Source organism: Pteropus medius, unplaced genomic scaffold (assembly GCF_902729225.1).
Source record: "Pteropus medius unplaced genomic scaffold, Ma_sr-lr_union100, whole genome shotgun sequence".
In the NCBI taxonomy this organism is placed as follows: domain Eukaryota; kingdom Metazoa; phylum Chordata; class Mammalia; order Chiroptera; family Pteropodidae; genus Pteropus; species Pteropus medius.
Genome location: NW_024354911.1, coordinates 11823772 through 11895860, shown reverse-complemented (window position 1 = coordinate 11895860; position 72089 = coordinate 11823772). Strand labels below are relative to the sequence as shown.

The 72089-nt window shown below is 31.7% G+C and overlaps 1 pseudogene; it reads right to left on the bottom strand.

Moving 5' to 3' along the window:
* Positions 1 to 27311: 27311 nt before the first annotated feature.
* Positions 27312 to 65556, bottom strand: LOC120597843 (kininogen-1-like; annotated as a pseudogene).
* Positions 65557 to 72089: the final 6533 nt, after the last annotated feature.

The following is a 72089-nucleotide window of genomic DNA, read 5'->3' as shown; positions in this document are numbered from 1 at the left end:
CCTGGACAGCTAGACCCACACAGGACTATAGTATGAACTATAAGCCTCAGTATGAACTTGTGGTGCCTTCCAACCCATCAGAAGACCTAATTGTAGTAAGCACTTGTTTCTTCCCAACTTCTCCTTTTCGTCTCAGACCAAGGAGTTCACAAATTGATTTTTTTGTGTGATATTATCTCTTATTCTTAGCAATTACTAGTCTTCTACTCAAACTGTAAGCAGCTGCTGCAAAAAGCAGTTACTTTTAAAAATGAACAATAACAAAACTTTTGAATAAGTAATGCATGGACATGGTATGACATTAAAAAGAAAATAATTTTTCTTACATATTTTTTCCTGAACACCCCAAACACTCAAATGGAGGTGATTACATATCCTTCCTTTGTATGCTTCTAGAGATATTCTCTGTTTATAGAAAGATATATCTATTCTGTCTTTTACAAAATTGGTCCCATAACATACACACTATTCTGGACATTGTCTTTTCACTATTATGGATTACTATTCCATATATGTATGTAATGTGAAGTTTAGATATCAGGGAGTGAAGAGAGAGTGCCCTGGAGTGTGAGTCAGCCAGTGGAGTTTTCCTTCATTGAAGCTAGAAAACAAGGAGATTGGCTCTTCCTACCTCAGTGCCAGTCAGTTTTGAAGGGAGGAACACTTTACCAAGGTGGTAACTCCAGCTAGCCAAGCCCATTATAGAAGAAGAGTGGCTATTAGCTATGAACAACCACACGCATAGCAACTAGAGGATGGGTATGTAACCCATTTATAGTTGTGGTCAGAGTTCCAGTAACAGGTACACTGACCCACAGAACAGAACTGGGTTGAACATTACATTACAATACATATGTTTTATTTTAATATTCGATCATTTTTCTCAATGCTTATTTTTATTTGTAAACCTTTAAGGGGCAATCCAACCATATATCACAGTGAGGAAACAGACATTAATCCAGGAAGAGACTATAAGAGGACCGTGAATGGGGCCCTCAATGAAATCAATATAAAATACCGAGATCTCATAAATATCCTACAGAAAAAATGAACTTCAAAGCTAGCACCCAATCCCTCCATGCCCTCTACTGACCATGCTGTTCTGTATATCAGAGGGCAGAAGATGGGTGATCAATCAACAGAATAAGAACAAAAGTTTAAAAAGTAAAATGAAACCTGTGACTAAGGAGGACAAAGGTAAGGGTCATGGGCAATGTATGACAGGAAGAGAATTCACAGTGCTGACAATAAACATACTTGACGTAAGAACCAGGAGCCTGAGTGAGAGAGATGAGTGTGTTCCAGAATATTTGAGTAAATGAAAGGGTGATGTTAGGTGCTTGCTTTTTAAAGCTAGCTGGGATCATGTTACAAAAGCATTTTTTAAACTAACTTATGAAAGAGTTTCTACTCAAAAGACAAAAAAGTTTAAAATGCAGATAGACTGGGCAAAGGGACCCAAGAAGATATACTTGGAGATGTGGGTTAGAGTCAGATTGTAACTGACTCTAACCCACATCTCCAAGTATATCTTCTTGATAAAATAGCTACAGTCTTCATAATCAGAACAATGAGAAACTATTTCAAATTGAAAAAACAATTATTAAACATGGTAACATAATAGAGTAGATTTTGTTTTACTGGACTAGGAATTTCCTGTGTTAGTATATAGGGTTAATTCAAATTCCATAGTTTACAGAATAAGTCCCAGCAAATAATTTGTACATTTACATAACAGAATTGTACTCATGATATCATGTTTTTCAAATATCATACTAACATTTGTTACTTAAAGATAACACGATTTTATTAGATATAATTGCTAAGAACTTAGATAAAATATATTTTTATATTTATATGTCATAGTGATCAAGATACTGAATTTTTACCTGTAAATTAAAATACATTCTCTTTCTTCTTTATATTTTAAATAATTATAAATTTTAAAACTTTAATATAATTCTTAACTGACAAATACATTCTTCCATTAGACATAACATTTGTGAATGCTAGATTAAAAGTTTAGTCAAATGATTGTTGAATAATTTGCATCTAGCTATATTTCAAATCTCATTTTGATCTATGGTTAGAATTTGAACTCACTGATCACTCTCACCACCCCAGAACACTGTATGAGGTTTTAAGATAACTACAATTGTTCTCAAGTTTCCTTCTACCTTTACAGACTCCCTTTAACAACTTTGCTTATTTCTCTTTATCTCCTCTAACTTATTTTGCTGGCATCTCCAGGTTTCCAATCTTGAACCTCTTCACTTTTATATTATTTAATCATTTTATCATCTCATCCAGTCTCATGGCATTAAATAGCATCTATTCATCTGTGAACCCCAAATTTACATCTCCTGCATTGGCCTCGCTCATGAACATGAGAGTCATCTTTAAGTGACCGCTCAATACCTCCTATGCATATCAAATTCACCATTTTAAAAACAATCCTAATCTTGGCCATATGCCTGAATCTTCCAAATTCTCTCCATATCAATTCACAAATGCTCCATCTTTCTGATTGCTCAGTCCAAATTTTGGAAGCATCTGGAACCATTTCTTTCTTTCCCATCTGACCTCCCATCCTTTAACAGTATTTTATGGGTGTAACACTTAAATTAGAACCAGACTCTTACCTTCTCTTAGTGCCACTATCTCAAATCAGCCATCTTCACCAGGAATACTATAAATCCTCTTAAAACCTGATGCAACTCTTGGTCTTTTTCTGTTGATTTTCAACTCAGTGCTGAGATACTCTGTTAAAAAGTAAATCAGATTATACCACTCTGCTCAAAAGTTTCCAAGGTTTCTAGTATCATTTAAAATAAAATACAAAGTTTTAAAATAGCGTACAAGGCCCTATGTGATCCACAATCCTAGCTACCTCAAAAGTTATCTTCTAACACTTTCTATCACTTCCTGTTTCCATCACACTAGTTTCATTGCTATATGTTTTATTGCTGGTTTAGAGCCTTTGCACTTGGTGTTCCCTGTTGCTGAAATTCTCTTTTTCCAATAACTGCATAGCACATTTTCTTGTATTTCTTATGCCTTTATTCAAATATTAACTTTCCAGTGGTAAATTGCCCTCCTCCAACACCACCTATTTTCTCCTTAGTTTTCCTTCATAGAAAACTGAACAACTAATATATATATATATTTTATTGCTTATTTTTTTAAATCTATCTACTTTTCTCAAATATAAAATAAAGGCAGGAGAGTTTTCATTGCTATATCTTTGCTTCTAGAATAATACATAGAATATATTTATGCATTTAATAAATATTTACTTAAAATGAATAAAATTATTTTTTATAATGAATTAGTTCTAAAATGATGATTATAAGTACATCGTATAATGCCAAAAGCATCTGTAATTAAATGCCATGCAATAAACAAAGAGGCATTCAAAGTCGTCAGTAAAGTATGCTCAGGAAATTACTCATAATATTTAAACATAATATTTAAAGCAAGTTAATTTTTAAGTAGTTACATTATTGTGCCTACATATGATAAAGTGCAATAAAAGCATTGATGTCTATATTTCTAAATTACTAGGAAACATGAAGAAAGTTCTTCAGTTTCTCGTGTGTGTTTGTACGGGTATGATATGTACATGTTACTGTTGGAGTGATGTGAAATCCAATGTCACCCCAGCGGCATAGGGGAGGAAAGGGATAACAGCACAGAAGTGTAGTGAGCATTTTTCCTCGGTTCTTCCTCTATCGACTCAGTGAAAAATCATAGGTCAGTGAGATTTAGAAAAGATTTATTAAAAGTATATTAAAATAAAATAAAATAAAGACAGAGTATGCCCCAACAAGGCACATGTTTGCAGTGAAGAGCTGTAACAGCACTGTAAAAACAACCATAATAACCAACACAAAAGGGTCCGGAAGTATGGAAAGGCATTTTATATGGGCTAAGATGGGTGATTCCAAAAGCTTTCCTAGGTGATTGGCAAGTGAGGTCATTTTGATTAACACTTGGCTGCTATATAATTCTGCCTTGTGGGTATGTGATTATCCAGAATTCTACTACCATTTCAATATACTTTGGATGGTCTCTAGGCTGGGCCCCTATTCCTTTGTTACCCTGTCACTCACGTCTGGTTAGCTACCTAACATATGTATGATGTGTACGTGTGATATCTAATATGTTTGCAGATAATTTTCCCGTTCTCCCTATTTATAAATATGTTAATGCCTTAATTGTACCTCATCATGAATATGAAATATATATGTATAGACATATTTTTCTTTATGTACACGGAGAGAATACACATAAATATATATATAAAAAGAAGGAAGAAAGGATGGAAGAAGAAAAGAAGGGTGGGATATGTCGGTCAGTTATGCACAGCAAATGTGCAGAGTAGCTATAGATAACTATATGAGTAGATAGATGATAGATAAGTATAGATAATATATTTTTTTATTTTTTCTTTAGGGAGTTACATTATTTTTTGCATTAAAAGTATATATACTAGAAAATATGTTAGTTGCTTCTTATATATTTAGTACATAAATAAATTTGAAAGATCATGCTACAAATTAAGTATAAATCATTTCATTTAGTAATGTTCATCCAGTTGGAATAAAATGTTTGCCGATAATTTGAATGTGTCAGACTTTAGCACCTTACTAGAAGCAGTTATAGTCTTTGCTTTTCTACTTTCTCAAGAATGTCACACAGCTTTTATTTTTGGTATACCTTGGGGAGTTGTATGGGAAATATTGAATTTTTCTACAGACATTTCAGGTCACAGACCACTAGTTTCCTAGCATCACATTGGAAATGTCCTCTTAATTTTTAATCAAGTACATGGTGAGGAAAAATAATTTAGGCCAGAATTAGAAACACAATAAAGATATTGCCAAAAAAAAAAAAAAAAAATTAAAGAATTGACTTTGAAATATGCAAAGATGCATTTTATCCAAATGTTTTTTAAAAGAGATCTTAAAAATCTGTTTCTACTGAAATATATTTTAATTTATTTTTTGTCTGTCTGCAGACAAATACATCATACAGTCTGTGAGTAGAACATGACCTTTTCGTTTTTCCAATGAATACTGAGGTTAAAGAATCAATCATGCCCTTGGCATTTCAAGATTTTCTGCATTAACATGTTCTTTTTCCCTTTAATGGCATCATTTTTCCACATTTTAACTACAGGTAAATATTTAACCATTGTACAACAATACTTCGAAGAGTTGTCCTCCCTACCCCACAAAAAAGCTATAAGTCTCTATAAAAGAGTCTCAAAAAAGCTATAAGTCTCTATAAAAGAAGTACTATTTGAAGGGGCAAGATAGAAAAAAAAAAAAAAAATCCCCAAAAGGAAGTTCAAGTTAGTTCAGAGATCTCTTCCTCATTAACTTTCATTACACTCTGGGAACCTATGATCTCGTATAATTTCCATTTACCAATAGGATGATCTAAAGGTGACAGATCAGGAAACCTGCAGGATTTCATGAAGAACACAATCAAGTTTTATTCTACCTCCATGTAGTAAATGATAAGGTTACAAGGGAATTCAAATATGAAAAAAAAATGATTTCATTAGCAATTGAAGAGTGGGTCAACATAAAGGTCTAAAATCCAATTTCTTCTAATTTTATAACACAAACCACTCTAAAGTCTCTTTGGAATATTGAGATTGGAAAATATGGTCAGTCAGAACCAAATTTGAATCTCCATAGACAAGGTCAAAGGAAGAGTTGAACACTAGTGTTTTACGACCTCAAGAATTTTATTGTTCTTCAGTTTTTTAGAAAGTTGTTCTATTTAAATTCGGCTACCACATTTTTTTACATGAACTAAACCATGAAAATTGTAATTATAAATGCCATACATGATTAGTTATAAAAGACATAAACATAGAAGAATCTGACCATTTAAATTTACATGACACAGTAATTCTTAAAGTATTTATCACATGTAATAAAGTTCAGGAATATAAGTACATCTAAAACAATTTTACTTATCACATCTAATAAAATAATGATTACAAATATGATATAAAAAAGCATCAGAAAAGATAGTATTGGAGATAAAAAAGAGAAGCTAAATAACAAATCTAAATTAATTAAGTCAGGTCATTTTTTAAAATAGATTTGTGGAATTCAATGATATTACTGGTATTTCTCAAATTATGTACTTATCGAATGGCATTAATTATATTCAAATAAGTGGTTATTAATGCTTTGTGAGTTGGTACTTCATTTTATAGCCTCATCTTTTAATAATTTTTTATTTACCTACATGTCCCCTGCCCTCTGGTAGACACTGAAAGAAGGAACTAATAAGACAAGTCATCTGCCTGATATTAAGAAATTTGCCATCTTTTGCGGTTTCAGTCTAGAGATAAATGCCTCTGAACTTTAGTGAAGGAAGAAATTATTTCTTCTTAAAATTATGAGTTACAGCATCCTTTTTACAAGAATAAAAACCAGATGGAAAATATAAAACCGTCATAATCAAAACTTGTGTTTGATATATCTTGCTGTTTTAGTGTGCTTTGAGCATTTATTCTGTTCTAGAGCCCTGAAAGATTTAGTACAAATTTGTTCAAGTTGAAAGACTATCACCGTTGGGGCCAACTGGAGTTGGATGTTGCCCCAACAGTAGGGGAGGGAAAGGGATAATGACTGCACGGAAGTGTAGATAGCATTTTCTCTAGGTTCTTCCTCAAATGACACAGTGAAGAATTACAAGTCACTGAGATTTAATAGTTTTATTAAAAGTATGTTTTAGAAAGACAAAGTATGCCCCCAAAAGGCATATGGTCCCAGCGTAATAACTAACACAAAGGGGCCAAAAGGGCCACAAAAGGCCACCAGAAAGAAGAGAGCCAGAAGTAGGAATGTCTGTCTTATATTTGGGCTCTGATGGGTTGTTCCAAAGGCATTCCTAGGTGACTGGCAAGTGAGGTCACTTTGATTGACACCTGGCTGCTAAATAACCCTTTGCCTAGTATGCATGTGCTTACCTAGGACACAGTCTGTATAATTAGATTCATGTATTAACATAGGCATAAACATAGTATTATAATAAAGCTTAAATTGTAGAGGAATTAGGGTAGTACCTTAGGAGTAGGCCTCTGTGGCTGGATTAAACCAGCTGAGATCATGAGCCTCCTGTCCTTTGTCTCTGGTGATGCAGGAGGGATTCTTTAACTACCAGTAGGGTGTTCTTTGGGTGGTCGCTGGACTGGGTCTCTTCTCATTTGTTCCCCCTGTTGCTCATGTCTGACTACCTAACAAGACTAAATTTAACAATAATAATGAAGTTACTATTAGGTAATCGCTATTTTAATATAAGATACTCCTCTAAATATAGTTTACATAATTCACTATTTAGAGACTGGCTTCTCAAAATAGTTTCTTTGAAAGAAGATCATAATATGTTTTATGGTAATTCTGACTCTCATACAAGAAAATATGAAATGAAAGATTTCATTATTTTTGTTTTATGTTTTTATTTTTGTGGCTAATTTAATGTCAAATTGTGTTTTAATATACATATTTTTTACATTTTTATCTATTAAACTTTTTAAAATTGATATAATTGACATATAACATATTACATTCAGTATACAACATAATGATTTGGTATTTCTAAATATTGTGATATGATCTCCACAATAAGTCTAGGTAACTTCTATCACCACACATAGTTACAAAATTATTTTTTTATAAGAACTTTTAAGATCTCTTAGCAACTTTCAAATATACAATACAGTATTATTAACTACAGTCACCATTCTGTAATGTATACCACATCCTCAAGACTTATTTATTTTATAACCAAAAGTTTCTACTTTTGACTACCTTCACCTGTTTTGCCCTCCCCACCCCCAACTTTTGGGAACCATCAACCTGTTCTCTGTATGGATGAACTGGGTATTTTTTGTTTTAGATTTCACATGTAAGTGACATCATATAGTATTTGTTTCTCATTGCCTGAGGTGTTTTGCTTAGTATAATGCCCTCAGGGTCCATACATTTGGTCTCAAATGACATTTTCTTTTCTTTTATGGCTGAAAAATATTCAATTTTATTTATGTACTATACTTTCCTTATACATTTATGCATCAGTGGATTCTTAAGTAGCTTCCATGTCTTGGCTGTTATAAATAATGATGCAATGAATATGGGAGTTCATACATCTTTTTGCATTAGAGTTTTTGGTTAAATACCCAGAAGTGGAATTGCTGGATTATATGGTAGTTTTGTCACTACTAGTGCAACCCATTACACAAACACCATTGTGTTGCAATTGCCCAGAGTGTTTAGTACAATAACATGCCATACGGGTTTGTAGCCTAGGAGCTGTACTGGAACAGAATTTGTCACCCCAAAATATGGCTACTTGGCAGAAGGACTATTTTAGGCTACTTAATTTCAAGAAACACAAAAGAGAAGCTCTGAAAACCAAATAGAAGTTTTCCATTGCAAAAAAAATTTACATTTGTAAAGGAAATCTCCATTTGTAAAGACGTATCCCACTCTGTACCTGCAAGAGGTGGATGACCTTATCTCTAGAAACACATCAGTTCGGAAGACAAAGACTTACATCTGCATAAGAACCTCACCCTTGTTCACAGTGCTTTTCTTGACAACCTCCTATAAATGACTCTTACAATGACACCATCTTTTATTAGCTGAAGACAGTATTTAAGGTTAAGATGGTCTTTAAGGTAGTAGCTTCAGCTGTTTGGTGAGTTCATCAGTTTTCCTGGGTCTCTCTCCTGTATACAGTAAGTATACATGTTATTACACTTTTATTTTTCTCAGCCAAGAACCCAAAAGGGTAGAGGGAAAATTATTTTTCCTCCCCTATAGAGCAATAGACTATACCATATAGCCTAGGCGTGTAGTAGGCTATACCATCCAGGTTTGTGTAAGTGCACGCTATGATTACACAACAACAAAATCACCTAATGATGCATTTCTCAGAACACATCCCTGTCATTAAGTGGTGTGTGATTATAGCATTTTAACTATAGGCACGATGTTATACAGCAGACCTCTGAAACTTATTCATCTTGCAAAACTGAAACTTTATACTCATTGAACAGCAACTCCTTATTTCCCTTTTGTATCTAATTGATTTTATCCTATTTCATTTTTTGTATTAATATTTTTTAATTATATTAACCTGAATGTTATTTTTTTTTATTTCTGATTTAATTGGTTTGGTCATTTCTTTTATATTCTCATTTGTCTCTGTGAACATACTCAAATAAATATTCTAAATTTACTTTTCTGGAAATTACTCTTTTGTAGAATTTTCTAGCCAATCTTCTTAGCATTAGATTTTGTCATGTATTTTGGAATTTTTTTTTCTAAGCTCATAGGATTTTCACCTCTTTTTGCTGTCTTTTCCTTCCTTCTTTCATTTCTCCTTTTCTTTGTTTCTTTTTTATCTTTCTATCTGTTAGGTAGCTAGTCAGACTTGAGTGACAGGGAACAAAGGAATAGGGCCCAACTTAGAGACTGCCCAAAGAGCACCCTGTTGGTAGTTAGAAAAATCCCTCCTACATCCCCAGAGATAAAGGACAGGAGGGCTATAATCAATCTATAGCTGGTTTAATTCAACTATAGATGCCTGTGCAGAAGGTACTACCCTAACCTGCCCACAACCTCAGCCTCATTATACTGTCATTATAATACCATGATTATGCCTGGAAGTTCATGACTCTAATTATGATAGATTGAATTCTGGGTAAGCACATGTACAGTAGGCAAAGAGTTATATAGCAGTCAAGTGTCAATCAAAATGACCTCACATGCCGATCACCTAAGAACTCCTTTGTAACCACTCATCATAGTCTAAGTATAACACAGACCTTCCCACTTCTGGGTTGTTATAGCTCTCTTCTTTTAACCCTGTTCCTCCCTTGGAGTGTGCTCTTTCTAAAATATACTTTTAATAAATCTTTTCTAAATCTCACTCACCTGTAATTCTTCACTGTAACAGTGAGGAAGAACTGAAGAAAAAAAGCTAATTACACTTCTGCGTCATTATTCCCATCCTATGCCGCTAGGAGGACACTGAAGTTCTAATCGCCCCAAATAGTAGCTTATCTGTCTGTATACCTATCTGTCTATTTATTTATCTATCTGACTATCTGCTCTTTTAATTTTTACCTCTCCCTCATTGTTTGTAGCTACCTCAATACATTCATATCATCCTCCAGTAAAACCACATCTTAGTGTTTCTGAGTGACTACAGGATATTGGAGATATGGCAGATTCAAATAATGTTTGACTCAGGTCCTGATAGGAAGACTATTTTTTTGGCTTCCACCATCCAATATTCCCAGCTTCACTTCACAGTATATTTAGGTTATCCTGCACCCACAGGCTCAACTTCAGTCTCTAAACATGGCTCTGGAATTTAGTTTCCAGGGGAGTTTTGGCTCCTGCATGCATCCACCTGTTTCATGAGCCTGAACCACATCTATATGTGGTCTCAACCGTGCTCACTGTTTTGTGATGCCATTCTGTTTCTGGTGCATAAAGAAGTATTCTCTGAAATCTGTCTTTTAATTTTTATTGTTTAGCCTCTCTGTCTACAGTAAGAAGACTTTTTGAATTTAGAACTCACTGTACCATGTTAATCTATAAGTCCTTGTTTGGTCTTCACAAGACATCTTTCAGTTATTACAAATTATGTAATGGAAAAAATGAAGTCCAGAAATCTTAAGTCATTGGGTTATAAAGTGGTAGATCTGGACTTTGAACTCATATAATTCAGAATTTTAAAGCCCATTTTTTTCTGTTATACCAAATTACCTTCTTAGAAACTAAACAAATAGACTTTTATTCCCTCTTTCATAAATAAAACTAGAGGGTAGGTATTTGATGTCAAACAATTTTTTTCTCAAATGCTTCTTTTTAGTTTCCAGCTATCACATACTTACCTTCTAAATTAGGAAAGCCCCTAATGAAAATAACAATTCAAACATATTTTCATATGCAACCAAAGTGTTTTCACACAACAGTGTTATCCATAGAGATCACCTATAGCCAAATTTAATTCATATTTTAACAACAAAGTCACAGAGCATGCCAAAAGGCTGGAAAGCCTGAGGATAGTTTTCCATTATTTTGATAAGCAGAATCAGATGTAAGGACAATAACAAATATCTATAAAAATATTTTTAAATAAAACCATATTTATCAATTTATTTTCCCATTTAATAATTCAGTTATTTTAAGTCAACTTGGAAAGAACTTTTCGTTCAGTATTATGCAAGGTAATTCTCTTAAAATGTATTGCTTAATGTCTCTCTCTCTCTATCTCTCTCTCTCTATATATATATACACACACACGTAGCTAATAGCAGGAAGTGATGATATGACTTATTATGCATAAATGTGTCTTCTCTAGAGAAAAAATTCTAAAACAGGTTAATTTATTACATAAAAGAAGAGAAATGAGGCAATTTATTAGTAAATTTAATTTTCCCTTAACCCCTTTTTATAAAAAGACATTATGTACTTAAACAAAGATTAATATATCTTTCAAATGAATATGGCTTCCTGCAATTAAAACTGTAAGAAAAACATTTGAAAATATGTGTGCGCGTGTGTGTAATTTTTTTTTTTTTTCCCAGAGCATCTTCTTGCAAAACCTTCCTACACTTTGTTTTTCCCAGTACATTTTGAAAAAGCTGCTAGCCTAGAGACATTATTGATTTTCTCAAATGTTTCATACATTCAGTATTTACTTCTAGGAATAGATGTTTTAAAAATAAGCAAGAGAACTTTTTTTTATATACTCTTTTCCAGTTATTTTCCTCCCAGGACATTAAACAGTGAACAGTGAATTTTCTCATCACATATATATTTTATATAGAATACACACAATGTACTCTGTGTCTCTTCCTTCTTTCATTAATAAAGATAATATGCTATATTATCTTTGTATTCTATATTATATCCATTCAATAAATATTATGATAATAGCTGATAACATGATGGTATACATGAACTCTTAAAAGGAATTTTTTCTATGATTTAGTTTTATTTATAATTATTTAAATTAATGTTTTCTGTATAAATTTATTTTAAAATAATATTGATTAAAGACATTTCGAGATATATATTTAGAGCATGCACATTGCATTTAAATGTCCATTTTAATTGTTACAGTGTAACTTTTTTTATCTCTTGTAATGTTTTAAATGTAGAGGAATTTGTCTAAATATTTTAGACAATAAAAATAGTACTGGTAAGACTGGTTAAGGAGACAGGATTTTACTTCAGTGAAACCACAAATCAAGTTTAATCCTTCTCATTACTTTTAGAACTTTGTCAATTTACAGTCTTTCTAAGCTGCAATTTTTTCATCCGAGTTTAGACCAACAATAATATAACCTTAAGGATATCCGAGGGGTTTTTTGTATGTCAGATAGGGTAATAGTTTAGTACTAAAAATGTTGTTGGACCTCCCATTGGATTGTAGTCTCATCTTGTCTTGTTTACTGCCATGAGGCCATAACACAGAGACTAAGTTCTTGCCTGGGTTCTGCAGTACCGTTGTCTGGTTTCAACTTTCAGATCTTACACTGTGTAACCTTGGGCAAGTTACAGTGATTAATAAATGTGAGGCTCAGTTTGCTCATCTGTTAACATGAGGCACATAATAACAGTACCTGTTTACAGTGTTTTTGCAAGGATATGATCAGATAATGGTGTAAAACACTCAGAAATAGCACCTGTTATTATTACCACAGCATATAATACAGCATATAATAACTCCTGTCATATAGTAGATGTTGATCAAATGCTGTTCACATAATGAATAAAAAACTAACATTTATTTTTATCTTTATTAATTTTATACTTAAAATTTATATTATTTAAATTTATTTTAGACATAACAGTTAACTTCTTATTTCAGCAATAAAAATTTAAAATAAAATATGTGTTAGACAATTGCCTAAATCTATAATTCCAGATAAAACAGAGGTCTTACACCAAACTTGCTTTCTACACCCATCCTCATTTTTGCCCTTGTTTAGGTTTATTTTAGTAAATGCATCATTTGACTATTTCCATTTTGACACCATTGAACTATTTCAGTTTTAGTCTACAACATGTTTTACTTTAAGAGAATTTGGTTCTTGATAAATTTCTATTAGTGTTTCAATTGCCTAGATGTTTAAAAAGAAACTCAAAATGGCATAAAAATAAATTTATATCTCGTGGTGAATTAATAAATTGGCTCAATCATATCATCATGGGTCCTGGTTCTTTCCATTTCTCTGCTAGCCTCAGTGTGTCACCTTTGATCATCACAGTAACCTTGTGACAAGACGGCTGTGGCAGTTCCAGGCACAAAATGAAAGAAGGGATTATTTATTTCTAAATTATAATTTTTTCTTGCAAAAACCCTTTTTTCAAAATTTCTATATTACTACCCCAAGCATTCCATCTTTTTGTGTGTTTTTTGACTACTAGAATTGAGTCATTTATCTACTCCCAAACTAATCTCTCACAAAGAGTAATTGGCTGGCAGTTTTCAGGACCTAACAATGATTCTGAGGGAAAAGGAAGAACACATTTAACAATTAGAGCCCTGTTTGCATAAAAGATGGAAAGGAAAGGCTTTGAGTTAAACTACCAATAGTATTAAACATGAAATACCAACTTATTTTTCTGGACTTTTATTTTTTTAATAACAAAAAGTCTTTTCATTTAACCTCAGCAGTGGTCCTTTAGTTTGCTTCAAAGAAACTATGAGCCTCAGAAAAGCACAATTTAAAAGCTACTGGAATAGCCACTGAGATCCATTTCAGTTTTGAATCTTAGAAAAAAAATGAAGAGAGCAATAATAAAAATTAGTGAGCTGCATTAGTTTCCTGTGGGTAACAAACTTCCACTAACTTTGTGACTTAACACAAATGTATTCTCTCAAATTCCTGGAGGCCAGAAGTCTAAATTCAGTTTTACTGTGCTAAATCAAGTCAGAAGGGCATGCTCCCTCCCGAGGTTCTGGGAGAGACTCTATTCCTTGTTTCTTCCACCTCCTGGTGCCTGCAAACTCTCTTTGGCTTGTGACTCCATCACTTCAACCAGTCCTCCATGGTCACATACCTTCTTTCCTTCTGTGTTTGTCAATCTCATTATGCTTCTTTTCTGTAAGGACAGTGTGATTACACTTAGAGCCCACCTATATAATCCAGGATAATCTGCCTCTGTCAAAATCCTTAATCACATCTGCAAAGAGCTCTTTTTGTTTTCCTTTTAAAGTAGCTTTTACAAGTTCCAGGAATTAGGACCTAATATCTTTAGGTGACCTTTATTTAGCCTACTACTAGGACATAGAAAATGGCATATATTAAAAAGTCATAAACACATACAAATGTCTTTCTTGGACACAAGAAAGAAAAAAATAGCAAGGCTTTTCTATTTATTGATATCTCAGAAAAATATGTTTAATGGAATCTTCATTCTCAAGGCTGCCAAACAATGTTTCTTCTTTAGATTGATTTTCAATTCTGTGCTATTGAATTTTAATGGAGAAGGTTGACTGGGAAAGAATATCAAATGAATTCTTCATATGTTACCAAAAATTGCTCAATTTATTTTATTATTTTATATTTATGTTAAAGTCTTAATGTCATACATGTTAAACAATTATATATAAATATACAACTATAAAATAACAAGAAAATTTGGATCAAAACACAACTTTATTTTGGTCTACAGTCTCTTCAAATACATTTAATGCTGTAACCTTTCCTGCCATTTAATATAGACTAGTACAGGACAATAACTTCTCTGATAATTTCTAGATATTAAAAAGCCCTTTTTTAATGACAAATAAAAAACACATCACAAGCCAATAGTTAGAGCATCCCATCACATGTATGTTTATATCTTGATGTTTTAAATGGATCTAGAATTATCGCTCTTCTCTTCCTATCTGACCTCTTTTGTATGGCGCATTTAAGTGGCAAAGGGATTAAGGCAGGTTTGTTTTCTCTTTTTCCTTTTTTTCCATAATCAACCTTCCTGCATTCCTTGGAGCTATTTTGCTCTCAGCTGAGGTATGAGTAGATGGAGAATAAAGGGAAGTAAGAGGTAGGACAGTGCTTTTTAAGTTTGGTGGCCTAGAGTACTCTAGGTTTTGTAAGTGGTTAAAACTGGGGTCCCTTAGTTGCTTGAAGAAAATGGTACTAATTTACTCATGAGCATGTTATAGCTCTTCAGCAATCCCTCGCTGGACTACCTCTCCCAAAGTTTCTTTATAGATTGCCTGCCTCTTTATTCTAGGATGTAACTTTATTCTTCTTTGTGGGCCACTGGGTGTTAGGTGGAATAAATTCAGTCTCTGTTAAGATTTGCTTACCCCATCAGGGAGCCCTACTAAAAATGGTCCACGGCAACCCCACTATGGGCAAAAAATCCACTAGAAACATTCAATAGAAACATTCAAAAATCCAACAAACTGAGTTATCTGGTCTCTGTTGCTAAAGCAGTGAGCCCTATAATACACATTTTCCTAAGAATTCCTAAGGGAATAGATGGGGGTTTGGAATTCAGACTGCCACCCACAACTCCACTATAGCTTTTTAAAATGTGGTTCAGGCATGAGTCCTTTGTCTAGAAAGCAGTGGACACATTCTAATTTCAATAGGGTAATAGTTTTGTATAACTGTTTTAGAAAATCTCTCCTGAAATTCTGATCTTTTATATTTACACACACACAGGTGAGGTGCTGAAACTCAAAAGTGGTGGATCATTTTCTCTGAAAAACTTCATATGCATATTGCCTCACAATCATTTTGGTATCTAATTCTGTCTCACTGACATTTCAATAGACACTGAGGAAGAATGAATCCTTTTTAATGTCTTGTAAAGATTTAAAATACAGGAAACTAGCATACTTGTGTATGCAATGGAAATCGTTGATAGTGCTATATTTTTAATGAATGACATAAATGCAAATTGAAAAAAATATTTCTTAGGGTTTTATATTTTATTTTTATAAGAAAAGAATATCATATTCAGATTAAACAGAGACAGGCACATCATATCAGAGTTACTCCATGGAGAGGAAATTAAAGCCTAAGCATTCTAAGTAAAAGGCACATTATAGCTTTTCAAACACCTAATTTCTCTCAGTGGTGTGGGAGAGATAATGACAGGTAGCACTTCTGCAACTTAAGTGGCTCTTACACATCATCTGCTTTTAAATGGCATAAACTGCTTTGCAGTTTTTAATTTTTCAATCTTCAAGGAAGTATAAGAGTAGAGCTATCATACGTAAATTCATCATACTTCTTTTAGTCTTTCAAAGCAATGATTTATTACTAATGGTACAAGACTGGATTTAATGTGTTTTTTTTTTTTTTCATTTTTAGACTTTTGCTATGGTTAGGCAAAAATATCTAAAATTAAGTTTTTCTTATACTAATATATACCATCAGACCCTGTAAGATAAATAAGGTATGGTCTGCTTGCCTTTAAAAATAAAATAAAATGTGTACAAAAATAATATCAGGTAATAAAAATCAATGACTTTATTTTTAATATATATGTTATCGCCTATATGGAAGAACCTCCAATTTTGTAGATATAAAACATAATTTCTCAATGGTATCATCTGCTAATCTAGGAAAGTGAGACTGAGATCTCTAATACAAAAGAATCAATCCTAATGAGTGAATGACAGTGATATTCCATTTGTATAGTAAGTCTTTCTCATACTGTAGATTTAACCCTGGTTAAATTTAGAGAGCTTGACTTTGGTAATAATTTAATTTCTGTGGCAACTGAATATTTTTACCTAATTTGTGGTTTTGGAATGGAGTAATGATGATCACTATCTTCCCTTTATATCTTTTTTTTTTTTTTTTGCCATTGCAAATTCTTTAGATTTCGAAGACTAGATACAAACATATAAAAATTTATTAGAACTCTATACTAATGCTAGCATGCAAATACCATAACACATTAAGTTAAACCACATGAAGAATCATTTTTTGTAGGTCAAAATAATCAAATATTAGCAATATTGTATGATACAAACTAATATGAAAATGCATGTAGTGTAATCTCTATCTTAAATTGTGACTGCAAAGAGACTTTGAGAAATTAGGAATGGTTATCAAGTGAAGTAATATTTTAAAGTAGAAAGGAAGGAGAAAGATTACAATAAATGAGAGTGAAGAAAGTAAATTTTAGACTAAGTGAATACCATAGGCAAAGAAGTGTTGACAATACTGACAAAAAGGGGAGGTCAAAGTATTTAGGGACCACATCAGAGTTAGGATCTTGAATAAGAAGAAAAAGGAATAATGCAGTTTCTAAAAGAGAAATGTTGTAATGAATAGAAGACCTGACAAGTATTCTGGTTTCTTCTCCAGGTTTTTGGAGTTTTGAAATTAGGCAGGATCCCGTGAGTTGCTTAGATCAATGGCTGGTACGTGAAAAAGATATGTGGCACTTTCTTATCAAAATTTGAAGAGCCTGAATACAATTTTCGAAGAATACAGCTCTATCATGGTGAATGTGGAAAGCGTGTGTTAAGATGCAGCTTCACTCAGCCAACAAACGCTCTTAGCCAATAAGTCAATTAATTATATTGTTACTGCAGCATCATCTACCCTATCCTAACAGATAAAGGGGATGATACATGTAAATTGATTTTAGGAAAATATTTTGTATAATTATTCTTAGGATCTAACTGAAGATTCAAAGAAATATTTATCAGCCTAGTTATCCATTTATAAGTTGTTTAAACTAAGAAAGGAAAAAAAAATAACTAAATGCTTAATAATGGGATATTTATTAGGTAAATTCTAAATATATATATTTTACTATTTGGTCACTAAAATGAGTTTTACTTTGACCTTATGGATATAGATATGCATTGACTATATATAAATGTGTACACATTATATATGGCTAATCTTAAGGGAGGATAGACTGACCTTAGAAGAGTTTTAGTGAAGAACAGAGTCATTGCCTACTTTCATTCAACAAATAATCAGCAGCTAGTCTGTGTCAAGCACTGTGCTTGGCACTGAGAATAAATTAGAGAATTAGAAAGGAAACATGTTTTCTAAATTAACTCAGCTTAAAAACTAAAGAGGCATGGTGACCGTGACAATATTTCCCTCACACCAATAAGTAGACGATGACAAATTATGATACATCCTGTGAAGAAAAACACTTAGTAAAAATGATTGCCCTAATTTATATTGGAGTGGCAAGGAAGTCTTTTTTTTAAGAAAACATAAAGGATAATAGAGCATGATCAGGTAAAGATTTGATAGACGGTCTTTCCAGCAAAGGCACAAATCTGCATGTTGTGGAGGTTGGAAAACGTTTGTCATATTTGAAGAAATATGAGTAAGAAAACAGGAATATAGAGAGATTTTCAAAAGAATCAAGGGTTAAATCTTGAACATATTATTTTTGTGATGAATACATGTATCTGGAACTTGAAGAGAATAAAGTGAGGGTTATCATTCTGTGGATTAATAGCATAAAATGACTGCAATTTATGAGTGAATGGCATCACCTAGGAGTTAACAAAATTAAAAGAGAATGGGTCCTTGAGGAACTCCAGCATATAGAGATTTCCAAATGGATGAGTGTCAGGAACCATGATGGCTTTTTTAGATTCCACACGTAAGTGATATCATACAGTATTTGTCTTTGAATTTGTAGAAACAGAGTAGAAGGATGGTTACCAGGGGCAGGAGCAGGGTGAGAAACTGGGGAGAGTTTGGTAAGAGTGTATCAAATTTCAGTTAGAAGATGAATAAATTCCAGAGATCTAATGAACAGCAGTGTGATTATAGTCAACAATATTGTGTTATGTACTTCAAAGTTGCAAAGAGACTAAATCTTAAATGTTCTTAACACAAAATGAAATAATTATGTGACTCAATGGAGGTGTTAGCTAAGCCTAAAGTGCTAGTCATATTGTAATATATAAATGTATCAAATCAACATGTTGAACACCTTAAACTTATACAATGTTATGTGTCAATTAAAAATAATAATAATAAAAAAGAACTATAAAGGGTCTGAGATTTTGTCCCATTTGCAAGCTAAAAATTTAGCCTGAAAGAGTCTCATTAACACTGGTAGGGGACAAGAGACTCTAACTCTGTACTCATGTTTCAGCAAGTACCATGTCAACACATTTGCAGCTGTTCTCCTTAACCTAAAATCCACATAGATCAATGCATATGGGCTCAGATTGACGCCCACATGTACACTGAAGTATGTTACAGGTCAGAAACTCTGAGATTAGGAAACTCCAATCTTTTCTAAAGGGCAGTAAGTCTTTCTGACCTTTGCTTTGGAGGGAGGCATTATCACCTTTTATAATACTGAACAATAAGCACGCTTCCAGAGTAGGACAACATCCTGATCTTCTAAGGCTGTTTGCTATACAAACATCTTTGTAAATGTTGAGTAAAACAATATGCAGCATCTCGCACAAAATGTGCAGAAATGCAAAAGGCCCAAAGAGAATTGTCTCTCATTATTAGGTAGACTAAAAAGGACACTAGGGATAAGCAAGAGAAAAACAAATGTAGAAGCCAAGAAGAGAGTATTACCATAAGGCAAAAGCAGTCAGTGGTGGCAAATGCTATTGAGAAATCAAATCAGATAATAACTGAAGCATCTATTTTATTTTGCAATGTGAAAGCCATTATGAGTGATTCAGTTAATATTTTTGATAGCATACAACAGGAAATGATTGACTTAACTGGAGCAAGAAAGAAAGGTGATCACCCCTCTTCATTTGTTGGGGGAGTCCTGTTTACACATGTGGTCCTGACATAATGACATAATTAACTTTCAGCAGTACTCTTGTTTGGATTATAAACTGTATTTTGTTAATAGAAGAGTCCATACAAGTAAAATAAGTGCAGAGTATCTAAGACCAAGAATGATAGGAACACAGGCTGCTGCAGCATCTTTCGACAGGAGGATCTTATGGATGTTTTCTGGAAAGCTACTGATCAATGACAGTTTTTAGTTTTTATATCTTGCTATTTCAGTATTTAAATCCTATTTAAAGATTTAAATACTTCACGTTGGTTTAGCTGCCTTTGCACTTATTTTAATCAGCCCATCCAGGAGATATTAGAAGGAGAAAATAAATTTTTACTGGAAGAATGTTAATGAACCAGCAGCTATCTCACTTGATGTTTCCTACATTGATCATAAAAAAGCGAGAAATTTAGGTGGTACTGTGGGAGTAAAAACCAGAATAGATTGGGTGAAAATGTGAATGGAAAAAGAAATGTAGACTAACTACATAACTAGACAATTCCTATTCCTACAAAACGTTCAGTTGTAAAAGAGGACAGATGAGTGGAATGGTCATAAGGTCAGGTTGACAGTTGGAGATTTCAAGAACTAATGTAGATGGTGAGAGGTTGAAGATATAGGAGGGCATTTAACAACTCATATTAGTTCTTAGAGACATCAGTGGTGGTGAGGATCCACTGCACACATGGAATGATTGGTTCTTCACAAGAAAAAGGTGTTTCATCTATTGTAAAGAGGTAAAAAGGAGAACATGGCTACAGGTACAGGTGAGTTTAGAGATTTGATGTCAGGAAGATAAAGCTCTTAGATGATGGCATTTACTTTTTATGTGAACCGGAAAATAAGATTATATGCTGAGAATCAGATGGGGGAAGAAAAACTTTAGAATTAAGAGTAGAGAACATATGAAGTTGTTTCAGGAGCTAAAAATAAGGACAAAATAAAACTTCTGGGCAGTTCCTAGATCCAGTTTATATTATTGTTTATAATTGTGTATGAGGTTTACAGTGACAGTGACCATATTTGTATCAATTCCAAACCAAATAATGGCATATGTAGTCTATTGATAGTACACATTTTAAATTCCAGAATATGTGACTGTTAAATGTATATTTTCTGGGTTTCTTTTACACAAGATATTTGTAAAAATTATTGTGTTTTTTCCCCCTTTTATTCTTGAACATATGGCAATTTTAAATCCAGAGAGTAAAAATATTTTTAGATAAAATAATAAGATTATAAAAGCACTTCTGTTCTCTCCTTAAGTCTCATGTCTCATACATTATTTATGAATGGCTAGATATTGGTAGTTTCACTATCTTCTAATTGAAAGGAGCATTTCACTCTGAGAAACCAAAAGATACCAGGGAGAGAAGGAGAGAAAGAAAGAGAAGGAAACAAGACACTATTTACAGGGCTTTTGTGCCTAGTTCAGAGCTTTCATTTAACAAACATTGGCTGAATAGAAAAATAAAATAAAATAAATAAATGAGTGAATTGAGTGGAATAGAGACCAGAAGACCAGACTAGAGATTTAATTTTAACATTTCTTATTTAGGATATATAATATTCATTTGGTAGACTGTCCACTGGACATTACTTTTCAGAAATCTTAGCTTGACATTATATGCAGGAAAGATATTTATTCTCAATATCTCATGTAATAATTATCTCTTCTTAAGGCAGTAATTCTTTATGGGTTTTGGGGAGAAAGGAATCAAGTCAGTTAAATTTCTATAGTTGATCTCTTCATTTTCTCATGGGAAATGGCATTTTATTTGTAAAACTTAATTATATTTTAAAAATCTGATTATATCATCCATGATACATATTTTTGTCACCCTTTAAACCCTTTCCTCTTTGTATTCCCAAACTGTCCATTTCCCCAGGAATCTATAACTTCTTCTTTAAGAAATAATAAAATTACATAAGAGTCTTCTCTCAGGTCTGTGGCTAGTTATGAGTGAATTTAAAACATATCTATTTATAAGTATTTATCAATATCTGGTTTATTCCCCCCGAAACTTATATATATGAGAAATATAAACTTATCTATTATACTCTGAATCTACATAACAAAATTGAGAATATTTTGCTGTGATAAGAGGTTATTTGCTTCCTTATTCTGGACTCTGACATGACCATACTTCATATCTTAAGTCAAAATGAAGTGTGTAACGAATACTGAGAAAGCCGGGGTTAAAATAGCGGGGTTAAAATAGTTATGCTGTAGCTGTGGAGTTTTCTACTTCTATTTTTACTGACTTTTTAATATTTTCTATCATTATTTTAATTTTTACACTAGAGATTATACTATGTACTCCCAAATTAAAGTCTAATGTAAATTATTTTTTACATTTTTATAATCATATTTTTAATCCCCTCAAGACATATTGGCCTTTTCCACAGGTCATAAGTATGTATATTTGCTTATATATTTATCTTTTAATTTTTTTCTTTATCATTATTTTATCATTTCACTTAGGCCTGCAGAATGCCAAGGAATATGCCCTTTTTGTGTGGACCTGCTTGTTTCAAATTCTTTCAGTTTTATTTTATTGCAAACATGTTTATTTTACATATAGGTTATATTGGTTGTGTATACATTTATGGGCTATCACATTATTTTCAACATGAATTATCCATTCCATTGTCTTCTGTGTTCCATTGTCTAGTCAAATAATATAATTTTATCATTACTGCTTCTTTAAAAAGTGACCTGCTTTATTTCTCTGGCTATTTTTAAGATTATTATTATTTTTTTTTGTCTTTGTGGCTTTAAGTTGCTTTTTTCCAATTTCCTCTTACTTCTTCTTTATATCCAAGTAGAACTATGTTAGAATTTTTCACTCTATTCTCATTATCTTTTACCTCTCTTTTGTGTTTTCCACTATTTTTGTCTCTTTCTTCTTCATTTGGATATTTTCTTTGAGCTTTTCTTTCTCTCACTGGAGATTATATGATGTGAATGCAGAAAACCTAAAAGAATCTAAATAACAGAATTTAAACTAGTTTTTATTTCTATCTACTAGTAGAAAACTAATATAAAATAAAATAAAAGTATCAGTTACAATAGTATCAAAATTCACCAAACACCTAGGAACAAATCTAAAAACTGATGTACAAGATCTCTATGCACAAACTAGAAAAAAAAAAAAATTGCTGAGAAGACCTAAATTTAATGAATTGATACGCTTTCTGATACGCTATACTCTTCTGTTCCTGATATGTCTTGGCTACAAATATGAGAAAATTTGTGTAGCTACTTGTTTATGATGTTCATACTTAGTCTATGTTATACTTTATTGAAAAGTTCATTAGGAAAAGCAATCAGGACATTTACCATGAAAGATCTATGAATAGGCAATTTCCAGAGAAATAAAAAGAATTAAAATTACTATAGATAGCATTATAAATAGAGTTATAATTATAGATATAGATGTGTATTCATTCCACATACAAAATGACAAGGATAGCTTTAAAGGAATCAGTCATCAGATTCTCAACTTGGATGAATTTCTTTTCCTAAAATTGATCTGCCAAACATGTTTCTTCAGTCAAGAAATTGTGAGATTTTCCTTTTCCTCTCCCACTTAAGAAAAAAACAACAAAACTTTTTCACCCATTTTGAATTTTAATATTTCTTAAGGAGTTAAAACTTCCAAAACATCAAAAAAAAAAATTGAAATACCAATGCTCATAACACCTACTTTGATCAAGGCAGCACACACCAATTTATGCTTCATAGCTTTCCCTGTCTCAGAGATATTTCTGCTATAGAAAAGCATAACATTAAAATATATCGAATTGTACACTTGAAACCTATACGATTTTGTTAACTACTGTCACCTCAATAAATTAGTTTAAAAAAAAACAACAAAAAAAAAACAGGATCTTTGACCCATGGTGTTATGTTCTGTATTCAGATATTTTGTTAAGTAGGGCAGCAAGCATGATGCCAGTTTTAATTTAATGGTCTTGTTTTTCCACACCTTTTCCATTGTCAAATAATACATTTTTCTTATGGAAGTGTCCTTGGATAGCAAAAAGATCATTAGAAAGATGTAGTGAAGAATGTGGCACTAACTGTACTCAGATAAACTCATAGCAAAACATACATTTACCCCAACATCACCTAATTATAGCTTCATCAATAAAATATTATTCTAGATCAACATTTCTCAGCTTTTTTATTATGGAAAATATGAGCCATATAATTTTGCTGTTGTTGTGGGGAACTGTCCTGGGCATCATAGAATATTTAGCAACATCGATGACTTCTACTCACTATATGTCAGTAGCATTTTTTCCTTACCATTTCCCCCCCTATTTTCAGTTGTGACAATCTAAAAAGTCTTTAGTCATTACCAAATATCCCCAGGGTTGCAAAATGTTTCCCTGCTAAGAACCACTGCTCTATGTGAACAATAACCGAGTAGAAATATTCGTGTTTTGTAAGTGTTAGTAAAGATTTTTTTATACATTTCAAGAATTGGAAAAGTGAATAACTCTAATGTCTGGGTATCAAATCTTCTTGTAAGAGATTAGGTTTCAAATTTGTTGATTTACCATAACAGAGAGGGAGAGCTAAGCAATTTATCAGTCAGTTGCTTATTGACAGTAATTATGGTAGGCAATTATTAATTTTTGACCTATAATTACAAAGTAATTTAAAGAATGAGATTAAATAATTTTTCCAGTTTCACCTATGCACGTGTATGTGCAGGTTTTCCCAACACATCTATAAATATGAAAAATAGGATTAGAATTGATTAAATAAGAATAATTGAATGAATTAGCGTAATTTATTATTTTCATTTTACCGATAAGTTAATTTATTCAAATGAATCATGTGAGAAACATTAGCTATATAAATTTTATGGTACTTTGCTAATAAAATTATACCTTTAATTTGTAATATATACTATTATTAGAAGGATGTTATAAGCTACTTTTCTATAATAATTATAAAAATAACTAATTTTGGAATAATTGATTTAATATTTGACATTTTGACCACAGAAAATAATAAAAATACATTATAATTTACATAATTTTTTAGAGTTGTATGATAGTGGAATCAGTAAGACTTTCAAGAATGAACATACACTGCTTTAAGATAAAATTCTGTAGGAGAAAATGGAAGTAGTAATTTAAGGGAAAGAAAGAAAGAAAGTAAATGGTTCTGGCTGTTACAAAAGAACTAGTTCATGAAAAAAATTAGTTGGGTATTATAGGAAAACTAACCCTTCTAAGGAATGTTAAAGAATGCAACTAATTTTATATTCCAGATACATTGTCAGGAACAATTGTAAGAGGTTCTGATAAAGAATTATGAACAGAATGTCAGAGGAAGCCTGATAAAGAATTATGAAAAACAGGATATTAGAGTAAGCTTACTGTAACTACAAATGCAAATTGAATATCTGCTGCCTACTTGTTAAAAGTGGAAGATATATATATATGCATATACAAAACAACTGTAGCTTTGACTCCATCTAAATAGAACAGAAAATCTACTAAACTCTGTAGTCATTTGCTGACCCTATATAAATTCAGTGTATCTGTGGTGTCCAAAAAGGAAAACAAAAAACAAAACAAAACAAAATCTCAGATAATCTTATATTTTTAAATTGGCATGGTTCTTTAGGTCTTGATTTATTTTCTTCTACAAAAATATTATATACTAAAATAATTAGATACTATTGGGTATCCTTAAAATGAATATGACACTACCCATTTTTGTAGTATGCCAAAAGTAAAGCCTTTGCAACTATTTTAAAATATAATAAAAATATGCTATTAATGTAAAAATGTGTTAAGTGGAGGGTATTTAAAAATTCTTTAAGGGATTATGAAAGCAAAAATAGTTTGAAAATCCCTTATTGTATTCCAATAGTCATATAAATGCTGCATAAAAATTAAAAATGGTCTCAGAAAAACTTTTTAAATAGTAAATAATAAAAAAAGTTGAAATGTTTAAAGAAAATTATAGGTAGATTTTATAATTGAATAATTATAGGTAGATTTTATAATTATAATATTTTATTGACATAACTGATTGATACGATTTTGGATTTGATTTTATTTTATTTTGAATTTTGGATTTTAAATAGCTGAAAGCTTGTTGCAGAAAAGATTCTCATACACTGAAGTTAGAGTAGATAATATTGAAGAAAATATATAGGATTTAGACACACTAGAGAAAGTTAAAATACTTTACTACCTTCTACCTGTTTAATATTAAACACATTTCTTGCCTGTTTAAACTTCAGTTTATTACATTTATAATAAAAATAAAAATAGTTTTTTTGTTCAAAGAATTTTAATAATATCGTTTGTTTTTGTTCTTTTATACTGATCTTAAAGTTTTCTTAAAATAGTGTATTACTAAAAATTATTTTTATAATAGAACATATATTAACATTTTTTCCTGACATCATTGGTTCTTTATTTAAAAGTACAGATAGTATTTGAAATGAAATAAAATCTCAGAGGCTCAAATACATCCAATAAATTGAAATAGCAGTGACATGCATCCACGGGTGAATGTAGCTGTTTAAAGGCCTATCTTGTTTTCCTAGGCAAAACAAATGTATGCCTCCTTCATATTGGAAGCAATTAAGGATAATTATATTGTTCTTTTTTGCAAAAATTAGCACTTTTCAATATTGTAGCAAAAAGATGATGTGATGATAAAGTGTGGCTAGAGAGGAGTTTCCTCATAAAATTTTTGAACAAAATTTGCATCACCTCTTCTGGTAGTCCCTTGTCTATTATAAAAAAAGATTTCCTTCACAAGCTTCTATATTGCTTCTTCTGTTTTTCTCTTACCATTAAACTCAGAGCTTCTGAAAACTAAAGATTACTCATTCTGGTCTCAGCAATAAATAAACAAACAGAACACTCTTATTTGAAAGCCTTGTTGCAAATAAACAGAGATTATTGACTTACGAGAAACTCTTACTGAGGAAGAATTATCAGAATAGCTTTGTCAAGTGGGAGTAACTATTTGATATAACTAGCCCATTTTGGAAACAAAAAATTCATTAATTTCCCACACCTTCCCTTTGGCCAATTTGTTTTTCTTGTCCCTCTTTGATTTCTGGTGGTTTTTATTATTATTTTTCCCCCATCAAGAAGTTAAACATTCAGTCTTTTGACTTCCTTTATTTACATATGTGTTCAGGGCCCAGATGTCACAGTTTATTAAGAGTATTCAAATTGTTAAGAATCTATGTATGAAACTGCACATTTGTTTGTCCATTTTCTGTGCTAGTTAAGAAAACTTGTGAGGAAAAAAAGTATTTAGAATTCTACACACAGTTTTATGTCATCCATAGAAATTGATGATGCCCCATTGGGAGTTTCACCATTTCTCTCTAGGCTGTTCCGAAGCTTCATGGGTTTTGGTACATTGTATCAGGATATTTTGACAATGGGGAGAGGGCATGATGAAGTATTAAACACCCATGGCTGCATAAATTAATAAAAAGTATCAGAGAGAACTAAATCATGAATTTTCTTCATTTCCACAGTTGGATTCATTTCATTAACTGGTTTCCATGGGCATCAAGGACATTTGCAGGAGGTTTCTGGAAAATCAGATATCAGGTTAAATAAAAGGGTATATGGGTATCAGGGATCCAGGCATCATCATTCTCTGTGAGAGTTGGTGGTGCATTAGTCATCATAGTTGCAATGAGATCTGAATTCAGGAAGTTTGAAATAATAATTGATACACCTGGCTGGGCTAGGGAAGGGAGTGTCTGTGCAGAAGATGTAGTACTGTCTTCAGAAGAGCTTGCCAAAAGCTGTGTTCTCCAACCATTGTGCTTCTCACTGTTTTTTTTCTTATGTTTTTCATGGCCATGACCATGATCATGTTCATGTTTATGTCCATGGGCTAGGCCATGTTTCCTTTGAGGTCCATTGCCAAGACCATGCATCCTTTGGTGTTTAAGATCATAGTCAAGTTTCCGTTGATATCCATTACCATGGCCATGTTGCTGTTGATGTCCATGGCCAAGGCCATGTTGCTTTTGGAGGCCATGTTGCTTTCGAAGTTCTTGGTAAAGGCCATGTTTCCTGTAGTGCCCATGGTTTTGGTCATGCTCCTGTTTATGACCATGACCAAGGTCATATTTTATTTGCTTTTCATGACCCCAGACATGTGCATGAGTACGTCCTTGTTCTTTTCCTGAATTCTGCTCTTCATCTTGTACAGATACCAGGGGCCAAGGAGTGGGCGTACAGTTGTTCCTTATTTTATTTTCCCCATGTGTACTGATCAGAAAGTAAAAAACCCGGAGGCTTTTCAGCATTGAGGTCTTTCCTAGTGATCAACAGTTGACAGTAGGGTAAATTTTTTTCTCTCAAGGTACCACATAAACATCAATGCTTCAGCCTAGAATTCGTCCAAGTTTATTGGTCTCACAACTTTTAGTCAGCTCTTCATTTCTTTTCTTGGTTTCCTTGGCCAAGAACTCAATAGAAAACTTTGTTCCAGTTACCACTTGTACTGTTATACTCTTCACAGCATCAATCTTGAAATAGAAAATTCCATTATTCTCTGCATTAAATTTTGCAATGGAATGAGTTAGAGGTGCATCCAGTTCTGGACTGTCAACAGGTAGATCTGTGAGGCAGCCAGGGCAAATCCTGGTAGGTGGTGGTTCAAAATCTTCCCCTGGATAAAGGTCACATTTCTGTGAGAAGGGAGAAATTATTAGCCGAAGATCCATGTATGCATTATCTGTACATTCACTGATATCAGTATTAAGAAGGGACTTGCAATCTGGAATTAAGAACAGAAAATTCTCTATGGAAAAATTATTTTGCACAATTGAATATGTAATTTCATAGTTCCATCTACCCACCACTTGTTTGGGGGCCTTTTTTACTTCTCTAATTGCAAAGAGGTGGGAATGATCAGTGTTGTTAAAAAATTGAATGGGTTCCAAGTCAGGACTGGTAGTTGATATGGGATACATGCCACCAAGGCAGTCATACTAGGATGTGACCACAGGGCCCTCCTGCTGAAGTAATCTGGAAGGATTGGGTAGCCACAGAGAATTTCGTATTCCCTCTCTTCTTTGTGGTTGCTGTGCATTCTTCTGTGGCCTTTCAACTTCAGTGTTCAAACTGTAGACAGGATACTGCTGTTTTGACATTAAAGGGGTGAATCCATGGGCTGTGGAAAGAGTGGTTTGCTTCCTGGCAGATACCTTCTGCCTGTTAACATTTTTTTAAATCAATAGATAGGGGCAGTAAACTATTTTCTTAATATATTTATAAGTAATTCTGCTGATGGCAACCTCTTCATACATAACTTTTCTGAAAGTATCGATCTAATTCACAGGTACAAATCCCCTGAAAGTTTACAACTGCCAATTACCAATTGCTGCCTTATGTACGTTCTTAGGAGGTCTACATTTTCTTACATCTAACTCTTTTCAATCATCATTCTTAACAAAAGTCTATTGGTAAAACATCATGCAACATATCTTGAAAGCTACCAGAGTTATAAGAATGCTATTTGGGTGATGTTATTATAAGATGAGGAGACTAATATTTTCTCTGACAACTTGCCAATTACAGTATTAGAGAAGATGAACAAAATCTAACATAGACCTATTGGTTATATATTTTTTAAATCATTGTGGAAATAATTCAAGAACTAACTCAGAAAAAAATACAAATAAACAAAAGGATCAGCCTCTTGAAACCATCTATCAAACTGATGTTAAAATTTAGAGCAATAGCATAAAAGATCAAGAGAAGAAATGATTTTAATGATGTTTATTTTTACTTTTGACCTATAATTGATCTTTTGTGTTTACCCATTTGAATTAATAACTGATTATTTCCCGGTAACCATCTAAGCACAGATTATTGTCTTACTCCTATGTCTGGTAGGAACTACTATGATGAATCATAAATTTCAGGAAATTATTACATTGTGTATGATCATAATTTAACATGTATGCCTTTTTTATAACTTTCTAAGATATATCATTCAATATAATCATCCTAACATCACTAGGAATCTATTATTAAAATATTCTATATATAAATGAAAAAGTATGTTTGTAACTTGTAGCTAAGACTCCATTATATCTTATGATTTCAATATGATTTATTAATAAGTATAAAATTACAATATTTATGGAAGTCAGCCTATAAAGAGAGAAAAGGAACTTTCCAGGAACAATTGAATTAGCTTATAGTATGTTTTTTTTCAGAATAGTATTGTCAAAAAATAATTTTTTTGCAGGTCATTGTATTGGTGTTCACAAAATAAAGTGTATAAATATACCTTGAAGGAAAATCTTTCAAATGTATAAGGATGATTAATAAATAACAGACTAGCATATGGCAAGAAATAATACTAACCCAAAATATCTGTTTAATTCAGTGTATTCCTTGTTCAGATATGAAATCTAGAGTTCCCTTTAATTTTCTACACAATATCAGACAGATGGATTATTGTATTGGATAGGTGGAAAAAAAATGTAATTTTATTTAAGATAAGAAATAATTTGTAACCCTCTCATAATCTCACTGCTGATGATTTTAAATAAGTGTATTATAATGAAGATCACTATTTTCTCTTTATTAACTTATTCAGAATGTCTTACAAAAATTTTACATAAGCTAGTAATAATATAATCTGTTCCTATAGTTTTAAAATTCTATAATTGATTCTCTTTGACTACTTTAAGAAATCCATCATGCCAAAAATATTAAGAAGTTTAACTGTTGAATAGAATTTTATCATATTATGTAATTAGCCATTCCTCTTAAAGATTTTTTAATCATTTGAAGATTTTGAAGTGTCTTTAATAAGTAAGACTAATGATAGCTCAGATTATAAAAATGTATACAAATGATAGAGCAATTGGGTTAGATTCCAATTTCTTTAAAAATTACATTAGAACATATGTTATGAAAGTCATCTGTAATAAAATATTCACTGAAAATTGGGATTTGAAACATTTGTCTGCTAAATCTATGAGAGGAATATAAAGAAGAAAAAAGAAAAGGATATGTTAACTGAATTCTATGTCTAACTCAATACAATGCAGGGAAACACTATTTTAAATCAATTAAATTAAGAAATATATAATATTTTAACAGTTACTACAATTGTTACTTAAAGTCATACAACTGCAAAGACATGTAGGTTATTTCAATATAATTCTTTATTTGAATGACGACTCATCTAAAAAAAAAATCTCCTGTTTATCACAATTTTCAGGCAAGTCACTGAGGCTCTCTGCTTTAATATTTGTAAAGACAGCATAAAATACTAAAATAGAGATCTGAAAAAGATATAATTTTCAACTTGACCTAAGACATAATTGACCTTTTATGTTTACTCATTTGAATTGATAACTGCTTTTTCCTGAAAACCCTCTGAACAGATTATTCTCTTTCCAAAATATGAAAATATTTTTAGAAAAACATTTTTCTTCCAATATGTTTTATGACAAAAACACTAGAGCATTAAAAAAGTGTTATGTTAAAACTAAAATAAGCAAATACTTTAAATGATTTTTTGTTTCTTCGAACTCACAGATATAGATCTTTTGTTACTATAATCATAGTGTACCTACTGAAATAAAACAGTACAGCCTCAACTGCCAACTGCCATGTTTTCTTGCTTTACATATGAGTCTTCAGAAAAATTTTAGTATTTTTGCATATTATAAAGGGTATTCTTCCAGCATCATCATTATTACCACATTTAGAATTTTCAACCATTAACTTATCGTTTAATATTATTCACTATTATGGCACATACTACATTGAACTTGAATATTGTACCTTTGCTATTTAATTCCTTTTAGCTTCTCAATTTATAATTAATGATTCAAATTAAATCATAATGTTTTTATAAATTATATTTTTAAGATTGCCTCGATGATAGAATTTTCACTTTTGTACTTTTCAATCACATTTGTGTAATGTCAACCCAATTTTCTTTCTGCTTTCTATGTTAGGACAAATTCCACTATGTTAAGACAGATTCCACAAGCAGTGAACTAAAAATGCTAGGCAGTCAATATTACTGCTTATTAAATAATTTCAGTTCTTTATATTTCAGACAATTGATAGATTTGCACTTCCTCTCTCCCTTTTTTTTTTTTTTTTAATGAAGGTGGTCATTGGCCACAACCTTGCTTTGGTAAATGAAATGCGAACTGAATGACTTAGCAGGCATTACGTTGTGTCACTTACAGGTGGGAGGTTTAAAAATTATTATGTGTTACTATATCCCCTCTCCTCTGCTACAATGACCTCTGCTACATGTTGATGTGAAACCTCCATCAGCCTCAATGACTACGATAAGAACCATCCTGCCATAGACAAAGACACACACCCCACACACACACAAAGTGGACATACAGCATCAGTGATATATAAAATTTGACCATGTTAATTCATTGTATTTTTTGTTTGTCTAGTACTTCATCAAAACCTAGTACAATCTCACTGACTCACAGAGAAATTATACCAAATTTTATACACATAATAACATAAAAACCTCGAAGGAAATACACAAATGATTTTAATGGTATTGGGATTATATCATTATTTTTTCTTATAATATGCCTGTTATAAAGCTATTTAAAAATAACGTGGGAAAGTAGAAACACAGCGTCATTGTGAACATATCATAGGATTTATAATTCACTTACTCAAAAAAATATCTATTTGTACCTACATGAGCTCATCACTGGGGATATAATGATGCCGTGAACAGACAAAACCCTGCCTCTTGGAGTTGCAGTTTATGGGGAAATCAAATAAATATAAGAGAAGTAGTTGATAAAACAATTTCTAGCCGAAATACTTCTATTATCAAGGATATGCGCTTTAATACCTACTAGTGACCATGACTTTAAAAAGTCTATTTAATATGTTTATTTACAAATAAAGAAACAGAATTATATTTATGCTTAGACATTTCTGAAAAATGAACAAACTCCTTCACAACTCATTCTCTAAACATATTCCATCTTTCTTCTTTTCTTCTAAAAGAGGTTTTAAAATGTTGATTCAAGCAATGTGCTAGGTCCTCAATTTATGTCTTTTGGTAATCATCTTTGCAGCCTCTCTGGGCCACTGAAACTACTATGTAAGAAGTCACTGATGACCTCAGATCTAATTGAAGACCTTTATCTGTCTAAAGTCTGTTTCCTTTTGGGCAACTTTAACCCTCCGCATGACTTTACCTATATCTATTCCTCTATTATTTTTTTATATATAACTTCCAAATTGGAATCTCTAGCCATGGCCTTTGTTGTGATATCCTTTCTTAACCTCTCAAAAGCTTTGGGGTATTTTAAACTTAGTACTGAACATAATTTTAATCAAATATATTTTCAAAGGAAGAATTTCCCAGACCGATGAGTTGATTAAGTTTGTTAAATTTTCCTTTTATTATTTTTTTAAATATATATATTTTTATTTTTCAATTACAGTTGGCATATGTTATATTAGTTTCAGGTGTACAATGTGGTAATTAAACATATTATTTACAAAGTGATAATCCTAATAAACCTAGTACCCATCTGACACCATAGATAGTTATTATAATATTTACTATATTCCCTATGCTGTACTTTACATCCCCATGACTTCTGTAACTACCACTTTGTATTTCTTAATATCTTCTCCCTTTTCACCCACTCCTCAAACCCCACTTCCATCTGGCAGCCATTAAAAGTTTCTCTGTATCTATGAGTATGGTTCTGTTTTGTTATTTTGGTTCTTTAAATTCTACATGTAAGTGAAATCACATGGCATTTGTCTTTGACTTACTCAACTCAGTGCAATACCATTTAGCTCCATCCATGTTGTAGATGGCAAGATTTCATTTTTTATGACTGAGTAATATACCATTGTATATATGTGTAACTTATTCTTTTTTTTTTTTAACTGTACATCTTTACTGTAAGCCCCTTAAGGGCAGGAATTATGTTGTATGTTTTCCTAGTATTCTACAAAGGGCTGTGTACAAAATATCTATTGATTATCAAGCCATTGAATAGGATATGAGAGAATCTTATTATTTGCAGCAATAGGCTCTAGATACTTTACTTATATTATCTAATTTAAGCCTGACTACAACCGTATGACATAAGTAGTAGAAATGAGATCAGAATTTAGGCCTGTCTGAATATATCTCTGCATAACCCATGAAATTTAAGTGATTATCTGCCAGAATTTTAATTTGAAGTCTTGAATAAGTGCTCTGCTTTTATATGATAATATAGTCCTCTTAGATTATCTGGTTCAACCAAGTGATATAGACAGTTTTTGATATTCTCTCTAGGCATTTTTTATTAAAATTATTGGGATGACATTGGTTAATAAAATCATATAAGTTCCACCTATTCTTTATCCATTCATCTATTGATGAACACTCAGGTTGCCTCCATATCTCGTCTATTATAAATAATGCTGATATGAATATACAAATTAACATAACCCTACAGAGCAGGATTCACTTTAGAAAGGCTCTGGTACCTGCTCAATCTGCTGTTTGGGTGCGTTGTTCTCTGATGAAGCTCTGGCTTGGTCAGAAGCCAGCAACCAAGCGTGTTGGCCCCAAGCCTCCTGGGAGCAGTCCCACTGCAGCCCAAGTTTAGTACAGCCTGTATCCTGCCTGAAGACACCTGGCAAGAGTCACAAAGCAATCTGCAGATGGCCGCCACTGTGCTGGGCTTGGTGGTGCCTCAAGAGGCCAAGCTGTGAACCGAGACTGGCTGCCACTAGTGCTTAGTTTGGGGCTACTCAGCAAGATGTATGGGGCATGCTGAGGCCAGATGCTGCTTGTTTGGGTTTTGTTAACCTTTTAGAGATTTTGGGAAAGGCACAGCATGAGCCAAGACAAGCCATTTGTATGGAAAAACCACCGGAGGAAGCTTAGGTGTCCCCACAGTTTAGGCGGGGTGAAGTCTCAGGTAATCACCAGGATGGTGCAACCAGTGTTAGCCAGGTTGATGAAGACACAGACATGGTATTTAACTACATCTACTCATTGGGAGAAGGAGAGCTCAACAAAGGAACAATGGATTCTGCCAGCACTTCTGTCTGAGAGAAAGCTGCCCCTCCAGCCTTCACCCTGAAGCTAGATAACCAATTCCTCTATTTATATCCCTGGCACTTTTTGAACTGCTGCTCAAGTGCTGGAGCTCAGAGCGAGTGAGTACATCGACAAGTAAGTCCACTATGGGTCCCTAAAGAGCAATGTCTATGACTCCAGCTGCCCTCTGTCTCACTCAGCCACAGTCTCTACTGGTTTTCACAGCCAGAAGTTATGGGGATTTCTCTTCCCAGTACTAGAAACCTTGGCTGGGGAGCCTGGTGTAGGACTGGGATCTCACTCCTCTGAGGGAGACCTTGGCTGAGACATCTCACTCCTGATTTTCAACTACCACACTCAAGTTGGGGACCAACTCATTCCACATCTCCACTCCTCCTACCCGTCTCAGGTGTCCTCTTCTCTTTGTCCAAAGTTATACCTCTGTTCAGCTAGACTCAGGTGACTCCCAGTGATGGCTGTTCTGTAGGTTAGTTGTAATTTTGTTACGGTTGTGAAAGGAAGCAAGTACAGCATTTACCTACTCCATCATATTGACCAGAAATATCTAAATTTTGTTAAATTTTCAATATTTTAATTTTGAGAATTAAGAGGGAAATTAATTGTTGATTGAATCATCTTAATGAACCCTCTTTATTGGTATATATTTTTTAAAAAAACACACAATTATCTTTCATTATAGTATTTACCCACAAAGATTTTTGCTAAGAAATTCAATTGATTCTTCTTTTAGTTAAATTGAATCTTATTCATTCCAGACGTTCTCACCAATCTAGTTCACGGTGTTTCCCCTCACATGTACATGATCTGAAAGTTTTTTAAATGATTTCTCTATTCTCTTTTTCCTATATATAAGTTATTCTATAATCCTGATTATCAAAAACCCTAGTAAATTAACTCCAGTTACTTTTAAGAAGACTTAGAAAAATATTTATAGTCTATATTTTATTGTATAGAACAAATTTGTATGTAAATACTTACACATTTTATGTTGCTAACTATACTGCTAAGGCTTTGAGGACACAGTCGGTGGTTATGCTTTATTTTATTTCTTTAGAATATTTTTTAAATATTCTAAATATTTTCTAAAGAAACAGAGTATAACCACTTTGCGTGCTTAGTAATTATTAGATTACAGATTTTTTAGTAACAATTTTAGCATAATTATGTAATATTGTGAATATATATATTTTTATTTGTTTCAGATGAAGTGGGAAAAGCTAATAATTATGATTTTTTGCATCAAAGTAAATTAAAAGTAACACACATATTAGTCAAATTAAAAAATAATATATAGATATGGAGTCAGCATAAATTCTCATTGTTCTTTTGATATTTTTTTCTTTTTCTCCCGTATTTGGACTCCTCAGGAATCTTAATAAACCGTAGACTATAAATCATCTTTCTTTTCAGTTACATTAAGGGTATATAACTTTCTATTGCATCACCATTGCATGGATTTCATTAGGATTAATTGGTGTGCATTTCCATTGGAATCTCCTCAGGTTGCTTAAAGGGTTCCTTTTTCCTGGCCTTTAGCAATTTTATCCTTGATTGTATTAAACATTGAAGTTATGCCTATTGGCAATAGTAAAATGTCCTGTGGTATTTCTGTTTCTGATCCTGTATTTCGTAGGTTTAGTACTAATCATAGATAATTGTTAAATGTGAAACCAGAAGGTAAATTTTGACTTGAGATTTTTACAAGCACTGAATTATTTCAGCTTAGTTATACTTCACTGCTATTTTTCAATGAATAGATGTTAACTGCTTTCAATTCTCCAGTTTATGTTTTCAGAGCTATACTAATTTTAGAAAGCATACATTAGTTATCCAGAATTATATAAAGTATCCTCTGTTTGGAAAACAACTGTAATTTTTAAATTTTATTTCTCTGAAGGAAATGCTACCATAAATTATTATTAAACATTCTGTGAATTAAATTACATATTCATGTTTATTACATGTTATGTATTGAAAATCACTTTTCTTGCTTGCTCGATACCTTAGTTCAGATCTTTTTGTTCACCCTAAATAATGGGAAGACACAGACATATAATTGCACCAGATGTTCAGGAGTATCAACTTTTAGGTCACAAAGTATCAAACCAGCATGATGATGAGGAAAGTAGAAATTACCTGGTTTACTTTGGGGAGTTATTGCATTTGAAGGTTTTGAATAAAAATATTGGAAATAAGATTTTTCTTGTTTAGACTATTCCACTACCTCTGTAATAAAACTACTTAAATCATACTTTTTGACTGCTGTTTTCAACAGTCTTTCTAAAGCAACCTTGTATGTAAAAAGAGCAAATAAATTATTCCTAGTGTATATCATGTAAAATCAGGTTATTTAGCTTTTACCTCGAAATGACTACTTTGAATAGAATAACAAGTACATGTCTAGTATTTGGAAGAAAAGATATTTGTATTGGTGATCAAGGGTAAAAATTTTTATTAAATACATGAAGTAAATGTCTTATCTCTTCAACAGATAAATTTGGAGTCAAAGTACAAAATGCTCAGGCTTGACTTCATTTTAACAGGTAATCTGAGAGTTGTTCAAACTATTTTGTAATTATGTTTTCTCTTATTTAGTTTGACAATAATAGTATGTTAATATCATCCTCATAGAATAGAAAGTATTTACCAGAAATGTTTATTACATATATGTTATTAGAAATACAATAATATTTGGCATATTTGCTATCCTCAATGAGCTTAACTAAAATCAGGAAGTGACTACATATCTGTGAAGAGCTAACCATACCCCAAGTAGTGATAATGGTGTGAAACATGAGAATTCTCATATAATCTAGTAAAAGTATAAAAAACAAAGCCAATTCATCAAAATCTAAGTGGATGTTATGGCTTCTATTGATCTAGTTTTTTACTCCTAGTTTATGTAATGGAGTGTCAAATTTGTACACAAAGAAATATGAACAGTATATTTGTCCTAGAAAATAATTCTTAAAATCACAATAATAAAACAACACAGACTGGGTGGCTTGAACAGCAGAATTTAATTTTCTCACAGTTTTGAAAGTCCAAGATCAAAGTGAGAGCATGTTTTGTTTCTCCTGAGGCCTCTTCCTCCTCTTCCACAGATAGCTGCTTCTTACTGTGTCCTCACATGGCTTTTTCTCTGTGTATGCCCATCCCTGGAGTCTCTTCCTCTTCTATAAGGATACCAGAACTATTGGATCAGAGCTCAATCCTCAAGACCTCATTTAACTTTAATTACTTTTTTAAAGGGTTTATCTCTAAATACTGTCGCCTTAGAGCAAAGGCGTCAACATATGAATTTGGGGATGAGAGAAGGCAATTCAATTAATAGCAAGCAACCAAAAAAATGTAGGTCTACTTACACAATCAAATATTCAATAGCAATGAAACTAAATTACATCAGTCAGCTTAACCTAAATTATTATATGGTAACAACTGATCCCAGTGGCTTACAACAAAGTTTATTACTCTCTCACACTACATCATAGGTAAGCCTCTGTTCTGTTCTCCAACCTTTGCACTCTGTCAATAAATAGAGATGTCTCTGTATGGTTCATTAAGCTCTGTGGAAGAGGGGAAGAAATCACAAAGACATACTATTGATACTCATTACTTCCCTCTACATTTCATTGCCTAAAACAAATCTTATGTCCACTTCTGATATCAACAGGATATAATTTTCCCATTAAAGAAGTAGCAAATATTTTATATTCTACCACAAAAATAAATCAATTTTATTTTTTTAAGCATCAGTATGGATAAATCTTACGTAAATAAGTGATAAAAAGGAATCTGAAGATGGATTTATACAATACAATATCATACTAACATAAAATACAAGTAAATTGAAGATATTGTTTATTTAATATCATTATAAAGGCATGCAGGGGAAATGATAAGTACAAAATTGGGGATAGTCGTTACTTTTAAAGAAACAGCATGGAAATGTCTTTCGGAAGTGGACACATAGATGTGTGTTATATTATTCTATATATCTTGCTTATGTTTGAAAGATTCAATATAAAAACATAAAAATAACAGTTATGAGAATAATATTTCTGTTGAATCTTCTTACATATATTAGTGGTTTATTATTTTTGATATTTAATTAAATATGATAGAAAAAGATTGTATGATATCCTGGTTTAAAACTTCTGAAATTTATAACCTTTTCCTGCATATGTACATAGGAGACATACATGCACATATGTCTCCTGAACTCTATGCAGTTTGAGGAATTATAGGACATACTCATTTTTGTATGAACTGTGTCTAGAGTAGTATATACATTATTGGAAATAAATAAATCCTCTTTAATTGCAAGTTCTTCCTTTTTTATATTTTCTAGTTTTCTAAAGTGTACAAGAATTACATTTTAAAAATAGAAAACAAGTAAAATTTTATTTAAAGTTTTGTGTCTTGTGCTGTCCAGCAGTCAATGAGCTATTTAATTTGATGTTTAATTCCTTGACCTCCTCATCATCAATGACCTCCTCCTCCACTTCACTTACTAGCTCTCACAAACAGATCTTGTACAAGAAAGTTTAAGACATTGACAAGATCATGAACAGATATTGTTCATGAAAGTGCTATCGAATGATGAGCTATAGCAAATACTGTGTATACTTACCTAGTATATTTTCCTCTCAATTTCTTATTGCCAAAAATATTTTTTAGTTGGAGGCAGCACCAGAAGATGAATTAAGATATGATGATTGGGAAGGGGGAAGTATACCTCTGGGAATGTACTTTGTTTTTTCTTTTTGGTAATCAAAAAACACTTTTGCTTTCCTTCCTCTGCCATTTTGCAAAGGACACTAATGAGAAGACAACACTTGGGACTGCAGAATTCATCTTCTGACTATAAAAGAAGTCACAAAAAAGTTGCACGGATACTGACTCATAGCCCTAATATTACTGCACTATTAGAGGAACTCAATTCTTTATCTCTAGACCTTTTGTTGTATGAGGAAAATTAAGATAGTTTTATAATCCATTAGAAACCTTTAAAAAAAATTAGTCCAAATCAATCTTGATGATAGAATTAAAGATAATTAGGTAGAAAAATTTCAAAGAAAATAGACATGATACACAGGTTGGAAGGAACTAGAATAGTAGGTGAGAATTAGAGAAAACTCTATTGAGAACTGAGTTCACAAAGTACAGCAAATTGACTCTAGAATTATTTTGTAAATTAATTCAGTACTACCAGCTTCAGACTGACCATAAATATTTCCCAAAATTTCTACTAAGTTTTGCTCAACTCTTGGTTTTCCACAGTGAGATCTCCACTCTCCTCAAACTTCTATGTTCCACTAATTCTGACTCCTTGTTTTTAACAGAAGATATCCCTCTCTTTACAAAGAAAAGAGGAACTCTTCAATGAGAACTTTCTGAACAGCATCTATAGACCAATCTTAGAAACTGAGATCATCTTCTGCTTTAACTGCCTCTTCCCTCTTGTAATCCAGAGCTGCTCCTTCTGCTTATCTGACAATTCTTCCACCATTTTCTGAGGTTTTGTCCTCTAATTGTCCAAAGTCAGATTTTATTTATCCTTTCAATCTCCTTTCAAACTTCCACTTTTGTGGCTTTAATAAAAAATTTTCAAAACTCTTTCATGAAGTATCTGACCAAGTCTTTTGTCTTTTTTTTTCCTGTTATATTGTCTGCCTTTTGCTTATTAATTTACAGTTTTTTTTTTTTTTACATAGTCTTTACACATGTTAGATATTTGTATTTTGGGAATTGCTAGACATATCTCTAGTAAATAACTTTTTCATACTCTGTCCGATGTATTTGCATGCTCTTAATAGTGCCTTTTGATAACATAAAATTGTTACTTTTAATGTAATCAAATAAAATTGTTACTTTTAATGTAATCAAATTTATAGTTTATGGGTTTTTTTTGTGTATTTTAGGAAATATTTTTCTACTCCATGCTCTTGAAGTTATGTGTATGTTTCCTCTAACCGTTCAAATTTAGAAATAGAATTCATTGGTATAAATGATATTTATGTTTTGAAGAAAAGGGGTAAAATTTATTTTTCATATGAAAATCCATTTGACCCTATACCATTTATTGAAAAGACTGTAACTTCTTGACTATATCTTGGTGTCACTTTTTGTTATATGTCAAGGAACCATATATGAATGTGTCTCTCTGAGTGCTGAATTGTTTCATTTGTGTGTTTATCTCTGTGCCACTATCTCACTGTTTCATTTATTTTTATAATAGGTCCAGATGTCTGGTAGCTGAAGTCTTTCAGATACTATTCCTTCTAAAATTGTCTTGAAAATTTTCAGCCCTCGATATTTCCAAATAAATGTTATAATTGGCTTGTTAATGTCCATAAAACAACTAACCCTCCCCCACAAAACAAAACAAAACAAAACATAATTCTTTTGAAACCATAGGTAAACTTGAAGAGAATTGGAATTTTTATAAAATTAATCTTTCAATCCATGAACATGGTATATTTTCCCATTTTTTTTTTTAGAACTTTTACAATCTTTTTAATATGCTTTTACACTTTTCATTGAAAATTTAAGATTTATGCTAGATATAGTCTTAGGATTTTGATTATTTTAATGCTACTCTAATTGAAAAACTACTTTTGTTGGTAGTGTAGATAAATTTATTTTTGTATATTTAATTTTGTAATCGATATTGTAAAAAATTCTCATATATTTTTATAGATTAACTACAAATTCTTTAAGATGTTCTATTGCAGATATCACCATCTGTGAATAATGACAGTTGTAGTCTATTTTCATTTAATCGTACCATTACAATGCTAAACAAAAGGGTTTACGAAGGGTGTTTTTGTTCCATTCTCATTTCAGGAGGAAAGCTTACAGTATTTCATAATGAAGTATGATGTCTCAGATGGGTATTTTGTAAAAACTCATTTTCAGATTTATAAAGTCCATTCTATTCCTAATTTAAGATTTATTTTTTATCATAAACTGGTGCTAATTTTTATCTCGTTTTTTTTTTCTGCATTTATCTAAGTGATAACAAAATATTTCATTTTTTTTCTGTTAATGTGATGGTTTACATTGATAAACCTTCAAATATGAAATATCTCTTATTTCTGCCATAAACTCCTTTGCTCTTTTCCTTTTATCATATATGACTGAATTCAGTCTGCTGACATTTTCTTTAAAATATTCACATCTCCATTCATGGAGATGTTGTCTATAATTTTATTGTCTTGTAAGGTTCTTTACAGGTTTTGGTATTTTACATAGCAATTTGGGAAATGTTTTATCTATTCTTAGGAAGAGTTTGTGAAAAATGGTATTATTTCCTCCTAATAGTTTGGGAAAATTAACTTCTAAAGACAATTGGACTTGAGTATTTGGAATGTAATTTTAAATATTGGATTTAGTGTTTATTTCTAGATTCATGCATTGAAACTTAAATTTTGAAATTTCAAACAGATAATTTTTAAGAAATCAAGTAGTTACCCACTCTTAATTATATTCTAAGCTCAACTAAATTCTTATAATAGAAACAGCACAATAATGAAAAAACAAATGCCAATATACTTAAAATAAGCCTAAATGGTAATGAGGCATAGCAATATTTCCATGTATGAGCATTATCGTAATATGGTTACAATAGTTTTTTTTTTTTTTTTTTTTTTTAAGGCTAGCAGTCTAACTTATTAAAAAGTAATAAAGCAGTATGGAATAGAAGAAAAACACTTTTCCTTGATTAAGAGTATATTTTGTAGGAGATGATGTAATAAATTATTCTGAGAGATGTGGTATAAGATTGATCTAGCACTCAGTAAAAAAAAGTATAAATTTAAATACATTATCATATTTTTAATAACATATTCATGTTATTCATCTAAAATTCTAGTTCTCATATAACATCTTAAAGTATGGAAGTGTTTATATTAATTATTCTCTTGAAGAAGTCGTTTAATTGTGGTTGAATTAAACATTTCGAAAATATAACCAGAAAAATTATTTTTCATAAATAAAATAATCACACTTTCAAATATATTTTATGTATATATACCTAAGACTCAGTAGTAGAGAATTTTTTGGATAATTTAAAATAGAAGGAAAGTAACAGAGAGGAAAACATTATGTCATATATTTGCCAGTTTTACATATTCTTCTTAAGTTTTACATATTCTTCTTAAATTGAGCCTACCACTAAATCAGAAAAAAATTATTATGTGATTTTGTTTATAGATTTCTTTATTGCAAAAGGAGAAATTACTACTTTCTCTGTATGTTTATAAATATAATGTAGTATATAAGGAATAATATGAGATAAAAACTTCAATTCATCTGGAAGTGTAGTATAGTATCAGGAAAGTTTAAATATTACAAACTGATAAGACTGGTTAGTTGTACTGAGAGTTACTCTCTAAAATATTTCTAACCCTGACTGAAAATAAATCAGTATTTACTGATGAAAGATTATATAACTTAGAAGCAGACAAACTCTGAAATTGGTTTCTTATTACTTGAAAGAAACTCCTGTCAGTGTACAGTTTGTGAAATGAAAAATAAAATAGTATTATCTTTGACTTGCAATTGATTTTAGTTGTTGGAAGACACTAAACTAATCAATAACAGTAATAACGACAAGAACTAGGGTCTCATGTTTGAAAGTTCGGTAAAAAATATTATCTGTATTCAAAGCAATGTGAAAGTAATAGTAATGATCTCTATACCATGTAATGTCTCTCCAAATAGCTACAGTGACATGTAAATCAATATGTCCAAAGCAATGAATGATATCCAGAATCTTCCAGTTGAGTACAACAGTAGAAAGTGCTAGTAAAGCACTAAAAACAAAACTCAGAATTTCAGTTAGGCTGCTTTTGGCTGCAAGTATACAAGAGCCAACTATAATGGATAAAATAAGCAAATGTATTTGCTCACACAACTAGAAGTCCAGAGATACATCTCAGTCAATCTAGCTAAATCCAGTGTATCTATTCTGTAGCTATTCCAGTTTCCTGAAAATAAATTCATCTGTCTTCATCCCTAAAGTAGGGAGGCCTCGTGAGAACAAAATAACTACGGATTGTCAAAGTTTCACAATCACATAGCACAAAATTAACAGAATGAAAAATGATATATCTGGTGGTTTATTTTAGGAAACAGAAAACTTCTTTATCTTAAGCCTTTAGCAAACCTCTATTTGACATTGTCTCAGAGTTAGCAATATGCCAATCCTGGAGCCAAAGGGATTTTAGTAGTTAATTGGCTTAGGAATTCCCATCAACTGTATCAGGCTCATCAAGACCTGTAGATGAAGGAAACTTCCCTTCTTCTGTGAAAGAAATATGGTAATTGGAATTCTCCCAAAAGTAAAAATAAATTTCATGTGTTGGCAAAAAAAAAAAAAAAATTACTAAATTTCTTTTTTTTAAGCTATGTTTATGGAATTAATAAAAAATATACTCAAAAGGCAAATATAAGTTTAATCTATAAGAGGAATTACCAAAAAATGTTCAATGTCCAGGTAAAATCTATTCAGTCTATTTACACATTCATTTTCTCATGAGGTCTCCTCACTGAGTTTGAACTCTAGTTAAGAAGAAAAACAAGTCAATAATTAAACAAGATAACTACATAGCCCTGAAGATCTATGAAAGAAATGAACAGGGAAATATAAATAATAGGTGGAAGACTTGACTACTTTTTATGGAATGATCAGAGAGAAGATTCCCCACGGAGACAACATTTAAGCTTAAAAACGTTGGAAAAGAGGCAAAGCGCAGTAGAATAGAGAAAGTTGTTTTAGAAAGGGTAAAAGCCTTGGGCCACACATACACACAACACACATACATACATCCTGTCCTCACTATGTTAAAGGTAAAGTAAGGTAGAGAAGACTTATAATATTAAAACAAATGCAAAATAACGAATATATCAAGTTGATTAGTGCTTTGGACAAAAGTAAGTTGGGAAAGTTTGAATAAAATAAAGAATAATGTGAACAGGAAAATGTTTGAAATTTAAATAGAATGGTCAGAATTGAGTATCAAAGTAAAGGTGTAATTTGAGCAAATACCAGTAAGAAGTGAAAGAACAGGCCATTCAGTGATCTGAGAGAAAAACAAATACATGAACTCAAGGTGAGAGTTGGTCTGACCTTTTTGGTAAAAGCAAGAAGGCCAGGTAATTAAGCAAAGTAAGCAAGTTGGAAGAACAGAAGGAGCTAAAACATGTCTTGGTGAGAACTTTGACTTTGAGATCAAAGCCATTGGTGGATAAGTTGCATAAGAGACACAGTGATCTGCTTGGTCTGATGGATTTAAAAGCTCAGTGAGGCTGCTATGTGTGATGCTATTGAAAAATCTAAGCAAAAAATAATGGTAGCTCAATTAGGACTGAACAGTAGCAGGAGAGGTGGTAGGAGATTGGTTAGATTCTGGATATGTGTTAAAGCAAAACCTGAAAGGATTTGCCGATAGATGTAGTTTAAAAAATTATAAGGAAAAAATAGCAATTTCCAAATTTCTTGGGGAAATGGCTATTTACAAGTATTGCTGCATGTATTATAATTCTTCGTGTCTTATTTGATAACTTTCATTTTTTTTTTTTTTAAACAAAGAGAAGCTCATAGTGGTGACCTTAATTTAACCTTTGGAAACAAGTCATTTTGTGTTAATAATGGGCAACTACAACAGCATTATTTTAACAAATATTAATTTAAACATGATAGCACGCTTCTGTGTAATAATTTTCTTCAGAAGGATTATTGAAAAAAATAAACATTACAAAGCAATAAGTGAAAATTTTTAATTTAGAAATGATCTTAAAATATTGACAGAGACCATGTATACTAAATATAAATAAATTAAAGCATTTTTTCTTTTTACTTTAACTTTTTGTTAAAGCATAATTTATACACAGGGAAAAAGTGTTTATACCATAAGTGAATAATTGATGAGTTTTCACATGCTAAATACGGCCTTATAACTAGTTCTCAGAAAAGATACATAAAACAAATAATACATCAGAAACCATTTTCGAGCCCTTTAATCACTATCCCGATGGGTAACCACCATCTTTACATGTAAAAGCATAAATTGGTGTTGCTTGTTGTAAAATTTTATATGAAAATGGATTTATTTGATATGTACTCTTTTGTGTCTGGCTTCATTAACCCAACATAATGTTTGAAAGATTCATCTATATTGATGGGTTTAATTGTCAATCTTCTCAATGTATTTTATGGTAGATTGTGTTTCCAAGGATGGCCACAGCGGCATCTCCCAGCCTACATGATCTGAAAAGTGACCTTGCTACTTCTAAGGAATGGAGTCTAATTCCCTTCCCCTTTAATTTTGGTAACTTTAATGACTTGCTTGCAATCAGTGCAACGCGGCTTAAGAAATAGGGTGTGATTTGTGACTTCTAAGGCTAAGGCAGAAGAAACACTATAACTTTTACTTTGATTTCTTAAATCACTGTCTCTCACTCCCTTTAGGGACTTTCCCTTCTTAGATTGAAGCAGAAATGCTAAGAGAAGTACAAGCCACATGTAATTTTTCTTTCTGAGGATAGTCTTCTAGTAATCCCAGTTAGACAGTAAGCATGAGTGAAGAAGCCTTCAGAAGCTTTTGATTCTCAGCCATTGAAGTCAACCCCAACTATTGGAATCTTTCCATTTGAGTCCCTATACATTATAGAACAGAGAAAATCCATTCTCACTACCCTCTTGCAATTCTTGATTCACAGGACCTATGATCATAATGTTTGTTATTTTAATCTACTAAATTCTAAGTGGATTTGTATGCAGCAATAGACAATTGGAACATGTAGTAATCATTCTTTGAAGGTTACCACAATTTATTAAGTCAACTTTGGATGAGAATTTGAATTATTTCCAGTTTGTGATTCTTATGAATAGTGTTTTTGTGAACATTGAGTCTATCATTGAATCTGTATATAGATTTGTGTTAGGTGTACAAACAGAGATGTAATTAATAGGATACACATTAGTTCAGATTAGGAGATACCATCAAATAATTTTCCAAAGTAGCTGTAGCAATTTGCATGCCTACAAGTAGTTTGAATTCTGATTATTGAAAATCCTTGTTCACACTTGAATTTTTAAATTATTTTTTTTTTTTAATTTTAATTATTTCACTGGGTATAGAGTAGTATCACATTGAAGTTTTCATTTTCATTTCCCTGATGTCTTGTCTTTGAGCAAATTGTCAAATGTTTGTTTATAATTTGGATATCTACTTTTCAAAAGTAAGCTTTTAACACATTTAAATGTTCTGGTTTTTTAATTATTTTTAAGAATTCTTTATATATTCTGAACATATGCATTAGAGTACCTTCTCCTACTCTGTGGATTGCCTTTCACTCTAATAATGTCTTGAATGAACAAGATAATATAGTTAATTTTATAATTTTTTTTATTTTAAAACTTTTTAGACCATATTTTAAAGGTTTATCCTAAACCAAAGTTATAAGATTATTTTCTTCTAAAAGTTTTATTGTTCTATCATATTTAGATTTTAAATACAGTAGGAATTTTAGTGTTTGATGTGATGGAAATTTTGTATGTGCGAGAAATAGAAAATAAGAGATATACTTTTCTTATTGAAAAAATTATCATTTCTCAATGCCCTGAATTGTTGCCTTTGTCATAAATCACTATTATATTTCAAAACTTCATCATTGCTCACCTGTACTTTTCCAATAGCCTCCTACCAATCAGCCTGGGCTCAATGCTCTCAAATTATTCCTAAAACTCAGATATATGACAATACCACTCCTCTACTTAGCAGCTTTCAATGATTTTTAATGCCTAAAAACAGTGTTTCTTCCAGTGTAAACTCTATAAATGCAAATTCTGTGGGTCTTCCATTGAACAAAATAAATCAAACATGGAAAAGAGTTGATGGTAGCAGAGCTCTCAGGAATTCATTTATTTTTTTAAAAAGTGCAAGGCATTAACACTTAGAAATATGAGAACTACTGTTTATCCAAAGACAAAATTGCTTAGTATAGATGGAAATACACAAGGCCCTCTATGATCTAGTTCCTGTTTACTCCATCTAGCTCATGTTCTACTCATTTATATCTCCATTTGTACTGAATAGTCCAAAAGACACAAACCATTTCAGTTCCCAGTACACATAATCATGTTATTTAATTCATGTATTTGCATATATACTGCCATCTTTGTAGGACATTCTATCACCACTTTACAAAGACCTAGTAAATCCCTGCTTTATTTCAATTCCAGTATAGTAATTACTCTTACGGTTCTGTCTTTGTTCTGTAACCTCTTCAGTCCCCACATAAAAAGAATATATTACTCTCACGTCTTTGTTTTCTTACTAGAAAAAAAAATCTCCATGTTAAAATAATATATTACTCTCACTTCTTTATTTTCTTACTAGAAAAAAGCCACATTACTGGTGATTAACTTCCATTTGCCAGACTGATACATAAATGGACCTGTTTTGCTTCTGATAGTTTGCTCTCTAAAACGGAACAGTGATTAACAGAAGAGCAAAACCTATCCTAGAATTTCAGTCCTAATGAGCAGCCACCTTCATTGATCTTAATATTCTCATTCATTTTGTTGGAAAAATATTACTCATCTGTACTTACTAGAAATCAATAGAAAAGTTTGTTAAAACTAAGACCCTATACACAAGGCTTTTTGAAACAATTATCTTAGAAAATATTTTTGAAAGTTGTATATTGCTGACTGGTAAAGTAAATGTTAGGTTTTCTTTCTAACTTTATATAGGTTTACAATTTAAAATTTTGCAGTTTCATAACTGCAACCATGTGGAAGAAGTATGAAGCAGTGGATATCATTGCTTTTATAAAATAATCTTAATTAGTTCTGAAATTAAAATACTTCCCGAGCCTCTACAGTTTATATCTGAGTACCCTGAGGGTTAGGAAATGATGATTGCACTAACTCTGCGCTCTCCACATAGCACACAGCAATGCTGAAGACATGGCTGTCGCTAAGTTATTAATTGATAAGCATTAGTTACAGTGCACACCAAGCTTATGGAGAACCAATGAAATCAATAGGGACAGGTGACAAAAGACAACTTGAGTTTAGAGCAGAGACTGCCAAATGACTCTCACAGTCCTGACTTAATCATTCAATGTCACATATAATTTAAAAGTTTAACTGTACTAACACCCAGGTTAAACAAATGAACATCTATCAAATGATAAATCTGTTATGTACTTTTCAGTACACATTATTTAGTATAGAAATAAAAATACATGGCATAGTACACATATATTTTACAGATAAATAAGCTGAGGGTCAATCAAATCAAATAATAGGCTTGATATTATTTAGTAAAAAAGTTGGTGATCAGGGCTAAATGCCAGGGTGACTGTAAGTACTTAATCTGCTTCACCTCTGTGCTTCTGTTATGCTGACATAATAGTAGTTCAAAAGAAATTTAACTACTAAAGCTGAAGAAATGTGTTCTGTGTCTAGGTTATATACAGTACAGACATGTATACATACATTTACCAAATGCATATACATATGTTCATAACAGCATAATTTATAATATTAAAAAATTAGAAGTAACAAATTGTTCAACAATAGACTCAATCAATAAATTGTCATATATTAATTCAGTGGAATATAATACAATGCAAAAAAAAAAAAGAATTAGTGGCATTTGCAACCATATGGGTGAAGTGGACAATCAAAATAATGTTGAAAGAAGGCATTCAAAACAGTACTGTATGATCCCATCTTATAAAGTTTCAAAACAGGTTGCACTAAACTGTGGGCTGCACCACGATGCTAGGTTCTGAGTGCTAGTACCATGCTATTTATTGATCTAGTTTATGATACATAGGTATGTTTGCTTTGTAAAAATTCATCAACTTATCAATTTTTCACTTTCCTGTATGTAAAATTCTTAAATAAAATTTACCCCTCCAATGGGTAGATATAATAGATATAGGGAGCAGGATATTACGTGAAGGAGAACATATTTTCTCTGACTTTATTATTTAACATATGCTTGAAAATATAAAGTGACAAAGTAAAATTGTAAGTATATTAGTGATTTATATAACCTCTGGTTAAGAGTTTGTAACATAATTATGTTAAATAATATATCACAGATAATAGCTCAAGACTGCTGTTTTCTGAATGCTAAATACAAATAAAGTGTTATTTGGGCTCCTTATTTGTTCAAGGATCCCCAAGACTGTTCATGGTTAGAGGTGACTTACATCATTTCTTTGCCTCCATTCATTTGTCCTGTGTCCTTTGAATTAGTTAAAATGATGAATGTTTTTCATTGCTACATCCTGAGACAAAGATAACATAAAAAACAGCTGCAGATCTTTGATTTTTTCCCCTAGATGAAAAGGAATAAAGTATGTAAACATCTGTGTATTTAGCACACTTTAGAAAAGATTAGCAATATGGAAAAATGGGATAGAACTTAAATTTAGATTTCCTTGTTTCTAAAAAATATTTGACACTTTTTTTTTTTTTCAACTGAGTCCTCAGCTTTTAAAGGGAAAATGGAGATGCAGGGGATGGGCAGAAAGGGATAAAATGAGAATGTGTGAAAACCCTTAGTTTTCTATGTAGGACATCTCAATTCTCAATCTAGACCCAATCTGACAGACTCTGCACCAACTCTATCCCATAGAAGAGTCTATCCCTTCCTGAGAATAGACCAAATTCATACTTATGTACATTTTCCTATAAAGGAAGGTCATTTATTCAGGATCTTACCCATTTATTTTTTACTCTACTAATGACTGCAAGTGGAGGAAAACAATAGAAAAATTATTTTTCTTTTACTATGAATTATGTACCAACATTAAAAAGCAAAAGAAACTATTACCAGTTTTAATTTTAAAAAGAAAAATTTCCCTTTTGCATTTTTATTAACAGGATACAGTAAATCCAACTTTATTTCTAATGATATGGGCCATTGTGAGCAAATTTATTATTTTAGCATTATGATAAAATGAATAGAGATGAATAAGTAGTACTATATGTTCAAAAGCCATTATTAAAATATTATCTTACATAGAACCATTCCTTTCAATTATTCTGAAAAATTTATATGCATTCATATACTTCTAAGGCTTTGTTTCAAATTGTATGTAGGCTTACTCATAATTTCTTACCAGCAGTAGGAGAGTAAAAATTATAATTATAGATCACATTTTAAAAGGTCTAATTATTCAAATGTAGTTCTTATTCTATACATAGTTTTCTTTGAAAAAAACGTGTGACATACACACAAGAAAATATTCTGTGTATTTACTGTTTAGAATTAAGCAAATACTCTTTTTTTTTATTCAAAACTTTGGGTTTTCTTTGAAAATAATTTTTTGGACTATTTTGAGTTCTAGGATGAAATTTTATTTTTCCAGACCAAGAAGCAACTTGCATTTGCTTTGAGCATTTTAAGTTCTTTTTAGCAAGATAGTTTGTCTGAATTCTGTCATAATATGGAAAATGAAGGTCTTCATGCCATCAACTACTAAAATTTTAAACATAAATAAAATTTTCTCTAAAAAATTATGTTGAATTTAGTGAGTATATCCTTTAACTAATGTTCAAGTTTTAATACTAATTTGTTTTCTCTTTGGGGCATGATAGAAAGATATGTTTGTAACTTTTCTTTATTTTTCTCTCTTATTCTTTTTTATTTTCTATTTTTCTTCTTTAGAATATAATATTCATTACCCCATTATATTACTATATAGTCTATATTTTGAAAATTTTTTACTTTTTTAAAACAGCTCCTTTGGGATTTGGTTCCATAGTGTAGCGGTTAGCACATCTGCTTTACACGCAGAAGGTCCTAGGTTCTCACTCCAGTGGAGCCATGATCAATGCCACCCTGAACAAGCCTGATATCTGATCTCGGAAGCTAAGCAGGGTTGGGCCTGGTTAGTACTTAGATGGGAGATCACCTAGGAAGACCAGATGCTGTAGGCATAAGTAATAATTAATAAATAAATAAATAAATAAATAAATAAATAAAACAGCTCCTTTGAGGTATAATTATATATTTTTAAAAGGTACATATTTAATGTCTATAATTTGATGAATTTGAAGATAGATACATTTATTACCTTGATGATGGCTTCACAGGTGTATGAATAGTTTTACTTTTAATATTCATATTTAACACTCTATTGTTTGGTAAGTTAATCTGCTGAAGGTCTCAAAAAAGTTCCAAGGTAAAACCACAAATACTGTACTTATTTAATTTCCAGAGAAATTAAAACATTTAGCTTTTGTAATAAAGATAACACCATGTGAGGCAACATAACCAAATGAATCAAAAAAAGTTTAAAAATGAATGTCTTTTTAGTTTGTATTAATGCTGATGCTAGATAGAAAGAGATACAGATTTAGTTGGAACTTTTATCACAATTTTGAATATATTCTCTAAGCAGTTTAGTAATTTAAATGCTTAGAGCTGATGTTTTATTTCACTTTAAAAGCTCATAAATATATTATTAGGACAAAACCATTTATCTCTAGTATCTTTTGAGAAAGTAATATATGAAGTGAATGGAAGGAAAATGAAGATAAGATTGATTTTTTTTTCCTCTTATTCTAAGAAGGTGAGGTAAAGGAGAATGGAGAAGAAAAAGTACTAAAGACATCTAAACCCTTATTATATGAGTCAGAAAAATAAAGTCCAAATGTTAAAACATTAAGAAAAATGCAAGTCAAGATTTCAATAGGTTTTCATAATTAAGGAAGAAGTATGAAATAATAGAAATACTTTTTCTACTTGTCTGCTTGGTGCCCCTGGACATGTTAAATGGTTCAACCTTAGTTTCTTCATATGTAAAAAGAAAGTGACGATATCGCCTTTTCCAAACTACTAGACATATGGAAAACACTACACGCGTATTAGGGCCTGGGAAATTTGTATATCCTGTTGTTAATGTTGATTTTGTTGTGGTTAATTTGATCTTCTTGCTATTTCAAGTATATATATCTCACATTTTTAAGGGGAGATTTTTTTTTTAATCTTTTGTTAATGATAACTAGAGATGAATGCATAGCTGAGGAAAAGTATGTATAAGTGTGTGTAAGTGTGTTTATGTTCAGGTGAACAAAGAAGATAACTAGTATAAGATTAGTTAGTGTTTAACAAATATTAATTGAGCACTTGTTCTGAACCAGGCATGGAAAGTGCTGCTCCAAGTGAGGACTATAGATATTTGACAGGTAAACATGATGTGTACTTGGTTCTCTGACAGGAAGAAGAGAAAAGGTATGTTACAGCTCCTATCTCTAGTTCCCTCTCAGTGCTCCCTCAGATAGTCCAGTCAACTCAGAACAATCTATCGAGGACAAAGTCAAATATGTGTGCTAGCAGGTGTTTGTTTCCCAGAAATGGTCCGCGCTGTTGAACATGAATCATCCTCAGCATATCTACCTGTTTTCACACATTGCTTACCATAAGAAAGTGAAACTCAAAAGAACTTATTTTTTATACATTTAAAAATAAATTTATTCAATTATCTTTGAAAACTTCGCTAGTGAGGCTGCTGTCTTTAGGTACTAAAATGGGAATTTTTACATGATTAGTGAATCCCTATTTATCTTTCAAAGAACTCTGATATGCTATAATATATTTTATAAGCTATGCAGCAATCTTATCCATTGAGACTTAAAGAATCTATATAGGCGAAGATTTTTTTCCTAGCTCATTACTTCTACAAATCATACCTTATATTTTAGCCTCAAATCCACTCAGTCTCCAGTATCTTCTAATAATTGTTAGCCTCTGTTGAAAGATCTAAATTGTAAGAATAACCCCAATCTTGGCCAATTTACTGTCATTAGGCTTATTACATATTGAGTTATATAGATTAAGATGTGAAAATCCAGAATAACTTTATTTGAAAAAAATAATATAGCTTCTCTGAAATTTCTTGTTTTTATATTACTGTTCAGAGAGAATATTAACCAAATTGAGACATGAGGAAGAAGGACAAATATTCAATGAAGAAATTTAACAACTTAAATATTTTTCAGCTTTTTTAACTGAAATTACATCTCTGTCAGAAAAGAATAAAATCTATTTTTTTAAATTCCAAACACCCTAGCTAAATCATCTCTAAAATGCCTATGCAATTATTTTTTTAATTCCAAAGAATGAATAAAATTTATGTATAGTGATTTCTGTAATTCAGATGAATTACATGGAAAGTATTTTTTAATAAAATTTTACTTGATTTCTATAACATCATGAAAATACAGATTTTACTGATCATTTCCATTGGTTATAAATAATGTGAAAGAAAAAGTTAGCTGGTGATCTTTGATATCAGATAATTCTATAATTAATAAAAAGCTTCAAATATAGTGTTTTAACCAACCTTTTATAAGTAATAATTTTGAACAACTACATGGAAGTCAAACATATTCAAAACATAAATATTATGCTGTCATGTTATTTACTTCTACTCTGATGAGTTTTAAAGCATTTTGTATTTTATACTCCGCCCTTTGGAATTGAATATTTTTCATAATTTACTTAAAATGTTTATTGCCGTTTCTTTATGAATCATTTCCTAAGCATTTATAAGTAGTGTATGAAATATTTTAGCTATAGGGAAATTCCTCAAAAACTTTTTTAAAAAGCCCTTTTTGCTAAAACCAGGAAAACAGGGACATGAAATCTACCTGGTCAAAGAAGAAAACTGGTTCTTAAAGTCCAATTTAAGAAAAAAAGCAATTAAATGTAAAAGAAATTCTAATTAATGGTATTAATATATCTAGTATGTTAATATATTACCATAATAAAGGTAGTCAACTGGGATACCTAGAAAACAGGGTGATAAGAACAGTTGAAACTTCTTATTCAATTTACTCCCTGTCCAGTTTTAAGAGATGCTGGTATTAAAAACACTATATTTTCCTGGGAGGTAATCTCTGTTATGAGACACAAATGGCTCATTGTACATATAATAGTCTCATCTCCTTTTGCTCAGATATGTTCTTTTTTATTCCATTTATTTTTTAGGTTTTACAATTTTAGACATAATAAAGGGCAGAAGAATTTCAATAACTATAAAGAAATATGATCTAGTGAAAAGTTGGTATAGTAATGGTATAGTTTTTCATTATCCTTTTATAATTTTAAGAATTTAGTTAAATACAACCAGTCCTTTCCTGCTGGCATTCAGTTTGAGTTAAGAAGCTTGATTATGTTTTTACACATACATGGTGAGAATAAAACTCTGAGACACATGGCTAATTACTTCTACCCCAATAGCCTTGCCAAGAGGCCAGCCAATTGTTCACTCTCAATATCTATAGTATGTATATGCATTGAGCTATGAATTTCTTTTTATTTACTATAACCCTATATGGAAAAATAAAATATTTGGAAAGTATAAGTTAGGACTAGAACAATTAGAAAACTCATTCACTCTGTGCAATTTCCAGGGCAGAAAGTGCAGAAGGAGAAAGGTAGGGAATACAAATAAATCCTAAGGTATTTACAATTCAGGGTGAGTGAATTTCAGAAACTCTCCTATTTAAAGTAAATAATATAAATCCAATAACAATTTAAGACAATAATATATGTCTCAAAGCAGTAAATGGTTAAATGCTAATTAATATGGAAAGTATATGTTGAGAATTCAGAGGAGACTGAGGTTACACTTTATGTTGGTGATCAAAAGGAGCAAAGATGGGTAAGATAAATTGGGTTTTATAGAGGCAATGTAGAAAATTTGTTAAACTGGGGCAGGATACAGGTTGGTATTACATCATAAAGTAGAAGATAGATTTTACTGTGTGTGTAAAGGGCAAATTATGATCTCTGCTGAGAGATTCACTTCCAAATGGACATAGTGTTAAATAAATAATCCTTCCTTTCTGTACCAAATCTGTGACCTACAGATCTTTCAGAAATAGTCCTCTTCTGTGAAATATACTTCTTCAAAATATTTCAAATTTCTCTCTATTTGGAAAGGATAAATATTATGTTAACTATAAGATACAATCTCATATTTATCTCATATCCCCCAAGCTACCAATAGAAATATGTTCTGTTATCTAAATAAACTTACTGCCCTAATGTTTTAAATATTCTCTACTGATTCTGACTTTAATAGGGAAATTGTGTAAGATAAATTTTTATTTATCTTTAAAATGTTGATAGACAATTTTATTATGATAAGATCAGAACATTAGATGTAACTTAATTAACAAATTAAGTGTGTAATGTAGTATCATTAATTATAGGTACAATCTTGTATAGAAGATCTGCAGAACTTATTTATCTTTTATAACAGAAACTGTATCTCTGTTGAAGATCAACTCTCCATTTCCACTTGCCCCAATCTCTGGCAACCACTATTTTATTCTGTTTCTATGTTTTTGACTATTTTAGATACCTCATGTAAGTGGAATCATGCAGTATTTCTTCTTCTGTGACTACCTTTAGAAATAGGAGAAAAATGTACACAACATTTAATAAACTAGGCCTCTAGGTAAGCCATAAGTTGTTGGAGGACATCTTTCTCCACAACACAGAAGTACAATCAAGATGCAATAAGTGAGCATGAAATTTTAACTAGAACTTTAAATTCTTTCTATTCCCAACACTATGTTTTTTTATTATTTTCAGAATCATTACTGAACTGACCAGGCATTTTGTCTATGTTATATGTAGTCCGTGTTATGACTACAATAGCAAGTAGCTAAGCATGACCTTTCCCCCCCCCATGTTTGTATGTTTTGAGTAGAAAGGGGTAAGAAGAAGTAGTACTGTTCTTGTCCCCCAAAATAGTGGCTTATTTTTATGTCTCTGTCTACTGTGCTGTATAGAGATACCCCAGTGCATTTGTATCCCCTCAACCCTTTGCTGATACAAATTGTGATAGGAGGTGATCTGCCAAAAATAGTTCTTAAAATATCTTATTTATTTCACCAACATCAAAAATTACTTTTAAATATACGAAAACAAGCTTTGAAGTTCTGAGATGCTAGATATTTCTATAAAAATTATTTCTCAGTATTAAAACTTAATTTCCTAAGGTAATTCATTTATTTATTCTTATATTGCTTTTGTGAAATTAAGAAATAACCAACCTTAAAATTAACAAAAAGAAGTATTCCTCTAAGACTTAATTGGTACAGTACGTTTCAAGTTTATTGCTTGGATAAAGAATTACCCCTTTGCCAATGACAATAACCATAGAATGGAAAATTTCAGCATTCCGAGTGACACTGTGATATCTCTGTCAGCTGTGGCAATATAGGAGACTAAAAAAAATTGAGAAAAAATAAAAAAGTTTAATAGATGGCAGCCCCTGGCAATATTCATTAAAGAGCACAGCACAGAAGTTGAAAAGCTTATAGTGGAGCTACAGTCAGCATTAACACTACAGGGCTTCTGCACTTTCCCAGGAAATGTGACACCTCCAGGCATTCTTTGAATTCCTAGTACTGGCCAAAGCAGAGTACCAAAGGCCAGAGAGGGCAAGAAAAATTCATCTCTGTCAGCAACCAAAAGGACTCTATAATCTTTCCCGACTTGGAAAATTTTAGTTAAGTTGTGAAAAGGCTTGGAAAAAAAAAATTCAGTAAAAACATCTTTCCTGAGAGTCATTCATCAAATATCTTAGAGAAATATTTACTTATGGATGCTTACAAAAAAAATCATAAAATAATATTTTATGTTTACAATATAAGAGGTACTATGCTAAGCACCTTAAATGGATAATTCTACTTAATTCTTACATCAGTATTATGAGGTAGGTACTAATGTTTCTCTCATTTTACAAGTGATAAAACTGAAGTGAAATGAAATTAAGTAACTTGCTGAAGATTGCTTAGCTAGTTGATAATAGAAGTGGGGTTCAAATCAAGTGTCTAATGGCAAGTCTTACTTATCTAACTACTATAATACATTGCCCTAAATTAACACCAAAATATGACAATTTAAACTCTTAACTCTCATACGTCAATGAGAGACTATTTCTTTCTTTTAACTATTCCCTAGAATGACTATTTATGAAAAAACCTAAAAAATTGTTTAAAAAGGTCTTTTGTTTGATAACAAAACAACTGATTAATTATATGCATTCCCCTTTGCTCAAACATATCATTTAATCTTTGGTATTCTCTACAACTACATAATCTTTCCTCCAAACATATTTCTAATTATCCTTTCTTCTTTTTCCTGACGAATGTAGAGAGGCTTTTCTCATTATGGTTACATTTGGGGCCAATCGGAGTTTGATGTCACTCCAATGGCAGAGGGGAAGGGAGGGATAATGATGGTGCAGATGTGCAGTTAGCATTTTCTTTGACTCTTCCTCATTGACACAGTGAAGAATCACAGGTTAATGAGATTTAGAAAAGTTTATTTATGAAAAGTATATTTTAGAAAGACAAAGAATGCCCAAAGAGGCCCAAGGACCCATGAAGACCTGTAACAGAGCACTGTAACCACAATAACTAACACGAAGGGACCACAACAAGGACCCAGAAGTGGGAATGTTTGCATTGTATTTGGGACATGATGTGTGGTTCCAAAGGCATGCCTAGGTGATCGGAAAATGAGGCCATTTTAATTGGCACTTGCCTGCTATATAACTCTTTATCTCATGTGGATGTGCATACCCAGAATTCTACTACCATTGGGGTTTTCTTTAGGCAGTCTCTAGGCTGGGCTGCTATTCCTTTGTTCCACCGTCGCTCATGTCTGACTAGCCACCTAACATTACTGCTGTATTTCCTCTCGGAATCTTCTTGGAAACAGTTATGTTCCTTCCACATTTTAGAATGAACATAGTGTTCATTCAACAAATCTTATATATTTTCTAAGTATAACACTGTGACACCACACCATTGATAAGGTAAGGAATCCATTAGCTCTGCCAGAAACTTCATTAATTCTTGTAAAAAGTGGCAGCAGTTCAATAATAAAAGGAGACTTTCTAAAGTTTTATCAGGAGATAAATATAAATACTGGACTGTATAGTTATGCTCAACCAAATGGGTTAGAACTGAAAACATATCTATGATACCACACTTTAGCCTGAGATTGTTAAAGGAACATAGAGATATAAAATATATCTGCGAAACAATTATTTTCTCATTCATTTTCATGTTTCATTTTAGATATCTTTTAAAGGATAGTCATCAATACAACTAACTGTTTGAATTGGATTTTACATGTGTATTTTACCAGAGTAACTTTCATTATGCAAATTATTTTCTTCAAAAAAAAAAAGCATTCATGATTTAGCCTGACTCCCTTTATAAAGCTATTTTAAATTTATCAAGGATTTATAATTTTAAAAAGCAAGTATTTAGGTCACTGCTAAGCACATTAACAGCAGCATTATCTTGCCACCAAGTGGTAGTTTCTGAATTGCATTGCAGGAGTTGTATTTTCACAAGTATGTCTTTTGTATTATTTTAGTATTTGCTGTGGAAGTGAAAATAGAAATAGCAAATAATATAAGCTTTTCTAAAAATATTCATATTTGAGAAGTATTTATGATAAAAGGACTTGGTATTTGTGCTTCCCAGTCTATTGGATTGATTTGAATTCCAGCATTTTAAAGATAAACAGAAGGTGATTAGGTTTAAGTACTTTGAGTTTCATGAAAGATTTTGAAGTTTTAATCTCCGTTAAAGGTTGAATTCTGTCCCCCAAAAGATATGTTGAAGTCTTAACCACCAGTATCTTATGATGTGACCATATTTGGAAGTAGTCATTGCAGATTAAATTAGTTAAAATGAGGCCATATTGGAATAGAATGATCCTCTAATCCAGTATGACTGGTCTCTTTAGGAAGAGAGGGAAATTTGAACCCAGGCACTCAGAGAGGGAAGATGTAGAAGCACTCAGGGAGAAAATGGCCATGTAAAGATGGAGGCAAAGATTAGAGTGATACATCTACAAGCCAGGGAATGTCAAAGACTGCCAGTATCAAAGAGCCCTGATGATACCATTTTAGACTTCTAACCTCCAGACCTGTGAGATGACAAATTTCTGTGCTTTTAAGCCACCCAGTTTGTGGTACCTTGTTGTACCAGCCTCAGAAAACTAATATAATTTCCATTTCAAATTAAAATATTCGTGCTAGATAACTAGTTAGAAAGTGATGCTGAGAAAGCAAAGATCTATAGAATGCTTAATCTTAACGAAGCCTGCAGATGAGTAATATCTTTACTGAATTGCTAATTCATGCACTGTTATCTAGGGATAAAAAGCAATATAAGTTCAGAGAAGTAAAGTCAAGGTACAGCTGAGAGTGAACAAACAACAAAAACAAGAAAACAACTACAGTGGCCATCTATGCTGGCTAATTCACTTTACTCAAAGGAAAAATAAACTTCTCATCTTTGTTACAAGAGGTAGTTTTGCAAATTAGAGTTAGACTCCAACTCTCCCACAGGGACTGAGAGGGATGCTGTAGTCCTTGATGATTACATTTCCAAGGGAAGGTTCTTAGTCTGTGAGAAAGACAGCCTTGGGTTAGTAAACCAGCAAGAGGCTTTTAAAATTGTTATATCTCAAAAGGGCAGAGGAAAACAGTTGCAAGTACAAGTTTTCTACATAAATGCTCTAAGAAAAAGGAGGTCCTCTGTGTTTCAGCCTGAGTGAGAGGGCTGTTAGAGGCCTAGAAGCACAAAGAAGCCTTTGTAAAGTTTAGTTGAGCTGGGGGATATGTTACAGCCTTCTTGGTCACTTATGGTTAGTTCTTACAAACCTGACAAAAACTCTAGATATCATTCTCAAGATCTTCCTTTCCCTCAAGTTCAGTCCCAAAACCTATGATTTTTATCTTTCAAACGTTTACCCAATCTTTTCAAACTATCCCCAGATTCTCTATTCTTGGTTAAGCTTGCTCTTGTGCTCAGGCTTGCATCATGGGAATAGCCTCGTGATTGATCTCTTACTCTATCATTCTTCTCATCATTGTAATCATTTTAGAATTTAAACCTGTTTCTGTCATTTGACTGCTTAAAGACTGTCACTAATTTGTCATTGTCAAAAGAACAAAATCCAAGCTTTGAGGAACTTCATTAATTTGGCTAATTGGAATATTTGTCCCCGCACCTAGCAAGACAAATGCCATCATCTGTGCAGGAGGAAAGTAACTTGGTAGAGACTAACTTGATGGAGTATCACATTCTTATAATCAAATCCCTGCTGATAACTAATTTTATGACATTGAGCAAGTCAAATGATCTCTGATAACAAAACCATAATCAATTAAAGTTAAACTACAATAGGGACCTCTTGCTGTCTAATCCCAGAGATTATTTTGGCAAAAGGAATTGGTAGCATAAATATTTCCTTCTTTGGTCTTTTGCCACCTTGGTTAAATATGTCTCCTGAAGATACAGGAAGGCACAGCACCAAGGAAATTACTTATATGATAATTTCAGGGACTTTATTTCCTTTTCCTTAAAAAGTTTGTAGGAACAAAGAAGAAATAAGAGATTCACAAGGCTATTCCCTTGGGTAGTTTTTCTTGGGTTCTAATTAACTAGGCCATTAAAGGTGTTATTTTTACTATCGCTTGTGGGTAGTTTTGTGAGAATTGTTGATAAGAGAATAGAGGAAAGAATAAAATTCATAACCCTCATTTGCTACGATACCCACCTTGGAAAAATTTTAAGATTTCTCGGGTAAATTTACTTTAAACTTGTTCATATATTTATTATAGCATTTCTCTAGAAATTATTTTAAAATATGGCACAGTGATATTTGACCTTAAGAAGATTGTGTAAAAAGGGAAAATAATACTCAAAGCTAACTCTGAAGTCACATTATAGAACAGAAAAAAATCAGAATTATACATCTCTTAGGAGCTCAATTTTCTATCCCACTTGAAATGGAATTTCAAATTCAGAATACATAAGCACCACATGTTTCCTATGTTACAATCAGAATGGTATCAATATGTTTTTGAATCATTGCTAATTAAAAATCATTTAAAATCTAAACAACTGTTAACTTTAACAATCAGGAAAATAGCAATTATTTTAGTCTTCCCATAAAAATAGTTTTAACATGTCCCCTCTCCAAGGGCCATTAATGCCTCTGATTTTACAGCAATTTGAATCCAATACTGAAGTTCTCATGGTGACGTTAGAATAGCCAGGAATTTTTGTTTGTCTGTTTTCTGTATGTGTATTTTACTTTCTTAAAAACATTTTAATTTTCTTAATATAGCCCACTTCTGGTTAGTAATGTTTACAAAAGCCATCTTCTATAAAATATATGGTTTCTTATATGTGTATTACTAAGACGGTAAACACTTTATGGCAGCATGTAAATATAACTACAATAATTATATTCTGATTAACCATGTGATAATATTCTCTAATGATAAATAATAAATAATACAAAGGTTTTACATGAAAGTTGCATAGCATGCAAAGTATTCTCATATTTCCCACTTGAAAGGTTTTATTAACTTGTTGGGTACATTTGAAAACTGTACTGGATAATTAAGAAACTCGATGAAAATTGCATAGAAAATTAGGGTCATTGTCTTTTCTAATATTTTAATTATTTGATATAAAATATTAGTTTTCTAAATCAATTTGAGGTAATAAAAATACAATCTAAAAGTAAAATATAAGAAAGACCCATGTAAGTTAGTATATAAATTACATGTTGTAATGTCTTATTAATTTGATACAAGTGGACTGCAGATTCAGCTTTGAATATTCAATCAGTAACATAAAGATAAGAACATGATCAATTATATATAACCCATTTCTCAGGAGAAGCAATACTATTACCAGAACATTTACCAGAGGGAAATTTCTCCTTTAAGAAATTTGAATAATTTAATGAAAGATGCAATAAACAGTACTCTTCAAGTAATTAAACAATAAATTTTACAGGGTTGTTTCTGACAGTAAAAATAGTAACAAGAACTTAAATAGCATTTTTATGTGCCAAGCACTGTCTCAACCTCTTTATATATTTTTGCTCAATTAATTCCCAGAATAACTACTATTAATATTTCCATTTAACAGATGCAGGAACTAAAAACCAAAGAGGTTAAGTAATTTTCCCAGTGTCACCCAGTTGGTAAATGGTGAAACAGGAATAACAAAAGTGTTGTTCTTGCCACTACATCAATTACTCCTGGACCTAAAATGATATATAGCTAAAACACTGTTACTGAGTGAAGGAAACACTTTTTATCAGGAGCTAACATAATTAACCTATTCAATTAATTAACACTTTTTTTAAGTTTTATCTTCGTCAGGCACAGAATCGATCCTAGAGATATGATGAAGAGCAGCTAGTCCAGGGGCTCGTTAGTACGTGCAGGACCTCTGCAAGAATTTTTAAAAGACTTTGATAATTTATTGCAAAACTGTACCACATCTGGGTAACAACTAATAGAGCACATGGTTTCGGAAAGAGTGGAGCACAGACCCTACCAAAACATCCACACTTACATGGGCACCTTTGTTCAGAACACAAACTGCAAAATCCTGCTGAATGGTCCTGAGCCAGATGTTGGTGTTGCTCTCATCGAGCTCTAGTCTAATGAAAAACACAAATAATTAAAGGAGTGAAAACAAAGTGTAATAATAATAATAATAATAATAATAATAATCATCATCATCAAAGAAGGTCTGTGCTATGTGAATTACATTATAAAACATATGCCTAATGTATAGAGACTTGGGCTGAGACTTGAAAAAAAGTTAAGTAAAAAAGAGAAGTATCAACATTTGCAAAGCCTGACAGGAAACAGAAAGCATCAATAGTAGGGATTTCAGAAAAAGAGAAAAAATCAGTATGGCAAGCTAAATGTAGTGAGGAGGGGGATGGGAATGATAACTGATTTGACTTTATTTTAAAGAGAGTTCACTGATGATGTTTAAACCTAAAATTGATTTATCTTTACAGTACCACTCTAAAATACTGGCTTTTTATAAATTATTGGTTTCTTATAAAATGTTATAATGCCTTTGACAGGTTCGTGAGGCAATATACAAAAAACAACAAAACAAAACCATAAGAGGCAATCCGAGCTATACATCATATTCTCATTATATTAATAAAACACAAAAATGGACTCGAAAGTAATTTTTAAAAAGTTAAAACAGCTGAAACAAGCAAGTGTCTAATGAAGTTCAATGTGGATTGTAGTGTCACAAGAGTCGATCCTCTTTAATGGAATTATTAATGTATATTGAGGCAAGAAGCCAGAGAATAATTTGGAATTATTCCCTCATGGAAGAACATGTCCATATAATAAGTACCTTTCATTAGGTGCTGTCATGAGAGATACTTGCCTTTTAAGTTTGAACACTGACTCTCTCATAGGACAGAAGTTACGGCTAATGATTTCCTCAAAAACAAACAATAGACAAACTTTTTTCCCAGTGAACATAAGAAATAGTAAAGTGTATATGGCCTTTATTATCGTAAATCGATGTTAATTTTGCCAATTCCTTTTTCTATGTCTATTGAGACGATCATATGATTTGTATTCTTCATTTTATTAATGTGGTATCATATTGTCTGATTTGCTAATGTTGAACCATTCTTACATCCCTGGAATACATCCCACTTGATAATGGTGTATGACTCTTTTAACATATTGTTGAATTCAGTTTGCTAATGTTTTGTTGAGGATTTTTATATCTTTATCAGGAATATTGGCCTAAAATTTTCTTATGGATACTGGTCTGGTTTTGGTATCAGGGTAATGCTGACCTCATAAAATCAGTTTGGAAGAGTTCCCTGCTCTTCTATTTTTTGGAAGAATTTGAGAGTATTGTTATTCTGTTTTGAATATTTGGTAGAATTTATCAGTGAAGACATCTGGTTCTGGACTTTTGTTTGTGGGGAGGTTTTTGATTACTCATTCAATCTCCTTACTAGTAGTTGGCCTGCTCAGATTTTGTTTCAACAATATTCAGTCTTGATTGTATGATTTTAGAAACATATCTGTTTCTTCTGGTTGTCCAATTTTTTGGTTTATAATTGTTCGAAGTAGTTTCTTATGATTTTTTAAATATCTGTAGTATCAGTGTAACATCTCTTTTATTCTTGATTTTACTCATTTTAGTTCTCTTTTTGTTGATGAGATTACCTAAAGGTTTGTCAATTTTGTTTGTCTTTTCAAAGAACCACCTCTTAGTTTTATTGATATTCTCTATTGTCTACTTAATCTCTATTTCATTTTTTTCTGCTTTAATCTTTATTTCCTTCTACTTATTGGGCTTCATTCATTTTTTTGTTTTGTTTTTCTAGTCCTTGTGGTGTAAAGTTACATTGTTCATTTGAGACTTTTTTAGTTTCTTGAAGTAGTTATGAACTTTCCTCTTAGGGTTGCATTTGATGTATACCATTAATTTTAGTATGTACATTTCCATTTTTTTTGTCTCAAAGTATTTTTTGATTTCTCTTTTGATTTCTTCTTTGACTCATTGGTTGTTCAGTAGCACGTTGTTTAATCTCCACATATTTTCATTTTTCTAGTAAATTTTCCAGTTTTCCTCATGTAATTAATTTCCAAAGTTATACCATTGTGGTCATAAAAGAGGCTATATAAGAGATGCTTGTGGCTAGCCACATACGAGAAGCCCATGGCTGCCATCATAATAATAACAAGCTGAAAGCTTTTCCTCTAAGATTTGGAAGAACATAGGATGCCCGTTCTCACCATTTTATTCAACATAGTATTAGAAGAAGTCCTAGCCAGAGCAATTAGGCAATGAATGAATGAATGAATGAATGTCATTAAGATCAGAAATTGTCACTATTTGCAGATGACATTACTTTATATATAGAAAACCCTAAAGACTCCATCCAAATACTGTTAGAACTAATAAACAAATTCAGTACAAATGCAGGATACAAATTATACACACTAATTTTTTGTGTTTCTATCTACTAATAATGAACTATATGAAAGAAAAATTAAGAAAATAATTTTGTTTACAATTGTATCAAAAAGAATAAAATATCTAGGAATAAATTAAACCAAGGAGATAAGAGATCTATCTATTAAAAACTACAAGACATTAAAGAAAGGAATTCAAGAAGACACAAAAAAAAATGGAAAGATATTCTGTGCTCATGGATTGGAAGAATTGTTATTGTTAAATTGTCTGTACTACCCAAAGCAATCTATAGATTCCTCAAATGTTTGCTGGATTGCAGTTCCGGAAAAGAGCCTGTATTTTATCTAATTTGAGTGTCTACTTCTAATTTAAGATCTTCCTTTTAGTTTTTAAAAATGTACATAAATCAAAACAGGAGAGGAAAAAAAAGTAAACTGATTAACTAGTCATTTGTATGTCTAGATGTTTTCACTAGAAATGGAGAACTCAGTTACACTAAGTATTCAAAGGAATTAGTTGCCTTGACTTAGCATCACAGACTGGTTTTGATTCCTGGCTTCACAGCCAATTAGCTGTGTGGTCTTTGGAAAGTTACTGGAAATTATTCAACTTCACTTTAACATTTGTGATTAGGGAATGAGACCTGCTTTCAAAAATTGTGTCAAAGATATATGTATATAACATAACATCTAAAGTGCCTAGCACTGAGCCTAACAGAGAGAATACACTTAAGAGATGGTAAATAGTACTAAATATTTCAAATTTTCCCTATATTACTTTCCACTATTCCATGCCACATTACCTTAATGACTTACAGGAAAGAACTATTTCGCAGCTATGGCAAAATCTTCTGAAGTAAGCTCTTTGCAAAAGAACTAATAGGTGTGCAAATTTACTTTTCATTCCTGTTAAGCATTGAACTATTAAGTTTCTTCAGGCTATTTTCTTGAATTAAACAGTTTACTTCTTATCTAAGGTGACAGTGACCAAAACAATCTGAGGAGAGGCAAACACATTCTTTCCTACACTGTTAAGTATATACAGCAAAACCAAGAAATTCACTTACACCTATAAATTTGGATATACTCCTTTTATTTGAGGTCCCCCCAACTCTGCTAACTTTCCTAATCTACTAGCAGGTATCTGGCAAACTAAAGAACAGGTACAGGCTAGTTTCCTGGAAGAGTTTGGTAGGCATCCACACATAACGTCTAAACTTTAATGGCAGCTTTGTCAATCCATATTAAATCTATTATCAAGTAGGAAACTCTAGTCATGACCTTGATTTTACAATCAATGTGCCCAATTATTTTCTAGTACAAAAGAGAAAAATTTCTTTTTGAACACGTATAAATATCTATATAGCCACTTAAAATTAAGAGACTAGGTAAAAATATTTATCAATCCTGAGGGTTTGGCAAAAACAAGATACCATTTTTCAAATGTTTTAGTATGGTTCACAAAACCAGTCTACTAAAATGAGAGCTATAGATCAAGATGAAAAAGTCTTTTTTTTTTATAGATGTATCAGATATATTCAAGAATTTAACTACATTTTTTTAAAAGCACATATTTCTTTTTCTTATCAATTTACTCAATCCTACATAATTCTTATTCTTCAGATCAGCCAGCCTATTACTGGTAATGGCAATGGCTTATTTAAAAATATAGCAGAATACAACTGTAAGAATATTTTAATGATTTAAGGAGTGAGAAAATCCTATCATTTGTATGTCATTTTAAAAATAATTACAGGCAAGACAAATTCAGCATAAAAGCATGTAAAGTTATTCTAGTTGACAAAGTTTTCATACTTGGGCAGATTACACACTAGCTTTCCTTAAGAGCAAACTGCATACTCCCAAACCAATTTATCATGTTAACAAAGAGAAAACAAAATTCTAGTCTTGTAGTATTATAACAATTGGAAGTAGAGAACTCATAAGATTTAATTTTTCTTTTAAATAATCTAATCCAAACAGAGCCAACTTTGTCAAAATTTTAGCACATTTCATTGCTTCTTTTCAGACTCATTATTTTCAGGTATTTAAAGCAAAAAGACAGCAAGTTCACTTTCCCTCAAATGTCCTACCATTTTCTGTATTTCTGCAAATTGATGTTTTAATATCTTTTTTTACTCTCTGGTACAACCACACATTTCGACTTTAAGATATTAATCTATTTGTCTCTTTTCCTTTAATAATCAGAAACTATAGTACTGATTAAAACACACACATGCACCCAATCTTCAATACACATTTGTATTTCTTTAATAGCATTGGTTATATTATAATCTTGATTATATTAATTATAATTGCAACTGAAATAATTTTTTTACAGACATGTAGAAAATTGGGAGAAGAATCAGTATATATGTTATACATAGACCTTTATGGCTCACAAATATTGACTGTATGTTCCCCTACAATCACACATACCTATTTACGTCTTAAAGTGGGAAAAGATATAGTTTCTATATTATATGCTTTTTATTACTGCGTAATGAATTACCACCATCTTTCCAGCTTAAAGTAACAAAGATTTATTATCTTACTTTTCATGACTCAGGAGTCCAGGCATGGATTAGTTGAGTTCCTGGCCCAGTCTCTCCAGGCTGAAATCAAGATATCTGGCTGTCCATCATTATAGTCTTAACTAAAGTTTGGGGTTTTCTAAACTCATGCCAGCTGTTAGTATAATTAAATTTCTTGTGACTGTAAAACTAGGCTCCCATTTTCTTTCTGGCTATTGCTTAGGGGTCACTCTTAGCTCCTAGAAACTGCCCTCAGATCTTCATCACATGGTACTCATACATGTCATCTTAGATCTCTAAAGCCAGCAGGAGAATCTCCCCTCTGCTTCTCTGTTGTTAAAATGAGATTTCTGAGGGCAACAAGGGCTGGGACTTCATATTCGGCTATCTTGATGACATCAGAAGTTCAAGGAATTTATTATTAACCAGGTTTCCAATGAAAAAACAAACCTGACCCTTAAAATTTTAAATATCTACATTTATTATATCCTACATAAAATTTTCAAATATAGTGACTGTGCTAGCAACTTACACAAGAAGGCATTTTTCTGACAAGTCTGGTATATTTGAAATATTAAAAGTTTAACATCTTTTTTTTTGTAGATCCAAATGAGATTCTATTAGATTTCTATGAGCATTTTGATTAGATTTATAAAAGCATTAATTCTTTATTAGCCAATCTGAATGGGAGCTTCTTTAAAGTTAAGAGACTTTATTATTGAATTTGTTACATCTTTGAAAAAGATTTCACGCTAATACTAACACAACATGAAATAAGGCTCTTTTATAGATAAAATGCCGAAAAGCACAAAAAGTTTGCAACTTTTGTTTTACAACTTCATCCATAGATGAAATAAAATACAGGTACAGAAAGATATGAAAACAACTCCTGTGAAGTTAAATGGACAAAAATCAAATAAACAAAAAACAAAAACAAACTAACTGCTTTCAAGTAGGCATACCTCTAAGCACAATTCTTACCCTAAAATATATACACATATTTCATTTTCTTGTTATGAGATATATTTCTTTCCAATTACTTTGTGATACCAAATTCCCCAAGCCATGAAATTCCCTTAGAGACACATGAAAGTTCATTATTTGATTACACCTTTAGAAGCTTTCACAGATTTTCTCATTGAAACAGTGGCACCCCGGCCAGTATACCAGTTTCAAAATTAAAAAGACAGGTGTCCAACCAGAATCAGATGGACAAGATTCTTATTCTGGAGGCAAAATTGTCACCCTCAACTGTAAGGCCAAGCCAGACTAAATATTTCAGACTCCTATTTAAAATATACACAGAATAATGAGGCATTAACCATCTTTTATCAGCTTTCAGTTGTCACTTATAGGTTTATTTTCTGATTTTTGAAAGATAAAGACCTCATAGGTCATTAGACATTAACATGAGACCTGAAAATAAGGCCATTGTGCCACAACTCAGCAAAAACTCACTCATAAGGAAGTTCAGGGATTTCAGAATAGTACTTGTGGTTTCCTTGATCCATGAGCAGTTTTCCAATCCAGTGAGTGTAACATTGAAGTTAGACTTCCATAAGAATCAGTTATAATTCTTAAAATGTGAAAAACATAATGCTCAAACAGATAAAATGCATGCATCAAAATTTCATTTACTTAATGAGAGAACCAGCAGGATACAAAGCCTATTTGAGAAGAGATTTGAGAACTGATATTTTATATAACAGTTAAGAAAAGGAACAATGAAATGAGATAAATAAGTTACAAGCAAATGATTTTTCATAAACTTTTGGGGTTATCCTCTCTGTAATGGACAGAAAAAAATTGTACTTATTTGGTTTTATAAAATTATAAACTATACAAGTCCCAAGCAATTGTTCAAAGTTTCATTCCTCAAAAGAGAAAGCCTCCCTCACTGTCTTGTTAGAAAATGTCCTAGCAGTCTTTAAAGATCACACAGTCATTTTTATCTTATTTTCAAATTTGAATAATTTTATTAACATATACAAGTGAATATTTCTTTTACTATAACAAAATATACATATATATATAGACATATACACACATGATTATATATATCTCACAAACACACCCATACACAGTTTCTGCATGACAAAAATATAATAAGAATCCATTAATTCACAGCCCAAGTTAAGTATCAGGAAATGGCAAAATAACCATATTTTTGAGTCCTGTTTATGCTGAGAGTTTATCACTGATTCCAATTCTCTCTCTCTTTTTAGCCAGAGGAAACCACTTGCCAGAATTTTGTGGTTATAGTTTTTGTACAAATCTACACGTGCCCAACCATATACTATTTAGTTTTGCATGATTCGCTTTTTATATTTAGTGAAATCATATTGGTTATTTTCTTCTCTGAGTAGAAAATTTATCCATTTTGATGAATGCAACTGTGATTCATTAATGTTCACTATACGAACATGTTTTTATTTACCCATTTCCCTGTTGATAAAAACAAATTGTTTTCACTTTTTTCCTATTATAAACATAATTGCTTGGGCATTGGAGATATTACTTAGTACCTTCTCGATTTTATAAGAAAATATTAAAATGATGGTCAAAATGATTGTACTTTTTTTCATTCTCAAGGAGAGCATTCAAGTACTGTGTTTATTCTATATTCTTACATGATAATCTTGTTTTATAACATATAATAAAAAAGAATACATGAAAATGTCAATGTCCTTCAACCAGCAACCACAAGGAAGGCACCTACAGTTAAAAACTATGACTTTATTACCTGCTGCAATGATGGAGGATACAGCATTGGAAACTGGAGTGTCTTAGTAAGAGGATGCTAAAAAAATTCTATTATAATGTTTGTGCTCTAGCTAGATAACATGGGGAGGGTACTAAAGAAGCAGGGGTTCATTCTTATTTGGGTGCTGTCAGAAAGTGAGACAGTTGTATAGTTAGGCATCTCAATAAATATTTTCTGTAGGAGGGCAGACCAGTATGAGAATAAAGCTGTAATTGGTAAAGTTACTGAGAAGAAGAGATGTTTAATACTTTGTGAATTGCCTAGTGACCATTTTTTGTCTCATTTTATCATGATATCAGAGTAAGCTCATATAGACATTTTGTCACATTGTTATGTTCAATAGAACAGAATGATTTAGCTCTGAGCATTAATTCAGTTTATAATAACATCAAATCTTAGCTATGAACATCAGATTAGTTCCTAGACTTCAGTGGCTGCTTTTGTTTTCAATTTTTTTTTTTTTTTTACAAAAATACCACAAAGTATGAGAAGAGATAAATAGAAGTATACAATTATGAGATTCTTATGTTAAATCTAAGATAATATAATATCACTTGAAGGTAAATTGTGATAAAGATATTTATAAATTCCAAAGCAATCACTAAAAAACACAACTAATAATACACCAACAAAGGAGGTAAAATAGGATTGTAAGAAATATTCAATTTGTCTAACATAAGGTAGAAAAGAAGAAAAATAAAACTAGAACAGATGGTTATACAGCAAAGAGAGAGCAAAATGATAGATTTAAACCCAGTATTATCAACAATCAAAATAAAGTAAATGAGTTAAATACTAAAATTAAAAGACAATTTGTCATAGTGTATATAATAAACAGCAAGGCCAAACTACATGCTGCCTACAAGAACTGCACATTAAATATACAACTAGAAAAAGTTAAAAGTAAAATAAGGGAAAAGATGTATTATGCAATATCTTTCTAAAGAAAATAGGGGTGGTTCTATTAATATCAAAGTAGA